The 72,089-nt window shown below is 36.0% G+C and overlaps 2 protein-coding genes across 5 annotated transcripts; one reads left to right on the forward strand and one right to left on the reverse strand.

The window, feature by feature from the left end:
* Positions 1–19,642: 19,642 nt before the first annotated feature.
* On the forward strand, positions 19,643–25,902 carry LOC104092579 (protein NDL2). Of its 4 annotated transcripts, none has more exons than XM_009598208.4 (11): positions 19,643–19,916; positions 22,482–22,581; positions 22,937–23,034; positions 23,146–23,234; positions 23,509–23,569; positions 23,676–23,762; positions 23,888–23,965; positions 24,051–24,107; positions 24,243–24,298; positions 25,085–25,220; positions 25,336–25,902. In XM_009598208.4, exons 1-11 carry the CDS (start codon positions 19,857–19,859, stop codon positions 25,555–25,557), a joined length of 1,044 nt encoding a protein of 347 aa, XP_009596503.1. In that variant the 5' UTR covers positions 19,643–19,856; the 3' UTR covers positions 25,558–25,902. The 4 variants fall into 4 exon arrangements, with proteins under 4 accessions (XP_009596503.1, XP_070038627.1, XP_070038628.1 ...); XM_070182526.1 differs by having other exon boundaries at positions 19,731–19,916; positions 23,137–23,234; XM_070182527.1 differs by lacking the exon at positions 19,643–19,916 and adding an exon at positions 20,492–20,647 and having other exon boundaries at positions 23,137–23,234.
* Positions 25,903–54,937: 29,035 nt separating this feature from the next.
* Positions 54,938–60,148, reverse strand: LOC104087375 (homeobox protein ATH1). Its single transcript, XM_033653717.2, has 5 exons — positions 59,309–60,148; positions 56,144–57,470; positions 55,672–56,027; positions 55,436–55,496; positions 54,938–55,294 (listed from the first exon to the last, which is right to left on the reverse strand). Exons 2-5 carry the CDS (start codon positions 57,251–57,253, stop codon positions 55,130–55,132), a joined length of 1,692 nt encoding a protein of 563 aa, XP_033509608.1. The 5' UTR covers positions 57,254–57,470; positions 59,309–60,148; the 3' UTR covers positions 54,938–55,129.
* Between the last annotated feature and the right edge of the window lie 11,941 nt (positions 60,149–72,089).

Here is a 72,089-nt window from a genome sequence, read left to right on the forward strand (position 1 = left end):
CAGAAGTTGATCTTAAGAACGAGGTGGCAAAAGGGACAAAAAATTAATTTGCTGAGGTCAATGTAATGGAGATTTGTGAAGGTCCTAGTAATGTTGATGTGCGACTCAGTGGCTAAGATGTCGAGCTTGAAAATTGGAAAGGCACTCCTTTCTCGATTAGCCATGAAGGAGTCTTGGTAGTTTATTTTGTCGTCGTTTCTGTTGTCCGGGTTATTTTAGAGTTGTAATCCGGATATTGTCTTGTGGCTCAAACCCTTATTTCTCTTATTTTTCCTAGTTCGTTTAGTTATAGTAACTCATCTAGTGTTATCTAGGATTGTTCCAGGGTTGTAACCCATCTCTATTTTGCCTGTTTTGTTTTTCAAACCCTTTCACTGTCTGTCTAATGCAATCTCATATTTTCTATTATTTCTAGTCAGTTTTTGTTTAGTTCTCTTTTCCTTTTATAGTTCTTTTCATGGTGACTCTAGTGACATGACATGCACGTGGAATTCTCAGCCTGGTCTTAAAAGTTAGTCTAATCATGAAATAATAAAATAAGGTTTGAAGATGAGAGGAACATTTGAGGGAAAATGAGTAAAGATTTGGACATTTTGAGATCATTTAAAGCCCGAATTGTGTGAAACTGAGGCAGACAGTTTGGGAAGTTAAGAGGACGACAAGAATTTGTTACAAGAGAGTGCGTCCTGGACAATTTGAAGCAAGGAACTTTGAATTCTAGCGCATCTCAAGTTACAAGATAAAGCCAAGGGAGTTCGTCCCAAACTGATGGAGGGTATCCATTGTGAAGAAGAAATCACCCATCGAGAGTTCTGTACTTGACAGGGCACTAAAGTGAGATGGAAGGCATATCAGTGATATCAATGCTGATGCGGTAAAAGAAATGTTGTGTGTGATATTCATTTTTCACCCTCAAGTTGCATGTGTTATACTTGGCATTTTCAGAGATTGGGAGGCTCTCTTTCATCCACCCAAACACTTTAAACCCTTTGGTACCCTTTTGAGCCAGTGCTGATTTCTTTGACCTCTCCTCTTTTGGAATCAAGTTAGAGTCACTAAAAAAATCCATGTCCCCATAAGGTTTGTTTTAGAAGTTCATCCCGAGAGAAAATAGAGAAAAAAGAGAATAAAAGGAAAAGAGATAAAGACAAAAAAAAGTCAAAAAAAGGAGAAAAAGGAAAAAAAAAGGAGAAAAAGAAAAATAGCAACAACAAAAAGTATTCTTGTGAACTACGTTCGATATGATTCTTGTTACCACAAGATACGTAGGCAGCCTTACGGTTTGGTCGCACCAAATAAAATATTTCATAATCTCACAAAGTCAAGAGTGGGGCAGTTTTTTAGAAATTCTATCTCAAAAAGAAAAGAAAAAAAAAAGAAAAAGGAAAAAAAATTAAATTCTCTTGTTGTAGAAACAGGGGCAGAAGTTTTGTTTGTTATAAAAGATGGTTCCAAAAGTTGTAAAGTTATACCCCATTTTGTCTTAGTTAGAATTTGAGCCTTCATGCTTTTCTTTCTTTCTAACCCTGTCCAAAAGCCACATTACAGTCCAAAAACAACCTCCCAGATAATCTTTGAGAGTGCCGAGTAAGACATGCCAGGAGCATATGATATTTTTACCATGGTTAACGCCTTGTCATCTGCAGAATCAGGGGAAATAAGAAGAAAAGAACAAAATGAGAGAGTCTTATTAGTGAAAACCCTCACAGGCACCATAAAGCGATAGTGAGTTGAGAGAAAGAACAAAATGAGAGAGGCTTGATAGTGAAAACCCTTCAGGGCACTACAAGTCGACTGAGGATCGTGAATTAGATATGACAATCGGAGCATTGAAGCCTAGTTTCACAGAATGACAAGAATGAAAGATTAGACTTGCTTAACAGATCAGGCCACTTAATCCAAGATGCACGTCATGTTCATTAGAGTTGGTGTCACATTAGATAAGTTTCTACTTGATAAGTTTCTTGTTAGATATCATCTCTTTCCATTGTCCCCTTACTCTGTTCATCTTGCTTTGTTTAAGTCCTCTTTTTGAGTCTGTTTCGTCAGAACAAGTGAGAAATGACTTCAAAATTTGCTACCAGCTTTTCAATTGCACAAAGCGGAGTCTGGCTAGCACATCAAAGTGGCATAAGTCAGGAAAGAGTAGTATGCACACTGAGTTGGTGACAATTGACATGCTTTGGGATTCATATGAAATGCAAAGGTTCGGTAAATATCAATTCATGAGTACAATGCAACAGATAAAGGGTATATGGCTCGAATAGATCAGAGGTGTTTTCTATGGTAAGGTCTGATAGAAAAGTGGTTAGCCAATAACAAGAAGGTTCTTCCAAGTTGAAATCAAAGTTATCATGGCAAGTGTAGGAGCAATCGCCCTCAAGATCAAGGCCACGAACCAACCACCATGTTTTAAACTCACACGTTTTCTTTGTTTGAAACCGGGACGAAGACTATGTCCAAATAAAAGCTTGGAAGCTTGAATTTTTCAGGTGTCGTGCCCAAATTTTGTTAGCACAAAGGTTGTTTGAGAAGGTTTTTACCTGCTAGACATTCCCCTAGTTGAGAAGATCATACCTCTTAGGCATCCTCCCCAGTCAGAAGAGTTTTTTTTTTTTTGTTTAAGTTCAGGGGTCCCGCTTGGAGAATAGGCTCAGTTTTAGTTTTCTTAAGTCGTTAATCTTTAGTATTCCTTAAGTTCAGGGGTCCCGCCTGGAGAAGAGGGTCAGTTGTTAGTTTCCTTAAGTTTTCAATCTCTAGTTTTCCTTAAGTTCAGGGGTCTCGCCTGGAGAATAGGGCCAGTTGTTAGTTTTCTTAAGTTTTCAATCTCCACTTTTCCTTAAGTTCAGGGGTCCCGCCTAGAAAATAGGGTCAGTTTTAGTTTCCTTAAGTCGTTAATCTTTAGCATTCCTTAAGTTCAGGGGTCCCGCCTGGAGAATAGAGTTAGTTTTAGTTTCCTTAAGTCATTAATCTGTAACATTCCTTAAGTTCAGGGGTCCCGCCTGGAGAATAAGGTCAGTTGTTAGTTTCCTTAAGTTTTCAATCTCTAGTTTTCCTTAAGTTTAGGGGTCCCGCCTGGAGAATAGGGTCAATTTTAGTTTCCTTAAGTCGTTAATCTTTAGCATTCCTTAAGTTCAGGATCCCGTCTGGAAAATAGGGTCAATTTCTAGTTTCCTAAGTTGTTAATCTTTAGCATTCCTTTAGTTCAGGGGTCCCGCCTGGAGAATAGGGTCATGTCTTAGTTTTCTTAAGTTGATAATCTTTAGTTTTTCTTGAGTTCAGGGGTCTCGCTTGTAGAATAGGGTCAATTTTTAAATTTTTCTTAAGTTGTTAATCTTTAATTTTCCTTAAGATCAGGGGTCTCGCCTGGAGAATAGGGTCAGTTTTTTAATATTTCTTAAGATGTTAGTCTTAGTTTTCCTTAAGTTCAGGAGTTCCGCCTGGAAAATAGGATCAGTTTTTAGTTTCCTCCATTTATTAGTCTTTAGTTTTCTTAAGTTCAGGGGTTCCGCCTGGAGAATAGGGTCAATTGTTAGTTTCCTTAAGTTTTAGTCTCTAATTTTTCTTGAGTTCAGGGGTCCCTTCTGGAGAATAGGGTCAATTTTTAGTTTAGTCAAGCTTAGTTTATAGTTTTCCTCAAGCTCAATTTCAAATCTAGGAGATGCACTTCCTAGTTTGGGTTTTTCAGATTCTATTTCTTTAGGAGACGCACTTCCTAATTTTAGGTTAAAGGTTTCACCCCTAGGAGACCCACTTCCTAGTTTGAGACTTTCGGGTTATACTTTTTAGGAGACACACTTCCTAAATTGAGATTTCATCCCTAGGAGACGCACTTCCTAGTTTGGGTCATTTAAGTTCATCCCTAGGAGACGTACTTCCTAGTTTGAGTCATTTTAGTTCATCCCTAGGAGACACACTTCCTAGTTTGGGTCTTTCAGGATATACTTTTAGGAGACGCACTTCCTAAATTGAGATTTCACCCCTAGAAGACGCACTTCCTAGTTTGGTTCATTCAAGTTTCACCCGTAGGAGACACACTTCCTAATCTGGGTCTTTCAGGTTATTCTTTTAAGAGACGCACTTCCTAGTTTGGGTCGTTTAAGTTCATTCCTAGGAGACACACTTCCTAATTTGGATCATTCAGGTTTTATTTTTAGCAGACGTATTTGCTAGTCAATTTTTTTTGGTTTTACTCACAGGAGACGCACATCCTAGTCGAGTCTTTAATTTTACTCTCACCATTGCATTAATAGCATAGGTGATTTATAGTTTTGCTAACAACTCACAAATCTTCCTAGTACAAACTGGGGCAGAAAATTTTATTTGTTGTGTTGTTTTGATTGCAGGCACCCACCTGGAGAACGAGGGTCAATATTTCAGAATCGGTTTTAAGTTCAAATCAGAGAAGCACTAGGAGCCCGCCTGAAGAACAGGGTCAGCTTTCAGTTTCTTTTAAGATCAAGCAGGAGGATCCCGCCTGGAGAAGAAGGTCAACTTTCATTTTTCAAGTTCGAGTCAGAGGCACCAGGAGCCCGCCTAAAGAACAAGGTCAACTTTAAGTTTACAAGTTCAAGTCAGAGAAGCATCAGGAGCCCGCCTGAAGAACAAGGTCAACTTTCAATTTTCAAGTTCAAGAAGCATCAGGAGCCCGCCTAAAGAACAGGGTCAACTTTTAATTTTCAAGTTCAAGAAGCATCAGGAGCCCGACTGAAGAACAGGGTCAACTTTCAATTTTTAAGTCAAGAAGCATCAGGAGTCCGCCTGAAGAATAGGGTCAACTTTCAATTTTTAATTTCAAGAAGCATTAGGAGCCCGCCCGAGGAACAGGTTCAATGTTCAATTTTCAAGTTCAAGTTAGAGAAGCATCAGGAGCCCGCCTGAAGAACAGGGTCAACTTTCAGTTTTCAAGTTCAAGTGAGAGGCAACAAGATCCCGCCTGAAGAATAGGGTTAACCTCCAGTTTTTTCAAGTCAAATCAGAAGTAGCACGAGCCGCCTGAAGGACAAGGTTTGCAAGCTCAAGTCTACTCCAAGTTCAAGTTTGTTTCAAGTGCAAGCAGTAGGATGCCCGCTTGAAGAACAGGTTCAACTTCCAGTTTTTTTCAAATTCAAGTCAGCAAGATGCCCACCTGAAGAATAGGGTGAATTTTCAGCTTCATGATTGAAGGATCAAGTGGATATTCAAGGAAGATTCGAGACAAGAAGTAGATAAGATCTTGTATTTTCTTTTATTTTAGATATAATTTTTCCTTTTATTTTTGATGTAATGGCAGGAACCGCGGACCGGAACCTCGATGGCACCTCAATCGGCTCTCTACCTCAGTATACTCCATCGCTCTTCTCACTTCTGAACTACAAGTGGCCTGATTCCTTTATAGCCAAGGATATGTAGGCAGCTCAGATATCAGGGCTCAGTCACAATCTCTTGTCCATCTTTGTTTCGTTTTGAATAAGCGTCGGGTCATAAATCAATTACGTTACTTATTGTTCTTTGCTCAAAAAACTCTTCGAGTTTCCGAGCAAAGAGGGGCAGCTGTAAGCACGCAATTTTTGACCCACGCAACTTTTAAAACCAGTATTTTAAAAATATTTACTTATTTTTATTTTAATAGGATTTCAGTCAACTTTTAATTTTTATTTTAAAATATGAGTTTAAAAACACAAAAAAATAGTTTTATAATATTTTTTCTATTATTATATATCTTTTATTTTTATTATTTTTTATTTATTTAAGCTTATTAGTATTTTATAATGATAATATTTTAATTTTTACCATTACTTTAACTTAGTTTTCTCTACCTTTTTTTTATAACATTTAAAAAATACCAAAAATATTTTTATTTTTATATACAGTTTACTTTAATGGTTTATTTTTATTAACTAAGGTTAATTAGTATATTTTGGTAGTATTTTTATTTTTATTTTTTATTTTTGTTCATTGAGAAGAATTGAATTTGGGTCAATAGGAACTCATTTTCGGATATTAGTGGCCGAGCAAGACAAATGCCCATTCTTCCCATTCATTAGCCCAATCTCCACTTAAAATACAAGATTTAATCTTAGCCATTTATTCCCCCTCAAATTCAATGGCCATCATCCCTTCCCACCTCCTTATAAAATACTCAATTATGGAAACTCTAAAAAAGGGGGTAGAACCTAGGAGCAGAAGCTAATAGATTCACCATTTTTGAGGTCTTCAGCGGCAACCTGCAGAAAAAAGAATAAATTAAAAAAAGAGTGAAAGAATTAGGAACGGAGAGGAAAGAACTCACATTTTTTTGGGGCTGAAATACCAAAAGCAAAAACTCTGAATTTTTCTCCCTTCAATCTCATAGACCCAACGTTTTTGCCCTTCCATTTCACAGCTATGTAACCAAAAAAAAACTCCATTGACATTGCTCATAAACTTTTCTCCAAAAGCACCACAAACAGCTCGAAGCAGCTCCAAATCGCCAGCCACTGTCACAGAGTTCGTAGTTTCATTGTTTGGTTTAATTCAAGTTTTTCAGTGAATTTCGAGGTCGTCGAAGGTCACAGTCTGAGGTTTTCGGGCAGGTTCACGGCTCCATCAAGGTTGCCACTGTCTAAGGTTTCCGATGTTGAGCATTTTTCGATTCAAATTTATTTTGCTTTAAGGTTCGTCACTATCTTATCCTTTATTTATTGATTTTGTCCTATATGATGTTTGGATGATAGACTTGTGTGAATTTTATGCTTATTTGTGATATTTTGAATTGAAATGGTCTGATTTTGAAACGAAGCTTTATTACTTGATTTAATGGAGAAGTACTCAAATGTTTAGTAGTACAACAATTTGCACAATTTACTTACTGTTGATGTATGCCTTTTAAACACACGCTCTGAATGGAATTGAAATTGAAAAGGATTTGGCTATAGAGCTTGGGTAAAAAAACCGAAAGGAAATTGAACCATAGGTGTTTTAATGCTTTACTTTATTTGATTAAAACCGCTTGTAGCATGTTTAGGCTGATCAAACTTAGGTAGGCAAACTTTAGATCTTTTCTTTCATTTTATTCGAGGTGATAGGTCGTTCTCTTTAGTTCATATTCAGGGGAATGCCCCGTAGACTCTGTCCATATTCTCATCAGGGGAATGCCCCGTAGACTCTGTCCATATTCTCATCAGGGGAATGCCCCGTAGACTCTGTCCATATTCTCATCAGGGGAATGCCCCGAAATGAATGTAAAAGGAGGCCGATGCGATATCATGGAGGCATAGTAGGATAATTAGATTTATTTTTATTATTTTCTTTTCTTTTATTAGGTGGGGACGGCCTCAAATCTCTTTTGGTGTTTATTTTCCTTTGCGTGTTTTTCTTTGCCTCAGTTTAGAGTATTCTTAAAAGCCAACTAGATCAGGTATGCAACCGTACTAGTTACGGGACTTGGGGAGTGCCTAACACCTTCTTCCCGAATCAAATAAACCCCCTTACCTTGGATTTCTGGTGCAGATTATATTTTAGAGTCTTAATGTATTTTCAAAAGGAAAAATTATTTTTTAACGGTGACCTGGCACACCGAAATCAAATGTTAGGTGGCGACTCTGAAAATCCTTTGAAATACAATTTCTGTCACTTTCTAGTTGAAAACCCTTTTGAGCTTTAAAATCAACTTTATCTTTTTTTAAAGAGGTTAGTGAGGTGAAAAAAGGGGTATGACAAGAATTACGCCACATGTCTAGCCTTTTTTATTTTCTTATTTCTCATTATTTTTTACACCATTTTACCCACCCCTTCCACATTTCATTCTCTTCGTCTAAAAAGAAGAAATAGGAAAGAAATCATCCATTAACATTCTCCGGTCTTCATTAACGCCACCATACAAACACCACTACAGAACTTTACACTCCAGCTCTTTCATCTTCAAAACTTTGTTTTTGTTTCAACACTAAACCACTATCACGCCATCTACCACCCTAAAATCCTTCACCCCCAATCCCCAAATTAAATTCCTAGTCGTGACACACTAAAATAGGAGTCTAGTAGAGGTCAGGTTTTCGTTTGTGGCTCCGCAACTCTGGCCTTAATTGTTTTCCGGCTGAAATCCATCGCCAATTCTCAATATTTGCTCTGCAAATCTAAAGAAATCTTTTGTCTCTACACTATATATATACAAGATCTCAAGCTAGGGTAATTTTAAAAACTCAATTAAAAGCTGCAAAATGATCAATGATAGTGAAGGTTTGGCAGATCTCCAATTAAAAATTTCCTATGTTCTCTTTAAAGCGAAAAAAATTCAGCTAGTTATCTTCTCTATTTTCTGGTGGCCGAATTTTTGACTGGTCTATGGTAATTTATGTTTAGTTGTGGAATTTTGACTGGTCTATGGTAATTTATGTTTAGTTATGGAAGAACGACGTGGAATTTAATAGTGGTTAAGGAGGTTTAATATGGTAGAAATAAAAAGATTTTAGTTTGGTTTGCGGTGGAGAAAGATAAGGTAGGTGGAGAAGAAAGAGAAAAGATGAGAGACAAAATATAACAATAAAAAGTAAATGAGAATAGCCATAGTCACTTTTTAATTTGTTATTTTTCCATGTTAGCAGCACGTGGCATTTTTAATTAAGTATTTTATTTTTTTCTTGAGTTATGATACATGTCATGACTTTATTGGTGCGTGATATCACACATATGTTAAAAAATTGGTCAACAAAAAAGTGATGTATATTAGGTACATTTTAAAAATATTGAGTGTGTAAGATAATTTTCGTGCGTAAAAAATATGTAACAAAAATTTGGTTCATAGTTTAGGGGTAAGTTATATATTTTGACCGTTGGGTTACAAGGAGGAATGTTAAAGAAGAGATGTAAAAAGGTCTCTCCTAGTCAGCTTTCTCAGTCCTCAAAAATTGGGAAGATGAAGTAAATCACTTCCCTCTTGAGGTAAAAACAACCTATCTCAAACTTGAACTTTTCGGCTGAAATTTCCCATTTGCTTTTTTCAACCACTGCACTTAATCTAACAATTGGCCAAGTCATTGTTCATTAATTATTGGCGAAAGTTGCTTTTTCGATGAGGCTTTATTGGTTGGGCTTAAATCCGAACTTCACTGACGAATTAGTGTGTGGAGAAACAACTTTCTTAAAATAATATGCGCCTTACATGACGTGTGTTTGCAAATATAAACTCTTGCCTCATTAAATTTTATTCTTGATAAGTTGATATGATTCGATGTAAACATATATTATCTATCCTCGTTCTTAATGATATTTAAAGCAAAACAGAGTTGAGAATAAATTCTAAAGTGCCAAAGATAAACAATATCTCCCTTTTGAAGGTCATTAGCTAGCACGAGCTTGTTACATCCTTTGTTAAATACGGGTCTTCTCAAGCTATTCTATCTTGTAAACTTCATGTGATGAAAATTACCCTCTGGATCCAGTACTCTCACCTCAAGACCTTTATCATTATCTTTGTTCTCTAATTTTTCACTTTCCCGCGAGCTTAAGTAATTGAGTAATTTCTCGTTGTATGTACCTGCAAAGGCGGATCTACCATTTAAGATTAATGAGTTTAATAGTTAAAATATTTAATTTGATAAAAATGAAGAATTTGCCTCCTTACTATTCAAAATTGAGCAACTTTGCCAACTACTAGACTTTTGATCTACTATTACCCTGCTGTCAGGAAAAAGATTTCGTTTTTGTCCTTGACCCCAAATGAAACTTCAACTTGATGATAATTTTAAATTATATTAAATCAGACATTTTCTCTTGAAGAATTTGGAAAAGTGAAGTCCACTCATTCCGTTTGGAGCTCCATTAATAATATCGGCAAAGATGAGATGACTTGCTAACGACAGGAGTATGACCGAACCAAAAATTAATGGAAGCCAAAATTAAGCAATTTCGAATAGTATAGGGACAAGTTTGGACATTATTCCTTTAATATTTGTCTAAATTTTGATAAATTTTTACACATATAATGCAGTGCTTGCTTCTCACAATTAGAAGATTAGTGAATCATATAGTTTGTAGCGTTTATGAACAGGGCATGTGACACTCATTTAAGCGTAGAACTTGTGTCCACAATTCAAATCGAATCTCTTATAAGTATAGAAAGATGAAAAGGTGTTACTTTACATAGTCAGTATTTTTGTTTATCTTGTTGGGGTGTAGCTTTTAGGGTTGTAAGATGATATAATCACATTGAACAGTGACGTTGTTGTATTGTCCATGCCCTTTGATTCAGTAACTAGTTTAAAAATTTATTCACTCAAATCTGCTGCTAACAATTCTAGCCCTTGCATTTGTCATGGAGATCCTCCAATCTCCTTGCAAATTATTCTTTAATGCAGTAAATTAGACAAGGTTGAGAAGACGCAAAAATTAGATGCAGAAATCCTAATGATGGGTCACAAGTGCAAGAGTGTATTCTTTGTTTTTTTTTCCCCTTTCTTGTGTGTTGTCATAATTAAGTTTCTTTTCCTATGTTTTATGAGTGCCATATCATATTAGGTACTACCGGCATGGATGTGGCCTAATGGTCAATGATGTAAGTTGAGAACCATGAAGTCTCAGGTTCTCAACGGAGGCAAAAACACTAGATAATTTCTTCTCATCTGTCCAAGCGGAATTAGCTGAGATTTGCATAAACTGGCTGGACATCTCCCGTTCATTTAAAAAATGTATTATTGAGCTGTATTCAGAAAGTTATTTATGGTCAAATTCTAATTTTAATAACAACCCCATGCACATTCCTAACAAGTAACAAGAAGTTGGAAAAGTTTTGTAAATGTGAATCCATCAACTAGTATACAACATGACGATATAATTTCCTGATGTGATTGAAGTATGAATTTGACTTGATCTCCGAAGTTCTTATTAGATAAAATCAAGTTCTAATAATATGACGATTGAGTTAGTCTATTACGAGATAAGTTTATCGTCAAAACATTAGTATTTAGTATTGGACGAGACTTGTCTTAACAACAAGTTATGATGATTATCGGAATATTTTCAGCATTTGTGGCTAAAATCTCGGTGATCTCTCAGGATTTTGCCAATCACCATAACTTGCTGCGTGGAAATACGCTTAACACATTTTTACTTCAAAATTTATCGGAATTAACTCTAACTAACTCTAAAATTGATCGCCAAAACTGCTTTCACGTTTTAACAAAACTACGTTCTTTTTGGGATGTTAAATTAAAAGGTAAATACATTTTACAAGGTTCACAACCATATCACAAATCATGAATAGAGGGTGCAGTAAATTTCATGACCATCGATCTAATATTTCAGATCCACCTATTATAGAATGGATACACGAACAGTGCAACTTTTCACATCACTCTCAGATTGATTCACAGTAAATTAAGTATTAATAAAAACAAAAATGTAGGGGAAGGCGTGTGACTTGTTGCAAAGTCAAATATTGTTGCAAAGGAAAGAAGCATGTCTAGTGTCTGAACTTGTGACTTTGAATGTATATTTGTTGTATTCGTTTTTTGTCTGATAATGCAATAAGTTTGATTTCTTCCCAAGTTTCCAACAACGTGACATGATTTACGATAGTAAAAATATTGGGTGATTCTTTTTTATCTATCCAAGTCATAGTGAATAAAGTTATTAGGTACCTATGCTGATGAGAAAATAAATATTTTAAAATTAACCGGAGTACGTATTGACGCCAATACCACAATTATAACAAAAAATGCAATAATATATATTACGAAAATGTTTATGTCTCTTCCATTTATGGGCACCATGTAACTAAAATCCTCCATATCTAGCCATGGTCCTCATGGGTCAGGGCTCTGTATCACTGTGACATGACCTTTTTAAAAAAAAAACAATAAAGAAAATCTGTAATACTATTTCCTCCAATCGTAAAAGTAGATTTTAATGTGCGCATTAATTATTTCATACATGAATACCTTTGTACTTGGTCACGTTCCAGCTTCATTCATCCCTTTTTTTCTTTAACGCCCAAAATTTTGGGTGGGAGAAACCCTGCTGTACAATTCAATTGATAGTGAAATCATATATCAGCTCCTCGCAAACTGTTCTTGAGTTAAACCTATATATATAGAGAGAGTTAACCAATTCGATTACTGTACTCCATTCTTGTCGAACAAAAGTGAATATAACTTTATGTATCAAGTTGTGCAACTATATATACATATATGTTAAATTGTGGTTAGCTATAATAATTGCACGTACACTTAATTATACACTACACGATGCATCGGATCATGAACTAAATTCGCTTTAGACTAGTTTATTCTATGGATTATTCTATATGTCTCTATTAGTACTATTATTAGTGTATTGTTAAACTAGTACAGCTTGCCAATTGCCAAAGAACGAGAAATAGATTCATCGGCCTAAAATAATTATTTTATTGTAGGAATTAAATTAGCTTAAATAACTTTCTTTGATTGTTTACAATATCAAGGAGGCAAGTGTATGAATCTTGATAAATGATCCAAACTAGATTTGCTTAAACCTAGTCATAATATCACGTGTACATCATTTATTGCTGATCGAGTCAACTTATTTTTCAATTCATTTTTTAATATTGATAATGGAAATGAAGCTAGTATATAGGAATACGAGGTAAACTAACTTAGGCTAGGTTATTATTATTATTGTTGTTGTTTTTTCGTTTTTTTTTTTTTACAGTAAGTTGTTTGGTAACATGGTTTGGTGTAATTTATCGACACCAATAATCAAATTTTGGAAATGATTAAAAAGTAATGAAAGTAGGGAAATGTAAAGCGAAAAGGAGAAAGAATCACATCATTACATTATAATCATCATAATGTGACGCACTTTTTTGGAAATCCCTTTTCTTTTCTCTTTAGGAATCAAAATTATGAAATGACGTAGAGCTTTAATACGTTAGCTTTATTAGAAATTATCTTTGGATACCACTTAACCAACAAAATTGCTAAAACTTTTGAAGGATTCTTTTCAATTTTTCCTCATCTTCATAATTAAGACTTGTAGCTTTCTTGCCTTATCGGATACATACAATCAATGGATTGTCGTTGTATATATATATATATATATATCATGACATTATTATTCATTGGCCATATATAAGATAACTTTATCTCAAATTTCTGTTTTATTGCACCAAATAGATCCAAAGAAATTACAGTTATATGACTAAAATTAGAAGTTTAGAACAACAGCGTTGAATGGATTTTGTTGGTTGATATGATTTACTCCTATACTACTTAATCCTAGAGATAAAGATGAAGAGGAAATTACAAAATTATAAAACTATGATTTTAACATTAAGTGAATAGTCTAATAAAAACTATTATCTTAATTACGTTCTTCAAATAATTATGGAATGATATTATTGATACATTAGGACAAGCAGATAAATTCTACGAATAAAGGCAAATGTTTATTTGGACGGACGGTTTCTTTTTCTTTTTCTTTAGCCTGCAGACAGTACTCCCTTATTTGGAGTATCAGGTAACTTAAATACAATGTGATTTTAAATGATTTCAAATAATTCGACAAAATAGGACAAGAAATCAAAAGAACTTTTTATAATTAACGTATCCAGATGTCTGTTCTTCTTCTATATTGGGATTTCTTCATTTTATAAATCCAATTTTCCACTCTTTATGTGAGGCCAGACCTCATTATAGATACTGAACTACACTTTAAATTGAAAATATTAAAGAATGTGAATGATGAGTGATGACATTATAAAATACTGATTATGATCTGATATATATGGCACAATGAAAACTTTCACCAATTCATGAGCTGGTGTTTCCTCTAATTTGCTTTAAGTAATGATTAGTGTGTAATTAATTCTAAAATATTTATGATATTCAAATGCAAATTTTGTGCATGCTTATCTTCTTGCACAATGGTTGGTTCTTTTGTGTGCTTCTGTTTTTGTTTGTTTATCGAGTTGAGTATTCGACATAAAGTACTCTCTAAGTGTTTGGTAAAATAAGAATAAAAGTACAATGTAATTAACTTAAGACTTTATACAGGACAAGTTAGCTAAATATACAAAAGATATATATATATATATATATATATATATATATATATATATATATATTACTACACAAAAATCATACATTTTACCGGTTATTATTTTTGGGAGCGACTGTAATGTGGAGTCGTTAACTTTGTATATCCCTTTAGCATAAGGATGGCAAGTGCGCCGGTCCGGGACCGCGGGCCAGGACCGGTATTCGTGGGTCTGGTCCGGACTTCTGGGCCGGTTCGACAATTGGGATCGGGACCGCACCGGTCCCTGACGGGCCAAACGATCCCAACGGTCAAATTTCCAAAAAAAAAAAAACTGTTATTTAAAATCTAGTCGTTGGGGGATGTCACAAAAAAGTCGTTGGCTATTTACAAAATAGCCATTTAACCCCCCAACTTTGTTTTAACCCCAAACTTTTTATAATTACACTTTTCCCTATTTTCAGCTATAAATACCCCCTCATTCTTTCATTTTTCTTACAAACTTATCAATCTCTATGAGGGAGAGCTTGAAAAAATCAGTACTTTTCAGAGATTGGATCCGGTCGGAAAGAAGAAATTTTGGACTTGCTGAATCACAACCAGAGGAAGACGAAGCTTACGAAGAAATGCTAGCTGAACTTGCGGAGGATGCTGCTTCACCCGGAAGTGACAATGACCAAGCTACTTTTCCGCCACCACCAACAGAAATTCCTCCGGACCTTGATGGATTTATGAAGTTTGTAAGAGATACCATGTAACCTGTATGAACAAAAATTAGTATGTACTATGTAACTTGTATTTTGGCACATCTTGATTAGTTTCCTTTTCTTTTCAATGGTGGTATTAGCACATCAAGCTCATTCCATAGGGTGAAGGAAAACTAACAAAGATATTGTCATATTTTTTTAATGCTATAATAAAATAACAAGGCATTGCTTTGAATATCTCTTTACAATATTTTTGTCTTTAGACTTTAAATTTGAATTAAAAAATTTAGTTCACAATTATACAATAAAATTTATAAGACATTGCCTTAGATATTTTTTTAACATTTTTTTGTCTCTAATTTCTATTTAATTTAAAAAAAAATATTGGACCCACTTAGCCCGCGGTCCGGGACCATTTAACCCGGGATCATGAGTTCGTGGGCCCGGTCCCGGACCGATTCTTATAAAAGACCATTTGACCCGTTTAATTTGGGACCGACCCGAGATCATTTGGACCAACCCACTTGGCCCGTTTAGGCCCGAGACCGGCCCACATGCCATCCTTACTCTAGCATGTGTATGTCTATTTATGTATATGTTTGCTTTAAATAAATTCTTAAATCTCAGTGATTTAGGATAACAATTAACTTTTTCGGTCAACTATTAATTATCTGGTAAATCTTTTATTTTTTTTGTATAACTATATATTTTATATTTATTGATCCGACTAAGTTTGGTAGACCCAATCTCGATAAGAATCAGTACGCTACACTCGATCAATCCACGAAGGTGTGGCACTTCTGCAAGTGAAAGCAAGATGTGACATAATTTACTGATCAAGGTTATACTTTCCTGTTATTTTAAACCACCTAATAACGTGCCAAAGAAAAAACAAACCAATAAGCTTTGACTAACACCAACCTCTTTTCAGCAATATGATTGAAGTCAGACTTGATTAAGGATCTTGACCAACCAAATTAGGAATCAAAGAATTCTAGCCATGAAACTTGCTCTAAATAACAATACCAACTAATGTTTACTTAATTAAAGAAAAACAAAATTGCTACTGTGATGTAGGATGAACCTGGAGCTATGAAAAGTGATATTAATGGTTATTAATATTGGGGGAATACAGCTTAATTGAACCAACTAAGCAATTCAATGATCTTCCAATACTGAAAGACACTTACGAGATGAGAAGAGGGACACAATCAATTTATTAGAATGATTTTTAATTTTCTCTCCCCCCCCCCCCCCCCCCAATATCTAGTTTAAAGTTCAAATTTAGTGGGTTTTAGTTATTTTGGAAGTCTTTAAGTAATTTGTTTTTTTTTTGCTTTAGCAGCTGCACTTGGTTGATAAAAGAAAAAAGAGCTAGTTTCTATCATAGTTTTATGTAGACATTTATACCTCTAATTATTTTATTTTATATACATAATACATTATTTATAGTTTTTCACATGAGTTGCTCTACATTAATATGAATATAAGAAAACTGTGTCATTCGAATGGAAAATTTATGGATATCTGTATTAAACCAATGAATTCAAGAAAAGTATCTTGCTTATAAACTTTTATTAGCTATCTATTGTTAAGTAATCATGTATTTTCGCTTTAACTTGTGACTTTTAAGATTTAATTAATTATTTGATTTGATGAAAATGTTCAGTATGAATAATAATTTTTTAATCTATCGTTACCGCGACACACAACATTAACGGGTATGAATCTGTAGCATCTCATGTTCTCATTACATTATGGATTAAAAAAAAAACTATAGAAGCTAAAATGAACATACAAAAATCATAAGTATAGTTGAGAGTAGAAGATGCACACAAAATACAATTTTTAGGGTGTGGCCATCTTTTCTTTTCTTTTTTTTCCTTTTTCGTAGTAGATCTTAGATGCAGTCAATATTTATGGTTTGAACTATTTATATAACTCGAGTTGCCTTTTGCTAAAAATATATATTCACATTAAGTCAACATCAATTGCCACAATTAATTAGCGAGTGCAATAATAATTCGTATCTACTGATTTAAACTCCAGAATCTATCTAAGTATAAGAACTTCAAATTAAAAGAGAAAGGATCTTTGAGATGAGATATTATTTACATCATTGAAGTGAATAACAAGAAAGCAGAAATCATCATGTTTCAATAAATTTGATAAAAAAGTGCTTTCATGGAAGTAACATGTCAAAAACACTTGCTAAGCTACCAACTACTCACCAGAAAGAAAAAGAAAAAAAAAAAGGTTTAAAATCTGTTTGTTGAAAAAGATTATTTTAACTGAGATAGACGTGTGTGAAAATCTGGATTTTCTGGAAGACAAGCTTATAGTAATGATTGGGGGCCTAATGAGAATTCAAACTTTATGAATTCTTCGACCTGTCCAGGATATGACCTATATGAAGATCGAGGATTAAGGTAGTAAATTAGTATATAATCGAGTATAATTCTTTTTATATGTATTGCTTTTCTATATTTGTAGTACTAGTGTATTCTCATATTTCCTTCTTAGATTTGTAATACTACATATTGTTTCTTTTGTTTAAGTTATCTTTTTTCTTGTTATGGTTACTGCTTCTCTTTACATGAACTCTCCTTTGACGTATTTCCTTATCTAAACTGTTATGATTGTGCTTTTCTAAAACCGGTGATCTATAGAAAATAATATCTCTTTCTTCACAAAATAGGAGTAAGAAATATACTGGGTATCTTGTTGTTGTTGCTGTTATAAATTAGCGATAGTAGGTGTTATTAATTAAATTTTAAATTTAATTTATATAATAATTTTTTTAATACACGTAGATAATTTGAACTAAATTAAGCTACTGAGTAGCCGAACCCATAATTAACCTTCTAGCTCGTAATGACACGTACCAAACATAGATGGAGTGGACCTTGTTCAGTGCAAAGTCGTATAATATTCCAAACTGAATGGCTACAATCTCATGAATTCTAGAAATTCGATATTCAAGCACGCTCGTTTCTGTAGCAGATAACCTTTTCTATTTTGTTATACTAAGTGTGAGTTAGCATTCAAGATAACCTTTTCTATTTTGTTACCCAAGCTTTGTTTCTCAAATCTTTTGTAGAAAATTTCCCAAGAACTAAGGTTTTAAAAATCCAACTAAATACTAATATTGAGTAGTGTGTGCATATATATTACTATATTTTCAAGAAAAAATGAAAATGAAAAGGAGAAAAGGAAAATAGATTCTCTACCCAAAAAAGGCTTGGAGCTAATTAAGGGGAAAAGAGAGCGTAAGAAACGCGTTGCAGTAATGGGATTTTGCTGAAGGAATCAATAAATTGGGGCCTACAGTCCAAGCTGGTAATGGAGCCCACTCAAAAGTGTATGACTGTACGTTTGTTTAGCTTAATAATAACACAAAACCTAACTTTTTTTCTTCTTTTTTGTAGTATTTGCTTATTTCTAAGAACATAAAACAAACACTTCAGGTCCCTACTAATCTTCTTTTCTTTTGTTTGTTTTGCTAAAGAATAAAATTAGCCGGAGTTAAAGAGTTAACCCTCGTCACATCAAAGCCCTTCTTACTTAGTGACCAGTCAAAAGACTTTTTTGTTAAGCTAAATCTTCGGCTATCAACGGAAAATCATACATATTATTATTTACATTGAAAATGTTAATGAAATTTTTACGTTGGCACAAGAACTAATATGAAAGTCCATCTATTACTATCGATACAATTCTTCCTATTCTATTTTCTTCTTCCAAGCCCTTCTTAAGGGGAACGCTGACACTCTCGCCCAATGTTATTTCCGGACGTAGTAACTGAATTCAAACTAGATCAAACTCTTCTTTGTTTGAGCTGCTCCCACGCATGCAAACCAAAGATCTTACTTGTTATGGATTAGTTCATAACGCTATCAAATTATATGAAAAATTACCTGCTATTGAAAGTCATTTTAATTAGAAAGAATAATTTTTTTCTTACATGAGTACAAAACATAAACTCATATTGTATGAGGAGCGGAGCTAGTGTTCGGAGTAGAGTTCGGCCGGACCCAATAATTTTGGTTTAAACTGTATTTGTCTAAAGAAATCTAGTATTAAATATGTACAAGTTATTAATTTAGAACCCAATAAGTCTAAAATATTAGAATTCCGAATTCATAAACTTCAAATCCTGGCTCCACCTCTGCCTCTGATTATATGTCTCTCTCGGGAAATTGTCTCGATAATATTAGCTTTTCTTCATGTTTTATATATTAGGAACGTTTCATTTGTTACCAAGTTACCAAGTTGCCCATGACAAGAATAATGAATCTAACCTAACCGGTCTAATTCTCAGGACAACGTAATTTGTCTTTATTAAAGTCACTATATTGCATAAAAACTAGATTATAATTTAGAAATTAATAAGTATCTCACACATACAAAAAAAAAAAAAAACTAATTCGTATTCAATATTTGTACCAACTTAACATTTTAATGTTAAGAGCTTCTTGGTACAAACTAAGACTACAATTATTTAACTATCAGTAAATAAAAAACAATTACACAAATGACACATGTCTTAAGATCATTATTTGACATTACGAAATATTTGTATAACTAAGTAATACATATCTTAAATCAGTGATTTAATATAGTGTGAATAGGATTTTTCCATTAATTTGTTACACTTTGGTTCTTCACTTCCACTGTATGAAATATCAGCCGCTCTCAAATGATATTGACAGCAAACCAATGAGGGTTATTTAAGTCATTTAAACTCAAATTCTGTCGGTCTCTAACTATAGTTAACATTTAACCATGCACTCTGGTTAACTTGTCGGTACGGAGCGAGCACTCGTGAGTTCCAGAACTATAAAAGAGCCAACTAAGCCGTCGGTGACCCAGTGAACCTTCTGAGTTAACTCGGTGACCGAAAATGACGTCTCTCAAAACAAAAAAAAAAGACTATATTATTGCATAATTCATTTAATTCATTTGAAATGAAAAATAGGAAAGGCATTATTAATATAGATATATACAAAAACTATATTTTTTCAACAGAGGGAGAAAGATTGATATATAAGCAAGTGATCCTAAATCCTAATGCTTTCTCCAAGGTGAAGAGAAAGAGAGAGTTTTAGAGAGAGAAAGAGGGAGTTTTAGAGAGAGAAAGTCGTAAAAGGAGAGATAGAGAAGAGAGAGCTACGGCCAATGGGGGATTCGAGCGACTCCGTTTCGGTGGATATGGAAACAATCTCCGTCGCCGGAAAGGTTCATTTTCACTCACATTTTCCCTCACCGACACTCGCATTTTTGTAATCATTTTCAGCATACGTATATATACACTTTTATACAGTCATTGATTAATAAATGCCGTGTTTTAGGATGATATTGATAAATGTTTTTTTCCACTTCTTAATGCTTTTGGTGTGTAATTAATTTTTATCGTTGAGTTTAAAATGTTCCTTTCGACCTCAAATATATTGGAAATGATAGCATTTTCTTTGTCAGATTACTTTCTATTTTTTTCAAATGTTTCATGACTAATTTTCACCTAACTTTGAGTTGTGAAGGGAGATTGATTAAGCTACATTTTATTAATTTTATTTCATTTGCTTTAGCGTGTGAATTGAGCAAATGCTTTTTTCACCCTTTCTTTTTAAATTTTGTTGTTGCAATGCTTTTTACCTTAATGTGACTAGATATGTTTCTTACTTTTGTTATTTTGTTGTTGCAATGTTTTTCACCTTAATAGGATTTTTTGCTATTAAAGGTCTCGTTTTATCTGGCTCGTTAGAGTTTCAAATTTCAGTTTCCTTTCTCAGTTGAGTGTTGTTTTTAAGCTGCAGGATTTTTTTTTCCTGGAAGCAATATGATAACTGGCTTGGTTTGAATCATAGGATTGTCAGTTTTCTTCAGTCAAATATTTGGGTGCTTTATCTCAAGTTATGCAACTAACAACAAGGTCGATTATCATCAAGAATAATGGAATCCAAAAGACGGTGTGACTTTCAATTCATTTTGTAAACGGATTAAGTTAGTGTGAACCATTTGCTAGGTTTATTTCTTCGAGGATCATTGCACATGGGAAACTCCATTGCAATGCAAAAACATTCTTTATTTTTTTCTAACATGAGCCTTTCCATCTTCTTAGTTCTTAGTGTCGATAAAGTTTCATTTGAGGTGCGGTTAAGCCATGAACCTCATTTAAAGCTAGGTTGTCTGCTACACCTTGCTAAGTAGCTGTAGTGTAGGCGCTAAAGTGCAAAGGCGTGTGCCTCATCACCCATGGGCTGTCTTAAGAGAACAGTACTTGGCAACGAATATAGTTGTAATTTAATTGTAGAAACAATGAGCTTTTAGTTATAGGAATAGGAAATTTGATGTTAGTACTTAGTATAAAACAACTAGCTCCAAAAACATAGAACTACATGTTTTCATCTAATTAAGAATTAAATTGGGTTTCTTACTTTATCGATATAATTTTTACTTCATATATTCTGCTTAATCATTGTTATATCAGTTCTTTTGTTCAAATAGTTTTTTGGTGTTTGTAGTTATTTTTTGGTGCATTACATATATAGTGTTTAAATGTTTTATTTATTTTTTCTTCATTAGCGCGCTTTAATTTAGTGTTTCACTTAAAGCTCAACAACCTTTGGCACTTTTGTGCGCTTTTTGCTTTTAACTACCTTGCATCTCCTGAAAGTTTAGGCGGTTGGGATGCAAAACATGGCAGTATTGCTTATTTGGTAGCTAGCTTATAGCAATCATGTTTTTTTGTCCTAATCTTTCGGAAATATTTCGGTATCTAGTTTACAAGGTTCCTGAGGTTTGATGTCCTACTTTTTCCAAATATGCAATTTTGAACCTAGTTCATAAGGTCTGTTTGCTTGTTTTCCTACTTGTTTGAAATATGCTTATGATATTCCAGTTTTAATTTTTTTAAAAAGCGCAAAATTATGACCTGCTCTTAACGTATGAATTCTACACGACTTTTTATCTCTCTTTCTTAAGGCTCTTAACCTGTTTTCATTCATAAAGTACTTTAAAAAATTAGAAAGCCATCAAAAAAAGGACAGCCCGGTGCACTAAGCTCCCGCTATGCGCGGGATCCGGGAAAAGGCCGGACCACAAGAGTCTATTGTACGCTGCCTTACCCTACATTTCTGCAAGAGGTTGTTTCCACGGCTCGAACCCGTGACCTTCTGTTCACATGGCAACAACTTTACCAGTTACGCCAAATGACTCCAAAATCTACTCCTTGCCCCTAATATGCACACAACTTTACGTCACATTAACTTAGTGCTAGCAATTAGTTTTCTCTGTTAGAATATTTACGAAAATACTAATTTTTGTTAATTTTAATCCTCTAATATTCATGCAGAAATAATCTATAAATGAAAATGGATTTTGAACCCCACAAAAGGCTGTATTTTCGGTTAATCATTAACGTCTTTATGGGAAGCTCCCATTTTTACATGTTGCTAGAAGTTGGGATGTTACGTATATATATTTTAGAGAAGTCCTAAAGCAAAGTCCTGATACCAAAAATGCACATTTCAAAAGTAAGACAAAAATAGCACAACCTTTATAAATTAGATATGATTTTGCCTAAACAAATAAACCAAATGTTGAAATGTATAGAAATGAGAAGAAAATGAGAGTGTAAATTGGACCTACTAAAAAAAATAGAAGTGGAAAGAATGGAATTACCTTTAGTGCTCAGGAGCTTTGTTGTTTATAGCCTTACTTGAGTTATCTAGTTATATTATTTAGTATCATGTTTTTTTCTTATCCAGCTTATTTATCATGCTTTTGCTATTTTGCCCTCAGGAGCACCTTGTAAAAACTGGCCATGGTTCCGTCTCTGTTGTTGTTTTTGGGGACCAGGACAAGCCAGCTCTTATCACCTATCCCGACTTAGCTTTAAATTGTAAGTAAAGCCACTTTATTTTGTCATCTATACAGTTTCAATTGCTTAAGTGATAGTTTTCCTACATGTGAATACATGAATTTACATTCTTTCTTAATAATAAGTATACTTTAAATAGAAGAATCACATTATTTAGTCTGTTCCAAGCTTTCTTCTTCACTGCCAGCAGCTTAAATAGATCTGGTAGATGCTCCGTTTTGGTGAAAACTATTGGAATACTTGAATCAGGATCTATCTTTTGAAGTTTCAACATCTCAAATTTTTAGTGGCTCTTACTATATATGATGCTTTTGTGGTTCGTTTACCATCTAATACCAAATTTTATTTCTCTGTCTGCATCTATGTCATTGAACAGATATGTCCTGTTTTCAAGGAGTATTCTTTTGTCCAGAAGCATTTTCATTGCTGCTCCATAACTTCTGTATTTACCATATAAGTCCTCCTGGTCATGAGGTTTGTCACTTGGACTCACATTGATTGTGCTACAATAGAACATGAACTGTTTGGCCAATGTTTCTTCTCAAAATGTTGCTTACCCTGTATATCTGTCAAGAGTTTTTGCAGTTGGGAGCTGCTGTGATGAGTCTTGATGATCCAGTTTTATCGGTTGATGATTTGGCAGACCAGATTGCTGAGGTGCTTGATTACTTCGGGTAATTGTAATGAGCTTGCCTCTTGTCATCAGCTTAGTTTTATTATTTCAGAATATGCTGCCTCTTCGGCATGGGCTTTTAGCAACACTATGTCATTTTTGCAAGTCTATATCTTATTCTGCATTAAGCGGTCGGCAGGACGGATTTATGCAGACACTTAATACTTCATTATGATGTTAAGTGCTCTTGGCTGTTCTGTAGAATCTTCCTGATAGTTCAGCTTGTTTTAATCAGAAGATGAAGCTGATTTTTCCCCCTTTTCTTGCTTCTTCAGGCTTGGTAAAGTAATGTGTATGGGAGTAACAGCTGGAGCATATGTGCTTACCTTGTTTGCTGTAAGTTGTGTTCCTGTGGTGTGTGTATTATTTCTATTTAGCTGATTTATCTATATTTGCCTGATATAGTCATCTGACGAGGAGATTTTTACTTTTTTTTTTCCAGATAAAATATTCACGAAGGGTTATGGGTTTGATACTCATTTCCCCTTTGTGCAAAGCACCCTCTTGGACAGAATGGTTGTGCAATAAGGTGTGTTTTCAATGTTTTCTCCAATAGCTCAAGATATTTGAGGATGAATATGTCAACTATGATTCTTGCTCCTGTAAATGACCTGAAATAACGGTGTCTTACATCTTACGGTGCAATATTGGCAGGTGATGACGAATCTGCTTTACTTTTGTGGCATGTGTAGTTTGGTGAAGGAGTTATTGCTGTTGCGGTACTTTAGCAAGGTTCTTTTCTGCTCTTTTCTGCTACTTCTATACTAGTTCCTTGTAATTAGTGGAGAGTTCAACTGGGTGCTTAATAATGTGGCAGGAAGTCCGCGGCAGTGTTGAAGTTCCAGAATCAGATGTAGTTCAAGCATGCCGAAGAGTTAGTGTTTAGTTTTTTAGACTCCCGTATTTCTTGTATGATGCTTTGCAATAAAGAAGTTTGCGTACAATATTACCCAGTTGACAATATAGTCATTTGTCTGATTCTGCAAAATGTATGATTTTTATGTTGCAGTTGCTTGGTGAGCGACAGAGTCCAAATGTATTGCGGTTTCTTGAAGCTATCAATGAGTAAGTCCTCTAGCAAAAAGAAATTTTAAGGGGATCTCTGCTGTTTAGTTTACTTCTTCTCCTCATTCCTTCTTGTTGTTTGTTGCGGGAAAGAGGGGGGCAGTAGTATTCATCTTAAGTAGGTGGGTTGGGTGGTTCTCTCTCTCTCTTCTCTCTACGAAGCTGATCTAATAGGATGCTCTGTTTTCCTGCTTACAGCTTAGTATAGCGTTAGGTTGCTACTGTAGTGACAAGTAGTATTTTGGAACAACCACGTATAGGATGAAAAATCATTCTTCCAAGTCGCTTATCAATAAAAAAGAATTCATTCTTCCAAGTCTAACTTCCCATGGAGCATGCAAGCCTAAGTGATACATAGTGCCAGATACCCGTTTGGCCATAAAAAAAGGTTCCTTAATTTTTTTCGAATTTTTTCACTTTTTTCCGAAATCAGTGTTGAGTTGAATTTTCACTTTTTTCACTTGAAGTTGAATTTCAGAATTCCAAAAAGCTATTTTTCAAAATTTTCACTTCAAGACACTCACAAAAATTCAAAAACAGCTCCGAATTATATTCATGTCCAAACACAACTCTAATTTTCAAATACCATTTTCAACTTAAAATTCTTTTTTACTTTTTTTCCTGAATTTCACAATTCTTATGTCCAAATGCCCACTAAAATTCGATTTTCTGTCTAGAGAAATGGAGTTTCACTGAGGGATTTCCTTCCATGCTATGGGCCTACTTCCATGGTCAGTTCCATGTTTTGATACATATATTGAGTAAACTGTTTTATTTATCTGACAGGAGACCAGACATAACCAAAGGCCTGAGGAAACTGCAATGTCGTTCTTTAATATTTGTTGGAGAAAACTCTCCTTTCCATTCTGAAGCTCTCCATATGACTTCGAAGCTAGATAGAAGGTTCAGCGCCCTAGTTGAGGTATTCCAAACTGGTGTCCCCTTCATCATGCTCTGCTTACTCAGATATTGGAAGGTCATCGGATGATATGCAATGTCTGTATTGTTATTATTCATGAAATGTCGGTGTTATTCAGGTTCAAGCATGTGGTTCAATGGTGACTGAAGAGCAGCCAGATGCAATGTTGATTCCACTGGAATACTTTCTCATGGGATTTGGCTTTTATCGGCCGTCTAAGTGCAGTGTCAGCCCAAGAAGCCCTTTAAGTCCGACTAGCATCTCTCCGGAGCTTTTCTCACCAGAAAGTATGGGCTTGAAGTTAAAACCAATTAAAACCAGAATATCTGGAGAAGTATGATCTCAATTCCACGAGGATGGGCTCAAAGTTAAAACAAAATGATAAGTTTTTGTAAAGTATGTAAGAATACATTGAAAGTTCCATTCGATTTGAAGACAGTTTAGGAATGTGAAGTAATAGGAGGGTTGTAGATATGAGAGAAAAAAGAGTTGGAAAATAGGTGGTGGAAGAGAAACAATAAGAAAGAAGTGGTTCTCTTTTTCTTTTTTTGCTTTTTTTTTTTTGTAATTGCAATTGTTAGTCAGAAGTTTTGAATCCATCTGTACATCTTACACAATAATTATTTATGCTGATGAAAGGAATAAGAATAATTAAAAGGCAGGTGCCAGCCTTTTCTCCTCGGTATTCATACGTTCTCTTTTTGTTTCTGTCAGTACTAATTTGGTCGTTAATAGTATGCTTCCTAGATGGACAAAAGTAGGGTAGCACCATTTGGTTAAAGATGAAAAGAATTCCTAGTATTATGTTTGATGATAAAAGCGGAGAAATTCTTAAGAACAAAGTTCATCTAAAGTCATAAAAAGAATAATGTACACTAAGATATTCTTTTGTATAAGTTTTGCTGTTAATATTTTCTTATTAGGCCATCTTCAACCATTACCTCCATTTTCTGCTCCAAAATGGAGTAAAGTTACTCCAATCATTACTCTATTTTTTACTCCAAAAAAGAATATTCCATTTTATATTCTTCTCTCTTCAATATTATATTATTATTTTTTATTTAAATTTTATTTTCTTATTTCTATTAAAGAATTCTCTTTTTTTTTTTTCATATTCATCACATATAATTTAATATAAAATTATTTTATACCATAAATTTTTAAATAATATAATTTGTAAGCAAATATAATAGATTACATATATTAACGGATAATTCAAATAAAAGTGAAATCATTGAGATACAAGATAATTAAATACAGATTATATTATGGTAAAGTTCAGATTAAATATTACATAAATATTCAACTTCCACATCTAGTATGCTCCCATAAATGATCTATTAATGCATTACGAAGTGTAAAATGAGCATCTTTGTTCTTAATTTTTTTGTGTCGAGCTAAAAATTGCCCAAATCGGTGATTTTAAATTTTCATGTATTTTCAATTTTAATGTATTTTCATTTAATATATTTTTAATTTTTACTTTTCAATTTTAGCAACATCTAATATTTTATATTAGCACCTTTCAATTTTAGCAACATCTAAAATTTTATATTTGCACCATTCATTTTTTGAGATGATTATATATTTTTTGTAAAATTATAACTTATAATAAAATTAACTTATAATTTTACATAAAAATAATAAATGCACGAAAATTAATTTATCAAAATTATACGCCAAAGTTAAGATGCAAAATTAATATTATAAAGTTATTACATAAAAATAATTAGATATATATAAAGAGATAAATTAAAAGAGTTAAATAATAATAAAGTGAGGATGAATAGTAACGGAGGAGATGAATAGTGTCACTCCAAATTTGGACTAACACTATTTATCCCCATTTCGGGGGCTAAAATGGGAGAGCATTGGAGCCATATTTTGACAAAAAAAGGTTGCATTAATGAGAAATGGGGGAGGGTTGGAGATGCCCTTACTTCATAAAGAAATGATTATGGGTGGGACTAAAAATCAAATATGGATATATCTAAAATGACGATCTTAGTTTTATAAGTTAAAATTGTGAAGATTATCATCAATGTATCTAAAATTAAGAGGACAATTTTGAACTTCTAATTTCTAAACATAGTATAATGCAAAAAGTGGACTCTTATGATTTATGTAATACAATACAAAATTCTTGTTCGTATCATTGAGTTTTCGTTGCATGCATGCAATAATGCAAGTCTCTTTTTCGATAATAAGTAGAAAATCATTTCACCCGCCCGACCCACGCGATGGAGGGTCGAAAATGATTGACATAGAAATGTAATAAATGGACTAATTAGTAGCGTAATAGTCTTTCCAAAAGCAATTCCGAAATGGAATTAGACTATATACCGCTTGCCGTTTTCTTTACACGATTAATATAATTTACCTATTATAGCATGTCAGTTATAATTCTAATTAGAGTAGCGGTTATTGTATTATAATTTGGAAGAGATTTATTGCTTACAATAGAGATTTCTATAATTACATTATACTTTCTATTTTTTTTTAAATAATAATTTGCAAGTGATTTGATTGTGCAAATATTATTTTAAATTTCAATGCACAAAAACTTAAATTCTTTGAAAATTGATCACTAATAGTAATTAACACCCTGATAAAGCAAATATGAACTAGTTAAAGTGTCGGCTGTCGGCAGTGACTTAGTGAAATTATTTATTTGATTATATGTATTTTTTGTGAATTTCAGTTAGTATTTCATTTTCATACTTTGGTAGGGTATTACGCATGAGAAAAATTTAGAAAGTCTTGGAGATTTCAGGTCTTTGTATAACAATAAATATTGATGAAAGTGAAATATCGCGATGTTGGTTTATACGTCCATCACATATAATTGATAGAAATTTAAAAATAGCCAGATTTACAATTGGTAATTAAAAAATAGTCACAGTTTCAAAACTAATCGAAATTTAGTTACTTTTTATGTAAGATAAATTTGAACGAAAATACTGCTCAAAATCCGAAAAATATTCCAGCATAATATACTGGAGTTCGAATTTTTTACATGTGAACTTCCAGCATAATATACTGGAGTTCCAATATAATATACTGGATATATTATACTGGAACTTTTCGTGTGCTGTAGTTCCAGCATAATATGCTGGAAGTTCATACACAGGTACACCAATCTCTAGTATATTATGCTGGAACTTTCTGTATTGCAGCAAAATAATGGCTATTTTTTGATGACATTGCAAACACTGACTATTTTTCAATTATCAGTCCGAAAACCGGCTAGCTCGTGCTATTTTCACCATATTATTTATGCGTTATTAATGAAAAGATTATTATATAAGAAATACTTACTTTAAGGATATTTTTATCTTTAAATAATTTAATCCCCCTAATAATATATGTATTTAATTTCATAATTTATTTCTCATAAAATAGTACATAAATTAACTTAATAGAGGTATTATTTAATATCACTAATCACACGTAGGTAAACAGTAATTATTTCTTCTTATGCGACCAATCAAACGCTGCAATAGTTATATTACAATTATTTTTTCTTACGCGACTACCCAAAAATTGTATAATATTTTGTGCGAGATAGGTTTATGAAGCAATGCTACGTTTTATTACCATGTTAATTTTCGCATAAAGTAATAAGAAAAACAATAGCAACAAACAACCTGATCTTGCTCCTTTTTAAAAAAATGATATACCACATTGCTTAAAATTAAAAAAAATAAAAATATAACAGATTGCATAGCCAAAGCTAAAACAAGCAGTTTCTAAGAAGCAATTACTTGCATCCATAACTATCACCGCCCCAAATTCCCACCTTAGCATGTCGTGATGGAACCTACTCTCTAATACTAGGTAAGCTTAATATACATTGAGAATTTAGCAGAGATAATGATTTAGATATCAAATTAAACTAGTGAACTATCATAATAAAATCCAAACGGTACAACAATTACAATATTGTCTGATGTAAAGATAACAATAGAAAGGAAATAGAGGAAGGTGACTCCGAGACCTGCGAGTGTCAAGCAGGTATACCTTGAAATCTCCGAAGTAACTGGGTTCACTCACTGGCGTTCAGCACGAGCAGATGTACTTGGAATTGAGTCCAAACCATTCTGAAAAACGTTCGAAACTCATCCGAGTCCTCGGAGATCCAAATCAAACATCCACACAAGTCTAAAAATAACATATGAACTCGCTCACGCGACCAAAATAACATTTAGAACCACGAATTGGACAACAAAACACGTGAAATTCAAAAGAAAACTCGAGAATCTCTAGAATTGCAATTAAGAATCCTATCAAACTAACTCCCAATGATATCAAATTTTACAGAAAAATTTCAAATAGCAAATCAGACTTATTCCATGTCCCAAAACTAAATTCCGAACTCGATAGCCATAAAGTCAACATGTGGTCAAAACTTAGGGAAACTTCTAAACCTCAAATTGCCAACTTTCGGCAAAACAAGTCAAATCTACCTAGGGACCTCCGAATTCAATTTCGGGCATACCCCCAAGTGCAAAATCACGATACGAACCTATCGGAACCATCAAAATACCGTTCTGGAGTTATTTTTACAAAATTTAAATTTCGGTCAATATTTTCTACTTAAGCTTCTAAACCAAGAACCAAAGGGTTCAAATCAACCCAAAATCTTTCTGGAACGAAACTAACCAACCCGACAAGTCATAAACCCACAAATACATATGTGTGAAGCATCAGAAGGTAAAACGGGGCTTAAAATACACAAAATGACCGGTCAGGTCTTTATATTCTCCCTCTCTTAAAACAAACGTTCGTCCTCAAATGTGCATAAAGACATATCTGAAGTGACGAAAAGATGATGATAACGATTTTGTATGTCGTGCTCAGTCTCCCAGTTCGCCTCCTCGACCGGTTGACCTCTCCATTGAACCTTCACTAAAGCAATATTTTTTGACCTCAACTTTCGGACCCGCCTGTAAAATATAGCCACCGGCTCCTCATCATAAGTCAAATTTTTATCCAATTGGACCTAGTTGAAGTCTAATACATATAACAGATTACCATAATACTTCCGGAACATAGAAATATGGAACACCACTTGAATTGCCGATAAGCTGGGTGGCAATACAAATCTGTAGGTCACCTCGCCAACTCTCTCAAGGATCTCAAAAGGACCAATATACCTAGGGCTCAACTTGCCCCTCTTTCCGAACCTCATCACACCCTTCATGGGAAACTCCAAGAAAAAACCTTTCTCTGACCATAAATGCTACATCACTAACCCTCCGATCAGCATAACTCCCCTAGATTGTGCTGTACGAAACCGATCCTGAATCAACTTGACTTTTTCTAAGGCATCCCAAACCAAATTAGTGCCCAACAACCTAGCCTCTCCCGGCTCAAATCAACCAACTGGAGAACAACACCGCTTCCCATAGAAGGCCTCATAAGGAGCTATCTGAATACTCGACTGGTAGCTGTAGTTGTAGGCGAACTCTACAAGCGGTAGAAACTGATCCCATGAACCTTTGAAATCCATAACACATGCACGTAGCATATTCTCCAAGATCTGAATAGTGCGCCCGGACTGCCCGTCCGTCTGGGGGTGAAATGTCGTGCTCAGCTCGACTTGTGTGCCTAACTCACGCTGCACAACTCTCCAGAAATACGATGTGAGTTACGTGCCTCGATCAGAGATAATAGACACCGACACACCATGAAGATGAATAAACTCACGGATATAGATCTGAGCCAACTTCTTTGAAGAATAGGTAGTTACAACCGCAACGAAGTGGGCAAACTTGGTTAGTCTATCCATAATAACCCATACTGCATCAAATTTATTCAAAGTCCATGGGAGTCCGACAACAAAATCCATGGTAATACGCTCCCACTTCCACTCGGGAATCTCAAGTCTCTCAAGAAAACGCCCGGCCTCTGATGCTCGTACTTCACCTGCTGACAGTTCAAACACCGAACCACATACTCTACTACATCTTTAGTCATTCTTCTCCACCAATAATGTTGCCTCAAATCCTGATACATCTTAGCGGCACCTGGATGAATGGAATACTGCAAACTGTGGGCCTCCTCGAGAATCAACTCATGTAACCCATACACATTGGGCACACATATCCGGCCCTGAATCCGCAATTCCCCATCATCTCGAATAGAAACCTCCTTGGCATCGCCGTGCTGCACTGTGTCCTTAAGGACAAGTAAATGAGGGACATCATATTGACGAGCTCTGATGCGCTCATACAAAGAAGACCGAGAAACCACGCAAGCAAGAATGTGGTTAGGCTCCGAAACATCTAATCTCACAGACTGATTGGCCAAAGCCTAAACATCTATGGCAAATGGCCTCTATACTGCAGGTAAATATGCCAAACTGCCTATACTTCCCGCCTTCCTACTCAGTGCATCGGCCACTACTTTGGCCTTCTCTGGATGATATAGTATGGTGATATCATAGTCTTTCAACAGATCTAGCCATCTCCGTTATCGCAAATTAAGGTCCTTCGGCTTGAACATATGTTGGAGACTCTAATGGTAGGTATAGATATCACATGGAATGTCGTAAAGATAGTTCCTCCAAATCTTCAATGCGCGAACAATGGCTGCCAACTCTAAGTCATGCACAAGGTAATTTTTCTTATGAACCTTCAACTGCCAAGACGCGTAGGCAATTACCCTTTCGTCTTGTATCAACACCGCGCCAAGCCCAATATGTGACACATCATAATACATAGTGTAAGACCTCGAACTTTTAGGCAACACCAACACTGGGGCCGTAGTCAATGCAGTCTTGAGCTTCTGAAAGCTTACCTCATACTCGTCGGACAATCTGAAAGGGGCAGCCTTCTGGGTCAATCTAGTCAAAGGTACAATAACGGACGAGAAACCCTCTACAAAGAGACGATAATATTCGGTCAAATCACGAAAACTATAGATCTCAGTAACCGAAGACGGTCTTGACCAACTCTGAGCTGCCTCAATCTTCTTCAGATCCACCTTGATCTTCTCATTAGACACCACGTGACCAAAAATGCCACCAAATCAAGTCAAAACTCACACTTAGAGAATTTTGCATATACAACCAGACCTCTCTATAACATCATCCCTATATAATAGCCATTCACTATAAAAGCAGAGTTTTTCTTAGAATCGAATATTATATTATGATATAATATATGTCCTCTATAACAATACTTCACTATAGCAGCCAAAAAAAATTGGAACAAACGAGGCTGTTATAGAGAGGTTTGACTGTAACTTCTTCCACCTCAAGGTCTGGAGCACAATCCTCAAGTGCTGCTCATGATCTTCCCGGCTATGAGAATACACCAAAATGTCGTCAATGAACACGATGGTGAAAGAGCCAAGATATGGCTGGAACACACTATTCATCAAGTGCATAAATGCTGCTAGGGCGTTGGTCAGACCAAATGACATCACCAATTATTCATAGTGACCATACCGAGTTCTGAAAGCATTCTTCGAGATATCTGAATCCTGAATCTTCAACTGATGATATCCTGACTTCAAATCAATCTTCGAGAACAATCTAGCACCCTCAAGTTGATCAAATAAGTTATCAATATGCGGTAGTGGGTACCTGTTCTTGACTGTAACTTTGTTCAGCTGCCTGTATTTAATACACATCCTCATAGAGTTGTCTTTCTTCTTTACAAATAAAATTGGAGCACCCCAAGGCGAGACACTTGGTTGGAGGAAACTCTTATCAAGCAACTCCTGAAGTTGTTCCTTTAATTCCTTCAACTCCACTGGTGCCATACGATATGGCGGAATAGAAATAGGCTGAGTGCCTAGCACCATGTTAATACCAAAATCGATATCCCTAATCGGACGGCATGCTCGGTAGGTCTGCTGGGAACACATATGGAAAATCTCTCACTATTGGAACTGACTCAACGGTAGAAGTATCAATATTAACATCCCTCACAAAGACTAGATACGCTTCACACCCCTTCTCAATCATTCGTTGTGCCTTCAGAAAGGACACAACTCTGCTAGGAATATAATGCAATGTACCCCTCCACTCCAATCGAAGCAAATCTGGCATAACCAATATCGCAGTCTTGGCATGACAGTACAGAATATCATGATAGGGCGACAACCAGTCCATGCCTAAGATCACGTTAAAGTCTACCATACTGAGTAGCAATAGATCAACTCTGGTCTCATAACCACCAATATCGGCTAATAACGATTGATAAATACGGTGTACAACAATAGAATCACTCACAGGCGTGGACACATATACAAGAGCACTCAAAGAATCACGAGATATATCCAAATACGGGGCAAAGTAAGATGACACATATGATTAAGTGGAACCCGGATCAAATAAGACAGATGCATCCCTATGACAGACCGAAATAATACGTGTGATAAAAACGTCCGATGCAATCGCCTCTGTCCTACCAGAAAAAGCATAGAAACGAGCCTGGCCTCCCCCTCTAGGGCGACCTCTGTCCGCCTGACCTCCACCCATAGCTGGTGGCGCAGGTGGAGTGGCAACTGGAGTAGTAACTATCACTACAACAAAAATAGCTTTTACCGGCTATTATTTAACGGCAATAGACTTATTGCCAGTATATTATTCCTAAAATTGAAATGTTCGCGGCAGATCAATATTTGCCAGGAAAAATTACTCTTTTACTGGCAAGTTAAAGGAATGGGGGCTGCAGTTCTGCAATTGAAAACTATTTTCACTATTTAATCTTTCCCTCCCATTCATCACCCATTCCCTCTAAATATTTTTCATGTAAATTGAATATATTCAATTAAAGAAAAATAATAGACATCAGAAATAAGCAAAAGGTCTTTCATCTATCTCTCACCATCGCCGTTGCCAAACTCATCTTCCTCCGACCGTCGCCGACCACCTTTCCCTAGTAACCTCACTCATCTCTCTCTCTCTGTATATATATATATATATATCTTTTGGTATTATGGGTTTGATTTAGGGGTGGCTAGTGGGCCGGTTAGGATCGAGACCAGCCCAGGACCACAAGCCCACATGGGCGGTGGGCCTAAACGGTCCTAACCGGATAGGACCGGGACCGTGGGGGTGGTGGGCCGGGTAGTGGGCCGGTCTCATAGGGGAGGCCCGCGAGACCGGGACCGGCTCAGAAGTGGGCTGGTTCAAGCGGTCCTAAACGGGCCCAACGGATAATTTTTTTTTAAAAAAAATTGACCGTTTGGCCATTTAAAACTAGCCGTTTGGTCTGCCAAAATAGTCGTTGGCTATTTTAACACCCTAAATTTTGTTTTTACCCCAAACTTTTTATAATTATACTTTTTCCCTATTTTCAACTATAAATACCCCCTCATTCTTTTATTTTTCTCACAAAATCATTAATCTCTCTCAATCTCTCTCTAATATTCTTCTATAATTGCTTACTTAATTGTTACAATTTGTGCAAAATTGTGAAGTTGGTGAATTGAAATCATCAAGTCTTCAACGATAATTATTTTTCAACAAGTTGTTCGTCAATTCGGTAAACTCGTTCCAACTCTTAAGTTTTAATATTATAGTTTTGTTTGTTTTATTTACTTTGCTTGATTACTTAAGATGGCTTATTCCCTAAAAAAGATATTTAGTAAAAATAAGGAAAAATCCAAGAGTGGTGAATCTAGTGGCCAATCCGTTCCTCCTCCACTTCCCTCGGCTCCTCGACCGAAACCTGTTACCCGTCCTACACCTGCTATTCTTGATAGCGATAATAGTTTATTACAATTTACCGAGAGTCAATTTTGCCATAATATTGCACCCGGTGAACAATTAAACCATGAATATATGAATGCTCTTTATGGTAATCCAATTATTGATGAAAATGATGATGAAGAAATAGATTTTGATGAAACGCAACCGGATGACGATACACCCACTAGTCCTGTTCCTGAAGTTAACCCAACTAATAATAATCCAAATGATCCCCCGTCTGACCCTCCTGTTACTGCCCCTACTTTTTCTAGACAACCTTCTAAACGGGCAGAAACATCTCTTGTTTGGCCATTTTTTACTCAACTAAGAGAAAAAAATAGGGTTAAGTGTAAAATTTGTGGCAAAAAGTTAGTTTTTAAATATGTTGGAAGTCTGGAAGTCGGGAGGGGGAGAGTTTGACTAGACACATATTGCTACACCCTCAAGATAAAGCTAGATATTTTCGTATGAAAGCTTTGGCCGAGGGGACAAGTGCACCTAGTCAGGCTGACCTTAGTTCCGGGTCAAATCAATTTCAACCGGGAATTAACACTATTACCGGTGGTATTTTATATTATGATCCAAATAAAGATCGGGAAGAATTAGCAAAAATGGTTACTGTTATGTGCTTACCCTATAGTTTTCCTTCTAACCCTCACTTTGTGCATTATATTAGAAAAGTTTATAATCCTACTTATAAAGGTTTTCCTCGCACAACCGTAAAGAGTGATATTTATAAATATAAACATGAATATGAACAATATTTGCGCTATTTATTTACTCATATAAATTATCGTGTTGCTATTACAACTGATATTGGTAGAAGTGGTAATGACTGTGATTACCTTACTGTTACCAGTCATTGGATTGATGAGGATTGGATAATGCAAAAGCTCATTATTGCTTATAGAATAATTAATTCACGTCACACAGGGCAGTTTAATTCTAGCACGATTACGAATATTTGTAGATATTTTTGTATTAGTGATAAAATAATGTCAGTTTCAATGGATAATGCTACTAGTAACACAAATGTTGTAGCCTTGCTTACCACTACACTAAGTCCTGCATTTAGTAACATTTTTCATGTTAGATGTATTTATCATATTTACCATTTAATTGTGGGTGATGGTATGCGAATTTTAAATGTTGAAATTGAAAAGATTAAAATGACTCTTAATTGGCTTTTTTATTCAAACCGTAGAAGTAGACTTAGAGAATATTTTAAAAGATGCGATGAATTTGGCCTAAGAGAAAGAAAGGTTCCTAAACCTTGTCCAACTAGATGGAATTACATGTATGAAAGTTTAGTTATTGCATATAAATATAGAAACCCCATAAACTCAACGTTTAATGCTCATGTAAGTGATGATGATGAGCACCTTACAAATGCAGATTGGGCTAATATTAAAATGCTTGTAGATTTTTTAGAAAAATTTCATATTGCTACAAATGAATTTTATGGGCAATATTATCCTACTATTTCTAACTGTTTAGTTTATATTGTAGAACTTGCTAATTTGTTTGATCATTTTTCAGAGGGTGGAGAAATTTATCAACTTGCTATTTATTCCATGAGAAAAAAATTTAAAAAATATTGTTTCTCTATTCCCCCTATTTATGGTGTTGCTGTATTGTTAAATCCTACTATGAAATTAGGAGGTCCTCAATTTTGGTATGAAACTGTTTATAATGGTTTAGCACTTGAAGATGAGGAGTTCTCTACACTTGCGGACGCAATAGCCTCAATTAAAATAAATGTTCAAACTATTTATAATGCTTATCAAGTTGCATTAGATCATGCTAGACCAAATGTTCTAACTTATTCTTCTTCTAGTTCTCAATCATCTAAAAGAACTGCGGGAGTAAGAGCACTTAGTGCTTGGGCAGGGTTCAGGGGTTCTCAAGGTTTTAGTACTAGTGATTTTTCACAACTAAATGAGCTTGAAGTTTATTTGTCACAGGGAATTGAAGAAGTGAATCCCGACGGCTCCTTTAATATTTTGGAATGGTGGAAGGATAAAGAACTATTCAAGCTTCAACAGTGGCATCAGAGAGCGCTTTCAGTCAAGCAAGACTTCAACTCGGTGATTATAGAGCGTCTATGAGGGAGAGCTTGGAAAAATCAGTACTTTTCAGAGATTGGATCCGTTCGGAAAGAAGAAACTTTGGACTTGCTGAATCACAACCAGAGGTAGGCGAAGCTTATGAAGAAATGCTAGCTGAACTTGCGGAGGATGATGCTTCGCCTGGAAGCGGTGATGACCAAGCTTTATTTTCGCCACCACCAACGGAAATTCCTCCGGACCTTGAAGGATTTATGAAATTTGTAAGAGATACCATGTAAATTAATATGTAACTTGTATTTTGGCACATCTTGATTAGTTTCTTTTTCTTCTCAATGGTGGTATTAGCACCTTGTTGTGCTCATTCCATAGGGGGGAGGAAGACTAAGAAAGATATTTTTATAATTTTTTAATGCTATAATAAAAATATAACGCATTGCTTTGAATATCTCTTTACAATATTTTTGTCTTTTTATATACCTTAAGCTATACATATAGTATAATATAGTATATACTATACTCTCTCTCTCTCTCTCTCTCTCTCTCTCTATATATATATATATATATATATATATATATATATATATATATATATAAAGCCATATTCGATAGTATACATCTTACGATATACTATATATACATCTTAATATAGTAAGATGTATATTTAGTATATATAGTATAGTATAGTATATATATAGTATAGTATAGTTATCTATCTATCTATCTATCTATATATATATATACTAAATATACATCTTACTATATTAAGATGTATATATAATATATCGTAAGATGTATGTCTTATATACTATGTATATACTATGTATACGATATACTATATATACATCTTAATATAGCAAGATGTATATATGGTGTGTGTGTGTGTGTATATATATATATATATCTTAATATAGTAAGATGTATATTTAGTATATATATATATATATATATATTTAGTGTATATATATAAGCCATATTCGATAGTATATAAATGTATCTTAAGATGTATATATAGTATATAAATCGAATATTAATGTATAAATCTTAAGATGTATATAAAGTAAATCGAATATAGCTTATATATCTTAAGATGTATATATAGTATAGTATATATATTATAACGCATTACTTTGAATATCTCTTTACAATATTTTTGTCTTTAAATTTGAATTAAAAAGTTTAGGTGACAATTCTATAATATAATTTACTAGGAATTGCCTTAGATATTTTTATTACCATTTTTTTTCTCTAACTTGTATAAAAATAATTTAAAAAATAGAAAGTTTTCGCTGAGCCCACTTGAGCCCGCTTAGGACCGTTTGGGCCCGCTTAGGTCCGGGATCGGCCCACTTAACACGGGACCGCTAGTTCGTGGTCCCGGTCTCGGACCGGTTCCAACGAGAAGCCCGCGAAGCCCGGGACCGCTTAGGGCCGGCCCACTTAGGACCGGACCACATAGGACCGGGCCCGCGAAGCCCACTTAGGACCGGGCCCCGGCCCACATGCCACCCCTAGTTTGATTAGATAAGATTTGATGGAGTATGTGAAAAAAACTTGTAGAAGGGAATTAGAATAAGTTTAAAGGAATTCTGGGTTGATTAGATGTGGAAAAAGTTATAGGTTAATCATTTGAAACCTAATATTAGTGTAGTGGAGGAAGGAGGCGGTGACCTGGTTGAGTATATATAAAACTAGGTCTTTGCAATGTGTTAATGTGACATTTTATTTTTCTGAAAATTTTAGTTTTTGAAAGATCTAATTATTGTGGCTTGATGGTTCCACATTCTTCAGAATAGGGTAATAAATTTGGAGTCAAGAAGGGTGTTTCAAGAGGTTTTTCGTTAAAGTAGAAAGAAGGAATCAAACTAAAAAGTAATTTAGAGATATTCTTTTTAAATAATGGATTTATTGAATTGTAAGATTCTACGGTAAGTACAATTAATTTTGATTTTCAAGCGTGAATTCTTTTTAGATGTCGTAAACAATAGAGGTTTGAAAGCATTAGCCCCAAGATTTAGTATGAAAAGGCATTAGTTTATAGAAGCTAAAATCAGGAAACTGCAACTTTTGTTCATACGTTAAGTTTTTTCTTGACTGTTGCTCTGCAAAATACTTCATTATTTATTTTTGAAATCCGCAATGCATATGGATTCTTTCCCGCTACATTATTTATTTTTTAATCACAGGTGGTGTCCGGTGGTTACAGTACATTTAATTACTTCCTGCTATTTTCTGGTGACTTTCTCAACTTAGAAGGCCTTTGGCTTCCGTTCCGTAGAGTGATAAGAAATTTTGTGGCTCATTTTTCTTTTCCAAAGCAACTTGTCTCGCTCTTTCTCAATGATACACATTTTTATGTGCAATTTTAAAATAAGCGCTCAAATTTCAAATATTTGTCGTTTTGCCTTTTTATCTTATGAGAATTACATACTTTGTTGCTTAATCTCATTCTTATGGTGGTCTATTTTTCTTTAATAATTTTTTTGAAGTGAAGAGGAAGACTTTCAAGTTGCATAGCTAAGAAAGATTTTTCTTTTTATTGTAAAGGTAAGTCATCGATACCGTAAATAATCCCTCATTTTTCTACATAATTTTTAAGCCTAACTCAATTTTTCTTCTAATCTGTTAAAGCAAAAGCTAGCAAGCAACATCACATTTTAGAGATATTATGTGGTTGGGAAAGTTTGGCTATGGAGGTTTTCAAGCGAACATGAAGAACATATACTCTATCACTCTTGTATTAGATATTTAAACATCATAGACTTAACATGCCACCTGAAAAGCTAAAAACTTGTTATGCGGTGCTACATTAGAGGGCATATCAGACAAAGCTATTGAAGTTGAGAACCAAAAGCATGGAGATTTCTTGCGCCCGGTAATACTTGTCACGACCTAATTTCTCCTATAGGCTGTGATGGCGCCCAACGTTGCCGCTAGGCAAGCCAACGGTGAACTAACCATGTATTTTTTTAAATTTTTTTTTTTACAATTTCAAAGTAGTTGATTTTTATTTATTAAGTAAATGAGAAGTGAAAAATTTGATAAAGTAAAGTGCAAACTAATAAAAGAGCAAGTATAGTGAAATAAATACTCAAAAGCCATCAAGTGTCTACTAGCACGTTTCCAAGACCCAGTGTCACAAGTGTATGAACAACTAGTATAATATACAAAACACCTATACTACTGTCTGAAATGAGATAGACAGAAAGTAAATACAAAAGAGAGAGACTGCGGGTGTTACAGAACGGACTCAGAGAGCAACTCACCACTATGCCTCAGGATAACGGGGGTGTGCGCCTGAGTGAACACCAGGTGCACCTGCCTCAGATCCTGCACGATTAGTGCAGAAGTGTAGCGTGAGTACATAAACAACATGTACCTAGTAAGTATCCAGTCTAACCTCGAATAAGTAGTGACGAGGGGTCGACATCGACACTTACTATGGGCCAACAATAAAATATAAAAATTCTAAATAGGCATAGAATATGTGAATAATAATAATAACATAATAGCAAGAAACGAATAAATAATTCTTTAACTGATAATAAATTTCAAAAATCTCCAACTAACACATACTAGCTCCAAATCAATTTCGGGCCAATAAATAAATTATAACCTCTCAATCCATGAAAATAATATCAAGTGTATTCGGGCTCCAAGCATTAACACGCATGATTTATGTCGAGGTCATACGACCCGATCCAGAATAATGTATACATTGCCGAGGGTCGAGCGATATGAACCATAGATGCATCTATTATAGTGCCGAGACGTTTGGCCCGCTCCACAAGAAGATATAATACTCTACGAACATCCGATTTAAAAGTTATCAGAAGACTAATACACAAGGAAGCACAATTTCTATTAACGGTCAAATAACCCGCCAAAACTCAAAGTAAGTGAAATTCAGCCTTTACGAATCTTTTATCAAGTTTTAATATAATTTAGGCACTTAAATTAACAAGTAGAGTGCAAACAATACAAGTATTTCATAATTTGGATCCTAAAACTACCCGGACTTAAGCATGATTAGTAGTTACACACGGACTCTTGTCACCTCGTGCGTACGTAGCCCCCACAATTAGAAGTAAATAGTAATTTAAAATACCTATGGGGTAAATTTCCTCTTACAAGGTTAGGCAAGAGACTTACCTCGTCTCAAAGCTCACTTCCCGGCCCACGAATTCACTCTAAAGTCTTAACTTGATGCCGAACAATCCAAAGCTAGCCAAATATTATATAAATTAATCAATATACGCTCACAAGTTCATAATTTAGCTATAAGAGTAATTACCTAACCCAAAATTGAAAGATTCCTAAAATTCACCCCTGGGCCCACGTGCCGGATTCCAGAAATATTCGTAGATAAATATTATCCATAACCTCACGAACTCAAATATATTATTTCTACCCAATTCCATGATCATTTTCATGGTTAAATCTCATTTTTATCAAAACCTAGGTTTTTCAACTAAACCCATAATTTCTCCAATTTATATGTTAAGAATCTACCCAAAAATACATGTATTAAACTCATATTGTTTAGAAATTACTTACTTCAAAGTGCTAGGCGAAAACCCCTCTCCAAAGAGCTCTAAAATCGCCCAACAAGTAAATGAAATGAGCCAAAAAGCCTAAGTAACGATATTAAATGGACCTCACTGCCCCGACGATTTTCGCTTCTGCGGACCTTAGGTCGCACCTGCGACGCTGCACCTGCGGAAAATCCATCGCAGGTGCGGTCCTCGCCCAGATTGACCAAGTCCGCTTTTGTGGCAAATCATGCGCGCCTGCGCATCTGCTTTTGCGGAGATGGTCCGCATCTGCGCACACGCTCCTGCGGATAGTCGCCCGCTCCTGCGAACCCAGGCTTCCTTGGCCTAGCTCGCACCTGCGACCATCTTCCTCGCACCTGCGAGCTTACAGGTGCAGTAAGCTCTCCGCTTCTGTGACCACTGGAAAGCCTGCTCGAGGCCGCTTCTGCGATCGATTGGCCGTTACTGCGAGGTCCCACCTGCGGCCAAAACCTCACAGGTGCGAACGCACCAGAGCTGGAGCACCAGCAGCTCCCCCAAGTCCAAATTCCGAGTCCGATTCCAATCCGTTTTGCATCCGGGACCCTGTCCAATTACACTCACACGTCCAGCAACATAATACGTACCCGCTCGCGCGATCGAAATACCAAAATAATATCTAGAAATACGAATCGGATGCCAAAACGCATGAATCGAATTATGAAACTTAAAAACTTCTAGAAACACTTATGCGCGTCCGATTCCTATCAAATCAACTCGGAATGACGCTAAATTTAGCATGCAAGTCATAAATCACCATACGGAACTATTCCCAGGCTCAAAATCTTAAACAGACCTCGATAACACTAAAACCTACTCCAAACCAAACTTAAAGAACTTGAAAAACCTTCAATGCGCCAACTTTCAATATTAAGCATCCCGGGTCATTCGAAACCCGATCCGAACATACGCCCAAGTCCAAAATCATCATATGAACCTATTGGGACCGTCAAATCCCAGTTCCAAGGTCGTTTACTCAAAACGTTGACTCAAGTTAAACTTAACCATTTTAAGCCAATATTAAGGAACTAAGTATTCCGATTTCAACCCGAACCCTTCTAAACCTGAACTAACTATCCACGTAAGTCATAAAACAGTAAAAGCACATACGAGGAGTCTTAATTAGGGAAACGAGAATCTAGGAAGCAAAACGACTGGTCGGGTCGTTACAATACTCTACTCTAATTTACTACAACATGCATTAACTTTATTTTTGTGATGATGCATACATAAGAATAATACATCAGATCACATTGAGGGGGGTTAATCTCGATGTCTATGTGAATATAGGTTAGAAATAATTTTCATAGTTTCATCAACTTGCAATACTATAATCACAAGAGTGAGTTGCTCTAGTGGTGAGCACCCTCCACTTCCAACCAAGAGGTTGTGAGTTCGAGTCACCCCAAGAGCAAGGTAGGGAGTTCTTGGAGGGAGGGAGCCCGAGGGTCTATCGGAAACAGTCTCTCTACCCCAGGGTAAGGGTAAGGTCTGTGTACACACTACCCTCCCCAGATCCCACTAGTGAGATTATACTGGGTTGTTGTTGTTGTTGCAATACTATAATCACAGCCATTATCATCTTACTCATCTCTTCCTCTCCTATCATAGTGTTGGGATTTTAAGCTTGTGTAGCTTAAAGAGGGTGAATGAGAAATGGAGGGAAAATAAAATATTTGAGTTTTTCTTGGGAAAGGGACATTATCCCATATCGGAGGAAGAAAAGGCTTTTGATGGGTATATATATAATTCCTCTTCTTCTAGGTCTTAAAGAGTTAAGAAGCTCTTAAAGAGTTAAGAAAAAGGCAAGTCTCGCGCCGTCGTCGTCGTCGCTCGGCTTCGGATTCGGATTCCTTTCAATTAATTAATTAATTAATTAAATAATTAACAAAAAATTCAATCCGGAATAACCCATGACCCGCGACCCGGTTCGGTCAGGCCCGTTTTCTTTTCCGGATTATTTTAAATATATTTTTCCCGCAATATTTTAAACATCCCTTTTCCAACAGCCATGGCTGTTTCTGAAAGGTTGCAAACCTTTTCAGAAACAATGCCAGCAACTCTATAAATAGAGTTTGAATCCTAGAATCTTTCCTTACGAAATTTTCTGAGCTTCTTCTTCTTCTTCTTCTTCTTCTTCTTCTTCTGCACAATATTTTTCAGTGTGTTTTACGACCATTGAATGGTTCGCAGTTCATCAGAGTTTTTGGTACCAATACACTGGTGAGTTAAATCGTTCTATTCTGGGAGGATATATTCCAGCACCTCGGGTACTTGAGGGGAATAATTTCCTTAAGGACACACTGTGTATTCAGTGGGCTCGATTTATTCCTATACTATTTTTGTTTTTCAGAATCTATTTCGTTAAACAAGTATTACTAACTTTCTGTTTTGTTTTTTCAGAAAGTTAAATTGTTTATTACAGCAATACAGAATAATAACACATAGTTTAACGGATACCTTTTGATGGAATGAGACTCTACCCTCTGCTTGATATGAGACCATCTATAGCCATTATCTTTAAGTGTCTTATCAAATTTTTAAAGACCTGTTAGCACAATTGAAAGTGTTTCTAAATTTTTCTTGAATAGTTTATTATCTTTGTTGAGTCATGCCACGGTAGAGCTTTGTTGAAATTTTGGAATTAAGTTTGTAGTTGTGTTTCCCTGATCTTTTTATTTTTCTACACCAATTTTTGGACTTCAGGAAAAAATTAGTAGAAATTCCTTTTTTCTTTGGGCAACTCTTTTACGCTAAGCTCCTGCCAAGAACAACATTGGTGTTTCTCTATTACTTATGACTCAAATTACCAACCTTGTAGTTTGAGGGACTCTACCACTAGGGCAACCTTCCTTAGGAAATTGAATTTTTTTCTCCCCTTGTCTGTTCTTAAAAATCTTGCCTTTCTTCAATTGCTGTTAGACATGTTTGATTATTCTTTTTGCCCCTAAAGAAAGTTCACATCAGATACGAAACCAAGCAGTTTAGCAGATTGAAAAAGCCAAGTGCTGCTCAAATAGGTAATATTTATTAGATGCTTACTAACTCTGTATAGGAATTTATAACTGAGATTGACTATCTATTTGACTCATGATTCTTCTTGTGTTATAGATTCCTCCCTATGGAAATGTTTGGAATAGCTTTTATGTATGTATTACGTGATAAAAGACGTTATGATCTGCCATATGCTTCTAAGAATTTACACTTTATTTGTCTTTATTAAGTATTCTTAAAAGAAAATTCCTACGAGAATAGATAGAAAGGGTTAAAAAAACAAACACTAGATCTGTTATGGTTTGTCACTTTGCTAATCGGATTATTGTCCCTGTAGGTAAAGGATTTTCTATATGAAAAATATTTCTAGGAGAAATTGAAGCTATTAAATCACCAAGTTGAAGTACAAATATTACTAGTTACCATTATCATGTTCAACACACTAATTGCCAGTTAATTTGCAACTCTTGTTCTGTTGGATATGGCTCCAAACTATTTGAACTTGATTGAGAGCAATGCTGGATATCTTGATTACTGCCTAGAATAATTAGATTTGTTACAACATGAAGTGTCAAATGTGATCTTGCCATGGTGTTTGTTTTGCATCTTAATTTGTGTTAGCCAAATTAGGTGTCTCTAGAGAATTGAAAAGATGAAGTTTCTAGAGAAATTTCTAGACTAACTTGAGGAACCCGCTTCTTTTTTGGCCTGAGTAGTACAAAGTGCGGATTAGTAAACTTAGTCAAATGAGCATTCTCTGTCGTTCTCTTAATTGTGAATTAAAGGTTGAGCAATTGTGAATTTTGTTAAATGAGCATTCTCTTTATATTAGATTTCATCTTTTATCTTTTGACACACTTATTTTTATTATTTCAGGTTGTACTATAATGATGCTCGCAAATTTAGCATATGGAAGATTTTGATACAGTGAAGATTTGCAGAAATTGTTTGAGGACTATGCATCAAGTATTTTGTTATTACGACCCGTTTGGCCATGAGTTTTGCCAAAATAAATTTGGGATTTATTTAGCAAATACATGTTTGGCCTAAGGGTGGCATGTGGCCCGGGCCCGGTCATAAGTGGGCTTCGCAGGCCCGGTCTTAAGTGGGCCGGTCCTATGCGGGCCGGTCCTGAGCGGTCCCGGACTTCTTGTTAGACCCGGACCGGGACCGGGACCACGAACTAACGGTCTCGGGTTAAGTGGGCCGGTCCCGGGTCTAAGTGGGCCCAAGCTGGCCTAAGTGGGTCCAACAAATACTTTCTGTTTTTTTAATTTATTTTATAGAAGTTAGAGAAAAAAAATGGTAATAAAAATATCTAAGGCAATTCCTTGTAAATTATATTATAGAATTGTCACCTAAATTTTTTAATTCAAATTTAAAGACAAAAATATTATAAAGAGATATTCAAAGTAATGCGTTATAATATATATATATATATATATATGCTATATTATATATACATCTTAAGATATATAAGCTATATTCGATATATATATAAGTTTATATATATATATATAATATACTATATTATATATACATCTTAAGATATATATAAGCTATATTCGATATATATATATATATACGTTTATATATATATATATATATATACATATTCGATAGTATACATCTTAAGATGCGAATAGTATACATCTTAAGGTATATAAGCTCTCTCTATATATATATATAATATACTATATTATATATACATCTTAAGATATATAAGCTATATTCGATTTACTCTATATATATCTTAAGATATATAAGCTATATTCGATTTACTATATATATATATATATATATATATATATATACTATACTATACTATATATATACATCTTAAGATATATAAGGTATATTCGATTTACTATATATATACATCTTAAGATATATAAACTATATTTGATTTATATACTATATATATATATATATATATATATATAGTGTATAGTATAGCTTTTTATATATATATCTTAACATGTATATATAGCTATAAAAAGTTTGGGGTTAAAACAAAATTGGGGAGGGGAGGGGAGGGTTAAATGGCTATTTTATAAATAGCCAATGGCTATTTTGGCAGGTAAAATGGCCATATTTTAAATATCATAACGGATATAATGTGGCAGATTTTTTTAAAAAAAATTAGCAGTTGGGCCCGGATAGGCCCGTTTAGGACCGCTTGAATCGGCCCACTTCCCAGCCGGTCTCGATCTCGCGGGCATCGCCTATGGGACCGGCCCACTACCCAGCCCACACACATATATATATATATATATATATATATATATATATATATATATATATATATATATATAGTATATAAATCAAATATAGTTTATATATCTTAAGATGTATATATAGCTATAAAAAGTTTGGGGTTAAAACAAAATTGGGGAGGGGAGGGGAGGGGAGGGTTAAATGGCTATTTTATAAATAGCCAATGGCTATTTTGGCAGGTAAAATGGCCATATTTTAAATATCATAACGGATATAATGTGGCAGATTTTTTTAAAAAAAATTAGCAGTTGGGCCCGGATAGGCCCGTTTAGGACCGCTTGAATCGGCCCACTTCCCAGCCGGTCTCGGTCTCGCGGGCATCGCCTATGGGACCGGCCCACTACCCAGCCCACCTCCCTACGGTTCCGGTCCTATCCGGTTAGGACCGTTTAGGTCCACTGCCCATTTGGGCTTGCGGTCCTAGGCCGGGCCCGGTCCTAACCAGCCCATATGTCACCCTTAGTTTGGCCATAGATTTTGCCCATATTTTGGCAAAATTTCAAATTCCAAATCCCAAAATCACCTCAATTGCTAATATTGGGCCAAAACATGACCGTTACATTATTTAAAATTTTAAATATTAACCCAAACTTTTATAGTTTGTAAAAGAGTCCACATTTAAATAATCACCTCAATTTCTGCTCTTGTTCCTGCTTCTTTCTTTGTATCTACTCTCGTAAGAAACTGAGATTGATATCTACTCTGAGGAAGCTGTGACTACCCACTTGCAATTTGTCTTGCAAAAATATGGTTTAGCTGACGAAAATTTTTCACCAGCAGTGCCTTTCTTGCTTAACTCCAGCTTTCGCAAGATATTCGTTCATATGACCGAAAAAAATCAAGTCGAATGGTTTAACGACTTAAAGAAAAATTGAGCTAACTGTTATTTTTATTTTGTTATGTTGTACTCTAATACGTGAAACGCTAATGCTAATTATTTTAGTTGTACGTTGTGGTGTAGGCATGACTGTAATCTGAGTAATGACTTCCTATGTGTAATCTGAGCAATGAAGGTTCTGTTGCGGAAGCCAAATGTATATAGTGTGAATGAGTCACAACTACTATGCCAAAAATTATGACAACCACTAAATAATAAACAAGACAATAAGACAACAATAAAAGAACACCAGAATTTACGAGGTTCGGCCAATTTTGCCTACTTCCTCGGACACAATCAATATTTTATTCCACTCCAAAATTACAAGTGAAATAATACTAAAGAGAGAAGATACAAATGCCTTAAGAAGATAAAAGGCAAATGAGAGGTGTATTTAAATCCTAAACATTAGGCCTCCTTTTATAGGGTGAAATTCTCATTCAAAATTGTCATCCACCGATGTGGTACTTTTGCCAATTTCAACAAATCTCATCCACCGATGTGGGACTTTTGACAATTTCAACAAATCTCCACCTTGGCAAAATTCCATATCTTTAATTTTCTCTCAATAACAAATTTTGGTTGTGTCTTCATCTTCAATCTTTAGTGTTCAACAATATTGATCAAATCTAAACAATGTTGAATCTTGACCGCAGTCACCACTTTTGTCAGCATATCAGCAGGGTTCTCCGTAGTATGAATTTTCTTCACCGTGACTCCACCTTCTTCTATGATTTCTCGTACGAAATGATACCGAACATCAATGTGTTTCGTCCTTGCATGATAAACTTGGTTCTTCGCTAATTGAATAGCACTTTGACTATCACAAAAAATTGTAATATTTTTTTGTTCAATACCAAGCTCCTTTAGCAACCCCTGAAGCCAAATTGCCTCCTTCACAGCCTCTATAATAGCCATGTACTCTGCCTCTGTTGTAGACAAAGCAACTGTTGACTGCAAAATAGACTTCCAACTAACTGGTGCCTTTGCAAAAGTAAACACATAACCAGTAGTTGACCTTCGTTTGTCCAGATCACCCGCAAAATCTGAGTCACAATATCCAACTACAGACCGATTGCCTTCCTGCTCAAAAACTAACCCAGCATCTACAGTACTATGAATATACCGTAGAATCCATTTCACAGCTTGCCAATGCTCCTTTCCTGGATTATGCATATATCTGCTAATAACTCCAACGGCTTGTGAAATGTCAGGTCTCGTACAAACTATTGCATACATCAAGCTACCAACAGCATTTGCCTATGGTACCCTTGACATATACTCATGTTCAGTTTTATCCTTTGGCGACATAGTAGTACTTAGCTTTAAATGGGGAGCAAGTGGCGTACTAATTGGCTTAGTCTTCTTATCTATGCCAAAACGCTGTAGTACTCTCTTCAAATATTCTTTCTGAGATAAACAGAGTTTCTTTAAACGTCTATCTCTTATTATCTCCATGCCAAGAATTTTCTTTGCCTCACCCAGATCCTTCATCTCGAACTCCTCCTTCAGTTGAATCTTCAACTTATCAATTTCTTCCGAATTCTTGGAAGTTATCAACATATCATCAACATATAGTAGAAGATATACAAAAGAACCATCATTAAGTTTGCGCAAATATACACAATGATCGTATTTGCTTCTCTTGTACCCTTGCCGCAACATAAACTTGTCAAATCACTTGTACCATTGTCTAGAAGATTGTTTCAATCCGTACAAAGATTTTTCAAGTTTGCATACCATATTTTCTTTTCCAGCAACTTTGAATCCTTCTGGCTGATTCATGTAGATTTCCTCCTCCAAGTTTCCATGTAAAAAAGCAGTTTTTACATCCATCTGAACTAGTTCCAAATCCAACTGTGCTACCAAAGCCAACATAATTCTAATGGAGGAATATTTTACAACTGGAGAAAATACTTCATTGTAATCAATTCCCTCCTTCTGAGCATATCCTTTGGCCATAAATCTTGCTTTGTAACGAACATCTTCTTGGTTAGGAAATCCTTCTTTCTTTGCAAATACCCATTTGCACCCAATTTTTTTCTTTCCCTTTGGGAGATTGGCCAATTTCCATGTATGATTCTGATGAAGGGACTGCATTTCTTCATTCATGGCAATCCTCCACTTATCTTCTTCTGAACTTTGGATTGCGTCTTTATAAGTGGTAGGAACACCATCAGCTACAATTGAGGTTGCGCAAGCAACCGTCTCTATGAGACGAACAGGTTTCGTTATTGTCCTTTTTGGCCTGCTGGTTGCTATTGATTCAAGTTGTTGTCGAGGTTCCTGAGTTGGAATCTCCCTCTCTACTGGCTCTTCTTCCAGAGGGTAATCTTCATGAGTTTCCTCCTCTGCTTCTTGTGTAGGAAAAATAAATTTTTCCTCAAACTCCACCTGCTTTGATGCACCACCAGTTTGTTTGACATCTTCAACTGTCACCTTATCTGTTATGGCAAATTCATCAAAGGTAACATCTCTGCTGAATATAATATTCCTTGTCTCTGGACACCATAAGCGGTATCCTTTGACTCCAGAAGTAATCCCCATAAATATAGCCTTCTTTGCCCTCGGATCCAATTTTGACTCTTTCACATAATAGTATGCAATTGAGCCAAACACGTGCAAAGAGTCATAATCTACAGCAGGTTTTCCATACCATTTTTCAAATGGTGTCTTGCCATCAATATCAGCAGATGGTAGACGATTAATGAGGTGGCATGCATATGTAATTGCCTCAGCCCAAAATTCTTTGTCCAAGCCAGCATTGGACAACATACACCGTACCTTCTCCAGTAAAGTCTGGTTCATACGTTCTGCCACTCCATTATGTTGTGGTGTATGTCTGACAGTGAAGTGTCGGACGATGCCATCATTTTCACAGACCTTAATGAAATGATCATTTTTGTATTCACCTCCATTGTCTGTGCGGATACACTTGATCCTCCTGCCTGTTTGATTCTCCACCATCGTCTTCCATTTGAGAAAAATTCCCAACACTTCATCTTTCCTCTTCATTGTATACACCCACACTCTTCGGGAAAAATCATCAACAAAGGTTACAAAATAGTGCTTCCCACCCAATGAAGGTGTTTTGGAAGAACCCCAAACATCAGAGTGTACATAATCCAAAATGCCTTTAGTATTATTGATCGCTGTACCAAATTTAACCCTTGTCTGTTTTCCTTTGACACAATGCTCGCAAAACTCCAAGTTGAAAGTCTTTACGCCTTTTAACAATCCTTGATCAGATAGAGCTTTCAAGGATTTCCCTCCAGCATGTCCCAAGCGCATGTGCCATAGCCTGGTTGCTTCTGCCTCTTTGTCATCACTGGATGTCACTGTTGCTGTCCCAATAACTGTACTACCACGATAGCGGTACATGTTATTGTTCTTCCGATTGGCCTTCATTACCACTAGTGCACCGGAGCATATTCTCATCACTCCATTTTCTGCAATGATTTTGAACCCTTTTGATTCTAGGGCTCCCACAGAGATGAGATTCTTCTTCAAACCCGGTACATATCGAACATCTGTTAATGTTCTGATCATTCCATCATGGCTTCTTAATCTTATTGAACCAATGCCATATGAGGTAAGAGGGCTGTTATCCGCTGTGTGGATGACTCCATATTCTCCTTCTTGAAAATTCACGAACCAGTCCTTGTTGGAACACATATGATAGCTACAAGCCGAGTCCATCAACCATATGTCTGATGATGTTGATAACTCTGTTGTAACTAACGAGAAGTCTGAATCATCACAATCAGCAACATTTGAATCCATAATGGCCTTTCCATTGTTATATCTGGCCTTATTCTTCAACTTCGGACACTCTTTCTTCCAGTGCCCCTTTTCTCGACAAAAGGCACATTCATCTTTGCTGGGTCTAGATCTCGACTTGGATCTTCCCTTCTTAGTCCTCGTTTGATTTTGAGGACGACCCTTCATAATTAGTGCTTCTCCTTGTCCGCCCTTCTGTTTTTCTCCCTTTCTTTGTTCATAGCTGTACAAAGCCGAACAAACTTCTCTGAGAGAAATTTCGTCATTTCCATGGAGTAGAATAGTTTCAAGGTGCTCGTACTCATTAGGAAGTGACCCCAACAACATCAAGGCCAAGTCACCATCATCAAAAGTTGCATCCATATTTTGCAAATCTGTGACCAACTTATTGAAACTGGTGATATGTTCATTCATTGTGGTACCGGGAACATAGGTAAAGCGAAACAGTCTCTTCTTCATGTACAATTTATTTTGACTGTTTTTCTTCAAAAATTTATCCTCCAGTACTTTCCATAATTTACTTGCAGAAGTTTCCTTTGTGTATGGATATTTCTGCTCTCTAGCAAGGTAGGATCGAATGGTACCGCAAGCAACACGATTGATAATTTTTCAATCTTCTTCTCCAATAACATCTGGCTTCTTTTCTTCAATGGCAAGATCTAGCCCTTGTTGAAAAAGAACATCTAGAACCTCGCCTTGCCACATCCCAAAATATCCTGACCCGTCAAAAATTTCTACCGCAAATTTCGCATTCGACTCAATTCTTGTCATAAGCGAAGATGCCAACGATGACGTATTATTGACACTTGATGTAGATTCTTCTTGTTTATTGTCTACCATTTTGACATAAATATTATTTAGTAGCTGACGACACAAATCAAGATTATTTCCTTTCTGATGTGGAAGATCAGACTAAGCTGCAACCACAGAGCATACTCAGACAGAACCTTGACTCAGTTACCAAGATAGAACTTTTCTGATGTGGAAGATCAGACTATGCTGCAACCACAGAGCATACTTAGACAGTACCTTGGCTCTGATACCAAGATAGAACTTTTCTGATGTGGAAGATCAGACTATGCTGCAACCACAGAGCATACTTAGACAGTACCTTGGCTCTGATACCAATTGTTGCGTAAGCCAAATGTATATAGTGTGAATGAGTCACAACTACTATACCAAAAATTATGACAACCACTAAATAATAAACAAGACAATAAGACAACAATAAAAGAACACCAGAATTTACGAGGTTCGGCCAATTTTGCCTACTTTCTCGGACACAATCAATATTTTATTCCACTCCAAAATTACAAGTGAAATAATACTAAAGAGAGAAGATACAAATGTCTTAAGAAGATAAAAGGGCAAATGAGAGATGTTGCCTTAAGAAGATAAAAGGGCAAATGAGAGGTGTTGCCTTAAGAAGATAAAAGGGCAAATGAGAGGTGTATTTAAATCCTAAACATTAGGCCTCCTTTTATAGGGTGAAATTCCCATTCAAAATTGTCATCCACCGATGTGGGACTTTTGACAATTTCAACAGGTTCTGTATATACAAGATAGCAAGTTTGTTTGTTTGGTACTATTGGGTGTTTGTGATAGTTTTTAGAACTTGTAGGTATAAGTCATATTTCATGTTTTTTCAAATAAAAAGTGAAATATGTTTTGAAAAATCATGTCCAAACACATTTTCATCTTCAAACCAAACTTCACCCAAATCAGATTTTTCAAAATAAATTTGGGAATGTATTGCCAAACGCTAGCTTTGGATCTTCGATAGGATTAGTTATAATGTCATTAGTTATTTAATTCAAATAATGTAATATTTTTTATGTTGTTGATACATTAATATTATGAATTAGTACTTGATTTTGTTTATCTAGATTTAATGAAATATATTATGTTATTGTGAATTAATAGTATATTTTATTATTATTTGCCAATTTATTTAAAGTTCTAACGGCAATAAAAAGATTGTTAAATTGTACCTTTTATTTGCCACTAAAAGGTTTATTTTTCACCGACAATTTAATTGGATTTACTGAAAATAAAAATGGACGTTAAATGTATAAACTAAGTCATTTTGGAGAAGAATTTAGCAGCCATTACAATTGTTGCTAAAACAGTTGTTCTAAATGCTTGTGATTTTAGCGACAATTTAATTGGATATGTTGGCAGTAAAAATAGGAGAAAATAAAGCAATTTCAGAAATGAATTTAGCGGCTATTATTATTGCCACTAAACAATTGCTGTTAAATTTTGTGACTTTTAGTGGCTATTAAAATCTACCTTTACCAACACTTTTGTGAATGGCCGCTAAAAGCTTTAGCGACCCCATGTACAACGACCAATTTCTATCGCCACTAAACGCCGTTTTTATTGTCGCTAAAGACCCATTTTGTTGTAGTGTATAACATGTGGATCCTGCGAAATTCATGGAGCCTATGTAGTCTATGGAGGTGCACCCCTCCTCAGTCTGGGGTAGTCCCTCACCATATGTCTGGTATCACCATACTCGAAACAAGCTCTCGGTGGGCATGACTGTTGAAACTAACTTTGGCCTGGTCGGCTAGACTGACCACTGAAGGCATCCCATGCAGGAGGTGCATTGGAAAGTGATTGTGCATAATAGGCGACTTGAGACCTCGAAATAGCCGGAGCACTGCGAGTAGCTGGAAGTGCCACATAGCCTCTACCATGACGAGCTGCAACCGGAGCGCGGGCACCACTATATCCTCCAGAATCTCGAGGCTTCTTAGCCTCCCTGTCCTCCCTCTCTCAGCCCCGCATATCCTCCATCCTCCGAGCGATTTCTACAACCTGCTGAAATAGAGTATCCGTCTCCAATAACTCACCGAATCTGATAGCATACTCTGACACTGACGTAGTCCCGTGACATAGATGCTCAAACTCTATGCGCCATGCATCCTTCTGGGGAATAAACTCCCGAAAAAATATCTCTGAAAACTAAGCTCAAGTGAATAGGGCTGCATCAGCTACCTGCCCTCCTCATAAGCCTGCCACCACATATACGTTGCTCCTGACAGCTAAAATATAGTAAAGGCGGCTCTGCTCACCTCCATAATACTCAGGGAAACTTCTAAACCTCAAATTGCCAACTTTCGGTAAAACAAGCCAAATCAACCTAGGGATCTCCAAATTCAATTCCAAGTATATGCCCAAGTCTAAAATTACGATACGGACCTGTTGGAGCCATCAAAACACCGTTCCAAGGTTGTTTTCACAAAGTTAAACTTCGGTCAACATTTCTATCTTAAACTTCTAAACCAAGAACCAAATGGTCCAAATCAACCCAAAAACTTTCAAGAACAAAACTAATCAACCCCATAAGTCATAAAACCACAAATACACATGTGTGAAGCATCAGGACAGAAAACAAGGCTCAAATGCACAAAATGACCGTTTGGGTCGTTACAACAACACACAGAAAAGAGATATGAATAATATAAATATAAACCATATTTAGCATAGCATACAAAATCTAGTCTTAGATACAGCAGATGTACAATTGCGCAATTTTTGTGCAAATTATCTTCTCTACTATTAGATGATGAAGATCTTCTACTAAACTAGTACTAGTATATATTAATTTATATATATATTTATTAATAATGTCACTTCATAGTAAATAAACGATTGTCAATTTTGTGATTTCTTCGATTGTTGGTTTCATCTTCATGATTTCCGGTACGAATTTTCCTTCTATTCATCTCAGCATACATTTCCTCTATCATTGGTTTCCAGAGACGAACTCGAGCATTTATAAACCAATTAGATACCTGATCAAAACAAATGTTGGTGTAAATTAGGATTTCAATGAATTAAACAAGAGAAAATGATCAATATTCTGCTCTAAACAATTCAATATCGATATCTTGATAAAGAATATATTCAAAACTTCTTATGCAATGCAACTGTACCTGGCTCCTAGTCAATCCACTTTTTACTGCTAGCAATTGCTTCTCTGCATCCTTTGGATATCTGAAACGGGCGTGTGTTAAGCGTTTAAGCAAATTATTACAATACAAGCAGAAACGGAAATAGTTAGTATAGCACTAAGACATGTTACGTGCTATAACAGGTTAAAATACACTGATAGTGCTTTATATAATCGGTGTATATAAGTCAAATTTTTAAAACAAATGGAAAAACTTACGGGTGAAGAAAGTTTTGAAACATCCATGCTCTTAAAACTGAGACAGATCTTTCCGGCAAGCCTCTCTGTGGTCTCCATAACTGATGATCTTTCCTTTTTAGTTGCTGAAGTGCCCATTGCTTTTGAATGAACGATGTTTCAAATGATTTCTCTACTCCCCTTTCTCCTCCTCTATTAAAATGTTCTCCCATTGCGAGTATGTAATTGCTTATTCTCTCCCTCAGGTTTTTGTACAAAGAGGAAATAGTTTGAAGGGCGAAACGAGCATGTATGCTAGGATTCAACTCGGTCACAGCATGAAACGCGGATATAACCATATGAATCTCATCCAAGCATTGGTTGTATTGATCATCAACCTAAATTAACATAAATACGAAACATAATATAACGATATGATGAGTAAACACTTGCTACAAAGAAAAATAATCATCGAATAGTCTAGGGAATAATGTCAAAAACCGTGCTAACTTACCACTTGCAACAAAGCCACCAGATGTTTTTTCTTTGCTTCAGAGTTCATTTGACCAATGATTCTACGGTCTTCATCAGGCAAATCATCAGAACTCAAAGTAAAAGAAGTGTTAGCACCGTATTCTGCCCCATTTCCTCTATAGCCTACCAAGTTATGATTTTGAAGTGACAAATGAGCCATTTCAGAAAGTATTTCTTGCATCACACGAAGATATCTTGATCCGGTTAAGAATTGCGAAAGGTGGACTGGTTTGTATGAGCCAAAGTTTAAAGACAGATTTCTGCTGTTGCAAGACGTTAACTCTGAATCAAACCGTCTTTGAGGGAAAGCATGGTTGGTGACACCGGAGCAGCTTATATCCGAGCATTGGTCCCGGATAGTAGTCCCACATGCAACACCAGATTGTGTTGATGTAAGACTTAAAGAAAGCTCATTGCTAAATCTGGAGGAGGATCCAGAGGGACTGTCGGAATTCATACTAGCAGTTTCTGATGAGAACCATGTGTTTGAATTCACATTCTCATGAGATAATTGGAAAGGTTGGGATCCTGTTCGTCCTACAATTGTCCCAGCAATTTCCGGGACACCATCAAACTCATAGTTTCTATAGGATCCAAACGAATGATTTAACATGGTAGGATAGTCTAGAACATCAGTTTTATGACCTTCTACAGGATGTGATAAGGAAGCCAATGCCGCTAAATTTTCATGATTCTCGGGCATAGCGTTCCTAGTAGCCAAAAGATTTGCAAGAGACACAGCAGAAATCGGTATTCCCTCCATATACTGATCCTCTGTGTAAGCGTTATTGATTGGATATGAAGTACTCAGCGAAAACTCCTTTATTCTGTTTCTCATTGGTAGCACACTGTGGATTGCTCCGGTGTCAACAGCTCGAGGAAAATTTGGTAGACTTAGAAAATCTTGAGAACTGTTTATGGCTTCTCCTTGCAGCATAAAAGGAATAGGAATTTCATGTCCATCCATGATGTGGTTTTGTCCGTCCATAACGTGGTTTTGATTGTTCAGACCAACTCTATCGGGGAAACTAATGGGAATACTGGCTGTATGAAGAAAATTTTCGTCTATAATAGTATGAGGTTCCGCCATTTCTAGTGGCAAATCCAGTTGCACATTACTTCAGCTTTTACTATGGAACAACAATCTGAAGTGAACGTGCTAAGAATAGCTGCTGACGCTTTAAAGGTTCTTCCACGACAATTTAATTTTGATAGATCATCAACAGTTCACAGCTCTATACTTTTTGCTGAAAACAAGTGCAGATTACATCAACAGATTCTGTGGAAACTCGGCAACATTATATCACCTAGAGAGTTAATGAAGTAACATAAATATACCTAAAACAACAAATTTTATCATAATAAATTATAGGAAAACAAGAAATGACAATATGCCTTAGCACCGATGGATGGTAGAGGAAATAACTCTACGTCATTCAATAAATTGTTTCACCTAGCTTTTACTTCCACCAAGCACATCAAAGTTCAAATTAACCTTTTTACTTTCCTTGTCCCCCCTTTTTTGTGGGGAAATCAAAGGAGGGAACGCGGTCATTTAAATCCAACTCGTACCGTTGGCTACAAAAATGCTTGAACTCAGAGACACTAGAGATTGGGCACACATGGATGGACAAGACATTGTTCTCTTTTTCCTTCTTTTACTTAAGCATCCAGGGTGGTAAGTTAGGAGCAGAAGGCATTTGATCTATACCTATGTCATAAGAATAATTAGGCAGCAAAAGCATTGACCAGTTCATGTGCCTGAATAACCTATTTACAAAAAAGCTCACATATAACAAAAAAAGATCATTTTTACTCTATTACATTGTGCAGTTTCCGTCAAAGGGTGTTCGGTTGAACCCCGTTCACTCTACCTGGTTCCGCCCATGCAGCAAGCAACGAGATTCATATAAATACAGCATCCCAAATTTCACGATTATGATTTAAGTCATGAGACGAATAATCAGAGGCGGATCTAGGATTTTGGCAGGATGGGTGCACTATTAAAAAAAAGGGGATCCAGAATATAAATTTTACGGGTTCAACATTTAGTTCTTACGATTACGTAGCCATTGAACTTTTGGAATTATAAGTTCAATTTTTTTTAAATAGTAATTTTCTTACATCTATATCTATTTTCCATGTTGAATATTGAGATCAGTTGAACCCATTGACTATATGCTACATCATACGCTGCTACTAGTTTTAATATACACATTTTATTTAATCATATAAGATTTTACAGCGACAAAAGAAGAATAAAAATTTCAATGTGTGAAAACTTTGAAAGAATAAACCAAACAAAAAAAGAAATAAAAAGAAAAAGTATTTAATTAATACGCAAAAGATAAAATCAGACATTGACATACGATTTGAACCCACAAGCTCACCCAGAGAGGTACACTCAATAACCATCACATCGTATAATACTTTGAACATGGGTGCACACACATATATTTAAATATTTTTGAAAAAATATAACATTACTATACATGATTTAGGGCAGGGAGCATGGGTTCACATGCCCCATGGAACCCCCTAGATACGTCTCTGCGAATAATACATTATTTTTTTTACCATCCGTTATCCGAAACCTACTAACCCCACTAATCAAGATTCGCGCCGAATAAGGGCATTAAGGGGATAAAGCATCCCTGCCGAAAGATTCTCTATTTCTAGAGACTTCAACCTGCAACCTCTGGTTAAAGTTAAAGAGATCTAAATCATATCCTACCACAACATCAGCCGTAAAAGAATTAGAATTAGACTCCACTTAAGTAGTATAATAGACACTTGTGGTCCGGCCCTTACCTAAACGCACAGGTAGCAGCTTAGTGCACCGAGATGACTTTTTTTTTCTTCTTTTATTATGATTGGGGTTCGTTGAGCGCTGCTGAAGGAAAAAACAACCACTATAAATAATTTTCTCCTTTACCTCACATATATGGTGAAAATGTTCTTAAAAAAAGTAGCAAAGAATAAACTGAAAATAAAGAAAAGCAGATAGCATGGAACTCTATGATAGAAAAGTCATGAACATGATATGAAAAGGAAAAAAAATGTTTCACCACCTCATAATTGAGCTTAACACATCAAAAATATAAATAATATATGGTTCAAGAAAAATATAGGAATGCAACGTTACCAGTAGAAGAGAAAGAAGATAAGTAACCAACTTTGAGAACTTGTGCCAAACTTCCACAACTGCAGCTTCCTCTATGCAAATGTTTTGTTGGAATTTCCTATTAAAATTAATAGTGGCATTTCAAGATTGTCTGTCTGATACAAATTAAAAAGATGGATCCTTTATATGTTTCAACTATTTAAGTTCTCTCAGAAAATACCAAATGTGGAGAAAAACTCAAAACAAATCATTGGTTTTTCCTCTTTCTCCCCAAACAATGTTAATCAAAGGCCAGCAAACAGTCCTAAAAGAGGACCTCTTTTTTCCTTTAACAATAAAGAACAAGGTAAAAATGAAACAAAAAAAAGAGTATACTAGGACTAGTAGTGTACTATATCAACCCCACAACCACCCTCAAAAACTACAAAGAAAAAAAAAAGAGAGTAAAAAGACAATGCAAAAAGTAAGATGTTTTGCTTGCATGAGGAAGAAAAGCAAGATTTTTACTCAGAACTCAACACCCAAGAAAAGCTCAGAAAATTCAGAATCCCTCAGACCCCATGAAGAATCATGATCTTAACACACACACACAAAAAAAAAAACTGTTTTTTATATCATGAAAAGAGTCTCTTTTTTGGGTTATTATCCACAGGTTTGGACCCAATGGATATTCATTAACAATCAAAGAGAGAGAGAGACAGACACAGTTTGTGTGTGTATGTGTATGAGAGTGAGAGAAGTATTAAAAGCCAAAAAATGGGCTTCTTTGTTTTGCAGAAGGGAGGGAGATGAATTATGAGTATGGATTTATGGACCCATTATGAAAAGATAGGGAGAGAAGAGCCACACATGAGTAAAACAAAGGAAAATATCATTCATATTTTCATGCACACTTTTAGGGGTCGTTTGGCTGGGCGTATAACAATAATGCTAAATAAGGTGTATAAGTAATGCGGGGTTGGTAATGTATGAGTTAGTAATGCAAACATTAGTTATACAGAGATTATTTTTTATGTTTGGTGTGGTGTATTAAAAATTAAAATACATTGCATAATTTTTAAGAAATTTAATTGTTTACAAAAATGCCCTTCATATTCTTTAACTTAAGGGACTTTTTAGGATAATTTTATCTTTATCCATGCTAATGCATGCATTAATAACCTTTGTATTGCTAATGCCATAGTTTTTTATGCATTAGCTATACATAGGATAATACCAAATAGAGTGTATAACTAATACTTGTATTAGTTATACATAAATTGAAAAGGTATACCGAACAAAATATTACTAATACACAAAGATAATGCGTGCATTATTTTCTCTAGAAACTCTAACAAACGACATATATCCAAACATAGAATAGAATATCAATAAACAAGGACTGACTAGTGAGTGTGTGAAAAGGCAAGCAGTGGCCGATCTACAGTTTAAGAGATGGTTCGACTCAACCCCAAATTTTTATTTAGACCACAAGAATATGTGTAAAATTCTAAGAATTAGAACGCTAAATATTAGTCCCAACATAAAATTTTGCATGATAATACTATGTTAAGTTAGAGGGATTGAAAAAAATATTCCATACATAACTTACCCGATGTCTGGTTCACTGAATGAATAAAGTTTGCATAATTTTATGTATTGTTTTATCGACGGTATTAAATAATAGTTGTATTAAATTATGGAGAATTTATATACTTTATTTTATACTTGACAGTATGTGAAATAACATATATATTAATAATAATTAAATTAAAATATTTAAAGACAAATTACCTTTTGGAGTTTGATTCACATACTAGTTACACGGATATTATCACGCAAACATTATTTATGCGGAGATTAATAATGATGGAATTGTTATGCTGTGATAATAATTAGGTGACTGTTATACATGAAATACTTTTAAAAAAAAACTCTTATCCTTAATAGTTTAATCTTCGCATTGCAAATATAATAATTCTCATATAACTTAATGCAAATATTGTTGCCTGAACTTTCATCTTGTCGGTGAGAGTGCGATTTTCGCCTCCTAATCCCATCTTCATTTCCCCTTCCTTCACCCTATAATAATTTTTTTCTTAAAGAAATATTATAATTATTTGCATAATTAGCACTAGAAAGAATTAAAGGACCCTTGAGAATAAATATCTGCTCTGGAAGGAAAATGTTACTTACTACAACACTCCTACTAGTTGAGGTAGTAGCAGTGCAGTTCCACTCATTTCTGTTGCAGCCTTTTGAAAATCAGAGGCCCCATTCCTTTCACAGGCCCCTCAAAACTTACCCCCCACCCCCTTTTCTTTTCCTCTCTTTATCTGCCATATACTGCAATAATAATCAGAACCAACATATCTGGATTCCCTTCTGTTCAAACTCCTGTACAAGGCATGCAGTGTATTTTCTTGGCAAGGAAATATTTTCAAACACACGTAAAAAGGCCACTGCTTTTTAGCCATAACTTGAGGGCAGTAAAATTTTAAAAATAAAGTTGATAAGAAAAGAGAGTAAAGAAAGCAAGAGAAAGACATACTTTTGTTACCTGAATGAAACAAGTAAATGGTTAAGGCAAATAATAATGAATGGAAAGATACAAAAACAAGAAACAGTAAGGGGTGTACTACTGTTGAACAAGCTGTGTACTTTAGTAAAGGAACAGTACTTTTACTTTTGGGGCAAAAATGAAATGATGATGATGCAAGCAAAATTGGAGTTTTTAGCAGAGGAGATCTGATAGGGAGATCTTTGGTGAATTTATTGGTGCAATTACCATCTCTATCTACCTTCCCTTTTGGCCTTTGTACGGTCGACACTCGTTTATTACCGGATTTAAATAAGCAACACAAGTGGACAATCCCACGGGTGCAAATGCAATTACTTTAACTGGGAGAGTATTAAATTCATGATGGATTATGGTAAAATAGTGGTGGTTGGATTTTGTTACAAGGATTCATCCTAAATTGAAAAGTTTTATGTTAGATATCATATTGTCATTACTACCCTCCTTTCTGAATCGACTAAATCATATACCTGATACTTGTTTATAGTACCGAATCCATCATTTTCAAACAGTAGGTGCGCAACTATTTTTAATCTGAAAATTGCGAATAAGACTAAGAGCCTGTTTGGACATAAGAATTTTATTATTATTTTTTTTTTAAAATAGTGTTTGATTATCAAAATCTTATAATTTTTTCATTCTCACTTGAAAATGCATTTTTATATTTGAAAAACAATTGAAAATTGGAAGGTTGTTATTTTTTAGTTTTACAAATTTACCCTATATTTTTAAAATTTAGAAAAAAGCTCCATCAGTTATTAACCTAGCTAATCAATAATTACCCACTTTCCTTTTCATAAAGTCACAAACCCAAAATGCAAGCAACATGTCTTCTTCTCAACAAAGTGTGTGGCTGCCTTTCCCACTAGTCTTAGTTGATTCTTGAACTCTGCCTACTAGAAGTTTGATTATATGGTTATGAGAAATTTGTGGCTATGTCTGCTTTTATACCTTCTCTGTGTGTCACTAGAATTAGAACATGTGATATTGATTTTGCATCTTTTGTGTGTTGCAGTAAAGCAGAATATGATAATAGTTAAACAATAGCATGTTTGATTGTTTGTTTCAAGTAGGATAATCAAATTGGGATGGTTTTGATTTTTTTTTTATATAAATTATGGGGTATAAATTATGTTTCATGATTTTGAAAAAAAGACATCCAAATATGTTGTAAAATATTATAACCAAACACAACTTCATCTTCAATCCAAATTTTAGTGAAATTCAAAATTTGAAAAAAAAAATTGGAATTCATGTCCAAACGCCTACAAAGTGCTCGGTTAATGTATTTATATGAATTTACTAGGTTTTATACATGTAACGACCCGACCGGTCATTTTGCTTTCTAGATCCTCGTTTCCCTAAATAAGACTTCCCGTATATGCTTTTACTATTTTATGACTTGCGGGGATAGTTAGTTCGGGATTTAGAAGGGTTCGGGTTGAAATCGGAACACTTGGTTCCTTAATTTGGCTTTAAAAGGCTAAGTTTGACTTTGATTAATATTTTGAGTAAACGACCTCGGAATCAGGAATTGACAATTTCAATAGGTTCGTGTGATAATTTTGGACTTGGGCGTATATTAGGATCGAGTTTTGTATGATCCGAGAGCGTTTCGACGCTTAATATTGATAGTTGGCACCTTGAAGGTTTTAAAGTTCTTTAAATTTGGTCTGGAGTAGGTTTTGATGCTATCGAGGTCCGTTCTAAACCGGGGAATAGTTCAGTATGGTGATTTAAGACTTGCATGCAAAATTTAGTGTCATTCCAAGTAGTTTAAGTATGTTTCGCCGCGTTCGGAGTAAGTTGGAAGAACTTGAAGTTCATAAGTTGATTCAATTAGGTTTGGGGTGTGATTATTACTTTTGATGTTGTTTTATGCGTTCCGAGGGTGTGAGCGAGTCCGTTTTATGATTTCAAACTTATTGGTATGTTTGGACAGGGCTCCGAGGGCCCCGAGTGTTAATCGGACGAGGCGCCGACCAAGTTTGGGCTTAGAGGAAATGGCTGAAGCATCCAGCTTCTGGTTTAATCGCATACGCGGAAGGCCAGCCGCATGTGCGAGCTCGCAGAAACGAGCCAGTAATCGCAGAAGCGGCCTAGCAAAGGCTGCCCAGGGACCGCAAAAGCGGGGAGGAGGACCGCACATGCGGAAGCGCAGGTGCGAAGAAGACGATCGCAGAAGCGGGGGGAGGTGCAAGTGCGACGAGCTTACCGCAGAAGAGGTCTCGCAGAAGTAAGCTGTTGGTCGTAGAAGCGAGGAAGCCAGCTGAGGGGAGGACCGCATCTGCGAGGCACTTTCCGCAGATACGGCCAAGGAGCCGCAGGTGCGAAAATCGCTGGAGACAGAATGGTTTATTTAATGCGGGACTTAGGCTATTTTGACTCATTTTCTTTCATTTCTTGGGTAATTTTGGAGCTCTTGGAGTGCGGTTTTCACCTATTACTTTGAGTTAAGTAATCCCTATACAATGTGAATTAAATCCATAGATTATGGGTAGATTTTAATATGTAAAATTGTGAAAAATTATGGGTTTAGATGAAAAATTTGGGTTTTGATAAAAATTAGATTTAACCACAAAATGGTTAGGGAATTGAGTAAAAATTATATATTTGAGTTCGTGAGGTTATGGGTAACAACTTTCTTCAAATATTTCTGGAATCCGGGCACGTGAGCCCGAGAACGAATTTTAGGAATCCTACAATTGGAGTTGGGTAATCACTCTAATAGTTATAATATGAATTTTTGAATATGTATTGATTAATTTATATAACATTTGACTAGTTTCGTATTGTTCGGTATCGAGTTGAGGCTTTAGAGCGAAATTGTGATCAGAAAGTGAGCCTTGAGACGAGGTAAGTCTCTTGTCTAACCTTTTAAGAGAGAATTTACCCCGTTGGTGATTTAAATTAATGTTTGCTTCTAATTGTGGGGGCTACGTATGTACGAGGTGATGGGAGTCCGTGCATAGCTACTAACTATGCTTATGTCCGGGTAGTCTTAGGACCCAAATCATGAATTATTTGAGATGTTTGCACCCTATTTATTAATTAAAGTGCCTAAATTATATTGGAACTTGTTAGAGGAATTGTGAAAGACCGTTAATGGAATTTGTATTACATTGTATATTAGCCTTTAATAACGTTTAAGTCAAATACTTATAAAGTATCCTCTCTTCTTGTGGAGTGGGCCGAACGCCTTGGCAGTAGATAAATGCATTTATGGTTCATGCCGCTCGACCCTCGGTAGTGTATACATTATTCTGGATCGGGCCGTACAACCTTGGCATAATCGTGCGTGATAACACTCGATGTGTAATCATATATTTGATATCCTTCCCTGGCTCGAGAGGCACAATATTATAAGATGGAAATTATTTGGAACTTACCATGTGTGAAAGGTTTATTTACTTTTTGCTTATTATTGAGTTATAATTTTTATATACATAACCCATGCTCATTTAGAATCCCGTATTTCTTTACTATTAGCCCATAGTAAGTGTCGATATCGACCCCTCGTCACTACTTCTTCGAGGTTAGACTTTATACTTACTGGGTACATGTTGTTTATGTACTCACGCTACACTTCTGCACTAACCGTGCAGGATCTGAGGCAGGTGCATCTGGCGGTCCTACCGGCGCACGTCCCAGATATCCCAAGGTCTAGTAGTGAGCTGCTTCCCAAGCCGTTTTGCAGCCCCTAGAGTCTGTCTTTTGTATTTATATTATGTCTACTTTATTTCTGTGATGACTCAAAATATTATCTTTAAATTTAATAATTAATTATGTATTCTAAGACCTCAAAAAGTACTATTTATCATTCATCGACTTGCGTGCGCAGTCCGTAAAATTTTCTGAAAAGTTTTCAAGTAAAAAAAGGATTAAAAATGGGAATTAGATGTTTAAAACATAACTGAGTTGACTTTGATCAACATTTTGAGTAAACATGACTCGGATTAGTGTTTTGACAGTTCCGGCAGGTCCGTATCATGAATTGGGACTTGGGCGTATGTCCGGAATCAAATTTCGAGGTCCCTAGCCCGATATATAGAATTTTGATAATTTTTTTTTTTAAATTTAAGTTCAAATAGTGACCGGATGTCGAATTATGTGACAATAACCCCGGAATAGAATTGTGTTGATTCCAACAACTCCGTATGGTGATTTTTGACTTAGGAGCGTGATCGGAATTTTATTTGAAAGTCCGTAGTGGAATTAGGCTAGAAATGCCGAAAGTTGAATTTTTGGAAAGTTTGACCGAGGGGTTGACCTTTTGATATCGGGGTCGAAATCCGATTCTGAAAGTTTTATAGCTCAGTTATGTCATTTATGACTTGCTCACAAAATTTGAGGTCAATCGGACTTGATTTGATAGGTTCCGGTGTTGTTTGTAGAAATTAAAAGTTTCAAAGTTCATTAGGCTTGAATCTATGTGTGATTCGTGATTTTAGCGTTGTTTGATGTGATTTGAGGTTTCAAATAAGTTCGTATGATGTTTTAGGACTTGTTAGTGTATTGGGTTGAGGTCCCGATGGCCTCGGGTGAGTTTCAGATGGTTAACGGATCAAAAATTGGACTTAAACAGCTGCTGCAAATTTTCTTCTGCTATGAAATCGAGCCGAGGATCGAAGGCAGGCTCGAGATCTATGATCGAAGGCAAGCTCGAAGGCCAGTGATCGAGGCCACTGATCGAAGGCCCGGGATCGAGGGCTTGACCAAGGCCAGTGATCGAAGGCCATAAAGATTGAAGCCATGATCGATAGCCAGGATTGATGGCTGTGATCGAGCCCCAGGGTCGAGGACCATGATCGGACTCCCCATGATCGAGGTCCAGGATCGGACCCCATGATCGAGGTCACCCTGGACAGATCTGTAAGTTATAAAATCAGGGGGGCTTCGTCCCATTCGCCATTTTTTAACAACTTGGAGCTTGAGCAGAGGCGATTTTTGATATATCTTCAAGGAAAAATATTGGGATAAGTGTTCTTAACTCAATCTTGGTTAGATTACCCGAATCCATCACTGTTTTTAACATTTAATTGGTGATTTAAGTTGGAAATATTTGAAAACCCTCTTGGATATATTTGTGGATTTGAGGGTCGAATCGTTATTGGAATTTAGTCATTTTGGTATGGTTAGACTCGTGGTTGAATGGGCATTCATATTTCGTAACTTTCGCTGAATTATGAGATATGGGCCCCACGGGCAAATTTTGAGCTAATTTCGGATTTTATTGAAAAAAATATAATATTTTCTTATGAAATTGATTTCTATAATTTTTGTTGACTGTATCAAATTAATTATGACTAGATACGAGTCAATCGGAGTCAAAAAATTGAGGGAAAAGCATAATACTTGATTAAATTGGAGCAAGTCGAGATAAGTGACTTGCCTAACCTTGTGTGGGGGAAATTTTCCCAAGAATTAATATTAATATAATTATTGAAATGTGTTAAAAGTCGTATACACAAGGTGATGAGTGTGTACACGGGCCAAATGTGAAAGATTATATTTTTAAATTGTGTAGATCATTGTTGCGCATTTATTAAATTATTTTATCTTGTTATATTCTTCATCATTGATCTATGATATAAATTTTAAATTTGTTTTCCTTTTTCCTGCTAATTGTTTTACCTGTTTAATTGAAACTTGGTTTCTTTTATACTGTGCATTATTTGAAGGTTGATTTTCTTTAAATTAAATATTATTAATATGAAGTATTTGACATTTTAAATTTGATATTGAAGCAACGTATTAAAAATTTGAAATATTATTTTCCTGAATTATTTATTCTTGAATATTTTCTTAAGATTCTTTTTTTGGATTATTCTGGCATGAGCCGTGAGCTCTTTATTATTGAAAAATATTGTTGTTGATTTTTTGTGGAAAATTGAAATATTGGGTACTTGAGATGCAAATTGTGATATATTATGATATTGATACGCATGCGGTGGTATAAGGTCTTGGTATTGAAACGCATGCGGTGAGATAAGGGTGGCTTGATACGCGTGGCTAGTAGGGGTGACTACTAGAAGTCATGCGGTGTGATAAGGGTGGCTAAAACGCGGGATGCTATTTCGGAAAAAAATGTTCTTTAAATAAATCGTGAAGGCTCCCGCGGTGATATAAGGAAATGAGATATTGTGAAATTATTTATAATTTGGGACTACGAGGCGGTATCTCGCTATTGCCCTTGTTGATATTGATTTATGGCCATAGTTGCCTTCGATTAATTGTTGTGATTTTCATAAAGTTGAAGGAAATTCTGTTTTGATTCCACGAGATATTATTTGCAATTATTTGGTGTCATTAAATGTGACATACTATTTGATTCATTTTCAATGTCATTTTATTTTACTATAATGATAAACATTTTACCATGCTATTATTATATTCCAGTAGGGCCTCACCTGACCTCGTCACTACTCTACCGAGATTAGGCTTGGCACTTACTGGGTACCGCTGTGGTGTACTCATACTACATTTCTGCACATCTTTTTGTGCAGATCCAGGTACATTTTACCAGCCTAGACGTCAGTGAGTTACCTGCGCACGGAGACTTCGAGGTATATCTGCCAGCGTCCGCAGACTCCGGAGTCCCCTTCTATCATTTTATGTTGCTTCTTTATATTTTATTTAGACCTTGACATATAGAGACATTGAGAATAAATTCTTAGAAGCTTGTGATTTATTTCTACCGGGTTTTGGAAGTTGAAATTGTTTGAATTGTAGTTTATTTATTTCAGATATTTATTGTTATTCTGCATTGATAGGCTTACCTAGTCTTAGAGACTAGGTGCCATCACGACATCCTACGGAGGGAATTTGGGGTCGTGACAAGTTAGTATCAGAGCACTAGGTTCATAGGTGTTATGAGTCACAAGCAGGTTTAGTAGAGTCTTGCGGATCAGTACGGAGCCGTCTGTACTTATCTTCGAGAGGCTATGGAACTGTTAGGAAATATTCACTTCTTTGATTCCTTATCGTGTGTATTTATTGACTTCAAAATTTCAAACAATTATTTTTCTATTCTCTCACAGATGGTAAGGACACGCACAACTGGATCTGATGATCAAATACCTGCGCCCCCTGTTGGAGCCGCAAGAGGCCAGGGTCGGGGCAGAGGCCGAGCCAGAGGCCGAGGAAGACCACGTGGTGCAGCCAGAGCACCTGCACGAACTGCTGCACCAGAGCCACCAGTAGCTCCAGTTGGAGAGCAGGTATCTGAGACGCCTGTTACTACTCCTGCACTTCAGGAGACTCTTGCCCAGTTTTTGAGCATGTTTGGCACTTTAGCTCAGGCAGGATTAATTCCACTTGCTCCTGCCATATCTCAGGCTGGGGGAGGAGCGCAGACTCCCGCCGCCAGTACTCTAGAGCCACATGCCCAAGTTGACCATGCCCCAAAGGTTATACCAGTGCAACCAATTGTCCCAGTTCGGCCTGATATTAGGACAACAGTTTCAGAGGGGGAGCAGCTCAGGCTCGAGAGGTATAAGAAGTACCACCCTCCCACTTTCAACAGTTTAGCTTCAGAGGATGCTTAGGGTTTTCTGGAGGAATGTCACTGTATCCTTTGTACTATGGGTATTGTGGATTCCAGTAGGGTGTCTTTCACTGCATTCCAGTTTAAAGGAGCAGCCTATCAGTAGTGGCGGGCATATGGGTTGGATAGTCCCGCTGAGGCATCTTCACTCACTTGGACTCAATTTTCGGATATGTTCTTAAGGGAGTATGTTCCTCAGAGTCTTAGGGATGCATGGCGCGCAGAGTTTGAGCAGTTGCACCAGGGTTCTATGGCTTTGTCAGAGTATACGGTCCGATTCAGTGATTTGGCTAGGCATGCACTAGCCTTAGTTGCTACTGTTCGAGAGCGAGTTCGCAGATTTATTGAGGGTCTTCACCCTAGTATCAGATACAGTATGGCCCAAGAGCTAGATATGGACATCACATACCAACATATGGTGTCAATTGCTAGAAGATTGGAAGGTATGCGAACTCGAGAGAGGGAAGAGAGGGAAGCTAAGAGACCCCGAGGTTCTGGAACATATAATAATTCTCGTGCCCCAGTTGCAGCCCGTCATGGTAGAGGTTATGTGAGTCATCCTATTCATTCAGCACTTCCAGCTTCCAGTGGTATTCCGACTACTCCCAAACCTTAGGTTCCATATTATGCACTACCAGTATCTTCTGTACCTCCTGTACGGGGTGCTTTCAGCAGACAGTCTAGTCGATCAGGCCCGAGCCAGTCCCAACAGCCACGTCCTCTGAGAGCTTGTTTTGAGTGTGGTGACACTCGTCATATTATGAGAGATTGCCCCAGATTTATGAGGGGTGCACCTCCACAATTTCTCAGGCCCCACCTATTCCACAGGGTCCTCAGGCTTCTCAGGCCATGATTACTGCACCGGCTGCCACTCCACCTGCACAACCAGCTAGAGGTGGAGGTCGGACAGGTAGAGGTCGCCCTAGAGGGGGAGGCCAGGCCAGATATTATGCCCTTCCTTCTAGGATAGATGCCGTTGCATCCGATTCTGTTATCACAGGTATTATTCCGGTCTGTCATAGAGATGCATTAGTTTTATTTGATCCAGGCTCCACTTATTCTTATGTGTCATCTTATTTTGCCCCGTATTTGGGTGTATCACGTGATTACTTGAGTTCTTCTGTTTATGTATCTACACCTGTGGGTGAATCCATTATTGTGGACCGTGTGTATAGGTCGTGTTTAATTGTTATCAGTGATTTTGAGACCAGAGCTGATTTATTATTGCGCAGTATGGTGGATTTCGATATTATTTTGGGCATGGACTGGTTGTCGCCCTATCATGCTATTCTTGATTATTATGCCAAGACGGTGACATTGGCTATGCTGGGTCTACTGCATCTAGAGTGGAGAGGTACCTCGGATCATGTTCCTAGCAGGGTTGTTTCATTTCTTAAAGCTCAACGAATAGTTGATAAGGGGTGTGATGTGTATCTGACCTATGTGAGAGATGTTAGTATTGATACTCCTACTGTAGAGTCAGTTCCTGTAGTAAGGGATTTTCCCGATGTATTTCTAGCAGATCTTCCGGGTATGCCACCCGAAAGGGATATTGATTTTGGTATTGATCTATTACCGGGTACTCAACCCATTTCTATTCCACCATACCGTATGGCCCCAGCAGAGTTGAAAGAATTAAAAGAACAATTACAGGAATTGCTTGATAAGGGTTTCATTCGGCCTAGTGCATCGCCGTGGGGTGCTCCTGTCTTATTTGTAAAGAAGAAGGATAGTTCTATGCGGATGTGTATTGATTATCGCCAGTTGAACAAGGTTACAGTGAAGAACAAGTATCCATTGCCACTTATTGAGGACTTATTTGATCAGCTTCATGGTGCCAGGGTATTCTCTAAAATTGACTTGCATTCAGGCTATCATCAGTTGAAGATTCGGGAGCCAGATATTCCGAAGACTGCTTTCAGGACTCGATACGGTCATTACGAGTTCCTTGTGATGTCTTTTGGGCTGACCAACACCCCAGCAATATTTATGCACTTAATGAATAGTGTATTTTAACCCTATCTTAATTCCTTCGTCATTCTGTTTATTGATGACATTCTGGTGTATTTCCAGAGTCGGGAAGATCATGAACAACACTTGAGGACTGTGCTTCAGATTTTGAGAGAAAGGAAGTTATATGCAAAATTTTCAAAGTGTGAATTCTGGCTTGATTCGGTGGGATTTTTGGGTCATGTAGTTTCGTGTGAGGGGATCAAGGTAGATCTAAAGAAGATTGGAGCAGTGCAGAGTTGGTCCAGACCATCCTCAGTTACGAAAATTCGGAGTTTCCTTTGTTTGGCTGGGTATTATCGCCAATTTGTAAAGGGTTTCTCTTCTATTGCTGCATCTATGACCAAATTGACCCAGAAGGGTGCTCCGTTCAGGTGGACTGAGGAATGTGAGGAGAGCTTCCAAAAGCTCAAGACAGCTTTGACTATAACCCTAGTATTGGTATTACCTACAGGTACAGGATCTTATACTGTGTATTGTGATGCGTCGCGTATTGGTCTCGGCGCAGTGTTGATGCAAGACGGTAGGGTGATTGCCTATGCGTCCAGACAATTAAAGGTGCATGAGAAGAATTATCCTGTACATGACCTGGAGTTAGCAGCTATTGTTCATGCCTTAAAAATTTGGCGGCATTAATTGTACGGTGTCCATTGTGAGATCTACACCGATCACCAGAGTCTACAACATCT

This window comes from Nicotiana tomentosiformis, chromosome 8 (assembly GCF_000390325.3).
Source record: "Nicotiana tomentosiformis chromosome 8, ASM39032v3, whole genome shotgun sequence".
NCBI lineage: Eukaryota > Viridiplantae > Streptophyta > Magnoliopsida > Solanales > Solanaceae > Nicotiana > Nicotiana tomentosiformis.

Excerpts from the sequence above, each read along its gene's own strand:
- LOC104092579 (XM_070182526.1), top strand. The coding sequence starts at position 19,857 with ATGGGGGATTCGAGCGACTCCGTTTCGGTGGATATGGAAACAATCTCC. Across the intron at positions 23,235-23,508 it reads GAGGTGCTTGATTACTTCGG|GCTTGGTAAAGTAATGTGTA; the intron begins GTAATTGTAATG and ends TTGCTTCTTCAG. Across the intron at positions 23,763-23,887 it reads CAGAATGGTTGTGCAATAAG|GTGATGACGAATCTGCTTTA; the intron begins GTGTGTTTTCAA and ends CAATATTGGCAG.
- LOC104087375 (XM_033653717.2), bottom strand. The coding sequence starts at position 57,253 with ATGGCGGAACCTCATACTATTATAGACGAAAATTTTCTTCATACAGCC. Across the intron at positions 56,028-56,143 it reads TGGTGGCTTTGTTGCAAGTG|GTTGATGATCAATACAACCA; the intron begins GTAAGTTAGCAC and ends ATGTTAATTTAG. Across the intron at positions 55,295-55,435 it reads GTGGATTGACTAGGAGCCAG|GTATCTAATTGGTTTATAAA; the intron begins GTACAGTTGCAT and ends TGTTTTGATCAG.